Source organism: Urocitellus parryii, chromosome 7 (genome assembly GCF_045843805.1).
Source record: "Urocitellus parryii isolate mUroPar1 chromosome 7, mUroPar1.hap1, whole genome shotgun sequence".
NCBI classification, from domain to species: Eukaryota; Metazoa; Chordata; class Mammalia; order Rodentia; family Sciuridae; genus Urocitellus; species Urocitellus parryii.
Window position 1 is genome coordinate 169,724,219 of NC_135537.1, and position 71,170 is coordinate 169,795,388.

Sequence of the window (71,170 nt, forward strand, 5' to 3'; positions counted from 1 at the left end):
CTTATGGTTTTTATTCTGAGACAGGGTCTTGCCAAGTTGCTGAGGCTGGCTTTGAACTTGCAATCCTCCTGCCTCAGCCTCACTGGGATTACAAGGTGTGCACCACCACGCCCACCTCGTCTGAGCAACTTTGTAAAGGCAAGCCAAGTGTTGCTGGGGTCATTGGATGGAAGACTGTCTTTGAAGTAGATCTGCCACCTTTTTTTTTTTTTTTCCAGTGTTGGGGGTGGAACCCAGGGCCTAATGTGCGCTAGGCAAGCCCTTTACCAGTAACTGACACCCCAAGCCCCAAAGAAGACCCTTTGATAGGAAATGTGTGAACCATTATTTTGGAGTTTTTAGCTGACATCAGATCACACGGTGTCTACATGAGGTTTTAATTATTTAGAAGTTCTTCACCCTTTTTTGGATCATGTCTCCCTCTGAGAAACGGATAAAAGCCATGGATTTTCTTCCAGAAAACCACACACCCTCGCCACTCTTTGACCTTACTCTCAGGGCATTTCCAGGGACCAGGCCCCACTTTGTCCTCCACCCACTGGACCCCAGGTTGAGGCTCTCAGCTTGGAGACTGTCCTCATGCAGCCCGCTGGGGCCTGAGACATGTCCCTCCAGTTCCCCTGTCATCTGTGAACATGGCTGATTCTGGCCTTGGCAGCTGGGTTTTCTTTCCTACCTGCTAATGCGGGAAGGGGAGAGTCTAGAAACAACTGCGCTGGGGATGGGGAGCCAAGCTCTTGCTGAGCATTTCTGCCTGAATTTCCTCTGAAATGGAGGCAGGCAGAAATTCCCAGGGGGCTTCCCTTTGTCTGCTGTGCTCCTCACCCTACCTTTCCCACCTGGTGCCCTCTACCTCTGTTCAGGTCTTTCACTAGACTCAACTTCCTCCTGAACTTTTCCTGACCGCCCTCCGCTCTTCCATATGCCCCCATTTCTGCTTTTTGTTTTCCCGAGATCCTTGTCACACTGTGTTGTCATGGGCTCTGCTCATCTGTGTCTCTGCTGGACGGCATGTTCCAGGAGGACGGGGGCCACATGATTCTTGCGATCCTCCTACTCAACACTCAGCTTGGTGTCCAGAGCACAGAGTGTGACAGGTACAAATCTGTTGGGCACACAGATGAATCATGGGAAGCCTCTGTTCAGGGTTGCCCGACCTTGCCGCCATTGGCATCTTGGACTTGGTGACTGGTTGTTATGGTGGCTGTCCTCCCACAGTGGATGTCAGTAGCCTCCCTCCTTGGTTTCCACCCACCATGCGCCAGTAGCACATTCACCCAGTCATGACAACCAAACATGTCCCTGGACACTGTTCAGTGATGACCAATGGGAATAAAACCACGGCGGTTAAGAACTTTTGCTCTAATGAATGACCATTGACCTTGGGGGTCACACTGCCCGTCTGGAGTCTAGATCAGGGCTTGAGTTCAGTTAGTCCATTGATGAACGTTGACAGGGCAACCAGTAAATGATAGGGGAAATGGGTGAAGGACTTCTTGTAGGTCCTCAGAAGAGGGAAAAATTGTACTGCACAGAGCTGTAACTAATGAGGCTCCCTGCACCCCTGCTCAGGCTTGGCTGCTTGGTTCTGTCAGCTGGTTAGGGAGGCTGAAGGCAGGGTCCTGGAGTGAGATCAATTTTTTTAGCCATTAAATCAACTCAGGAAGATCCCTGCTGCTGTGGTTCTGTCCTCAGAAGTAGGTAGAGGAGGGAAATAATTTAAACTCATGCATGTTTTTTTTTTTGGGGGGGGGTACCAGGGATTGAACTCAGGGCACTCGACCACTGATATCTCCAGCCCTATTTTGTATTTTATTAGAGACCTGGTCTCACTGAGTTGCTTAGCGCCTCGATAAATGGCTGAGGGTGGCTTTGAACTTGTGGTCCTCCTGCCTCTGCCTCCCAAGCCACTAGGATTACAGGTGTGAGCCACTGCGCTCGGCCAAATGCTCCATCAACAGGGTATCCGCCATCCCCACCCGTGACCTTTCTCTGGTGGCAACAAGGGACTGAAAAGTGGATACAGTGACTCTTGGCTCTCACCAAGTCACGGACACATCAGATTTGGAGGTCATTCAAGGTCATGCAATCATCATCTCATACTTTGGTTTCAACCAAGTCCATGCCCCCAAACCTCGAGAATGTATGTTTTTGTGATGGTTTGTGCATGTGCTGAGAATAGGAATCTCTAGCTTTCATCATATTTTCTTTCTTTCTTTTTTTATCTCTGTATTTTAAAAAAAATTGTAGTTGTAGATGGACAGAATGCCTTTATTTTATTTGTTTTTATGTGGTGCTAAGGATTGAACCCAGTGCCTCACACATGCTAGGTAAGCGCTCTGCCACTCAGTTACAGTCCCAGCCCTCATCATATTTTCAAAGGCATTTCAAACCCTCAAATGTGGCTGGGTGTGGTGGCCCACACCTATAATCCCCAGCAGCTTGGGAGGCTAAGGCAGGAGGATCACTAGTTCAAAGCCAGCCTCAGCAATTTAGGGAGAGACCCTGTCTCAAAATAAAACATAAAAAGGACTGGGATGTGGCTTAGTGGTTAAACTCTCCTGGATTGAATCCCTGGCACTCCGCCCCCTCCAACAAAAACCTTCAACTATAAATAGTCATTAGTCTAATCTCTTCATTTGACAGTAGAGGAAATGGAAGCTCAGAGTTTAAGAGGCTCTTTCAAGTTTCAGTAGTTGGAATCTGGTAGAGCCCAGATGCACACCCAGATCTCCCTCTACCTCTCTGCCCAGTGGGGTGATTCTCTGATGGAGGACTGGACCTGGCAAGGTGTGAGGCATGAGGTCACTAGAGAGGATGGGTCCCGAGGACTGGGGAGCTAGGGAGGAGTGTGCCTTGCTAAGAGGGTGGCCAGATAAGATACATGATGATGTACTACATTTGAAATTTAGATAAATGAACTATTTGGGGGGTATAAGTATATCCCAAATGTTACATGGGATAGACTTACACCAAAAATCTTATTTGTTGCTTATATGAAATTCACTTTGAACTGGATACCTTAGATTTATTTTTTCATTTAATTTTTTTTTGTGCTAAATCCGACAACCCTGTGTGCTAAGGATGGCCCTGGAGTCTTCCAATGGGAAGTAAACGCTAAGCCACCTGCTGATGGGTTTTAGTGACTTCCAAGTCTGGGACTCAAACTGCCTCTGGCCCTGACCTTCATCGGAGCCATGTAGGCCCTTGGTCTGTGCAAGGCACAGCCCGCGATGAGCCCGTGTGGTTCTCTCTGTGACTGCAGAGGCCCCGGAGGGCCTGGCGGGCTCTAGGTGTTCTGTTTGCGTGTGGCCTCTCAGAGGATGACATTTCACAGATCTGTGAAGAGTAAAGATCAAATTTATTTAATACAACATCCCGCAGGGTCCCTGCAGCTATGTCACTGAGGCCATCTTGGTTAGGTGTGCGTACTCCACAGTGCCAAGGGCGGCAGCCCTGCGTCCATGCTCCCAAGACCCCCCTCAGAACCATCTTGAGACCTCAGAAGACCATTTTTTTTAAAGCAAGGAATAAATAAAAAAAAAATTAGTAAGAAAAATACACATTTCATTTTCCTATTAAAAAACACTATCTGCTGTAGGCTCCCATCATCTCATCCTTTGGCCCTCAGCAGGGAGAAGAAAAGAGAAGATACAGAAAACCGCCCAGAACACCCGTGCCTGCCCCACCTCCGGGTTCTGCCTGTGTCAACTGGGCTTCAGGTCGGTGGATCAAAGGAGGTGCTCCCAAGCCACGGTGTTCTCCCACTGTGGCGGGTGACGTCATAGAGGGGACAGACAGAAGCTGTATGGCCAGCACTGTGCACTTCCAAAGAACAAGGGCTACCCAGAGCTACAGGCTTTTGAAGGACCACAGGAAAAGAAAGAAAAGAAGAAAACAAACTACCCTAAAACAAGCTGCCCCCAGACCAGGCCATTGACTAGAAGTAACTGACTATAAAACAAAACCAGAGTCAGTGTAGGAGGGTACATGGGAAAGGTTTTTTTTAAATCTCCGTACAAGACAAAGTATTCAAGTTTCGGAATATCCCCATGGCCTGTTTACCCTGAACTCCTGCTGCTCTTCCAAATTGCATGGATGCTCCAACTTGGAAGGAGGGTCACCTGGGCAATTAAACAGCCCCTCCTGACTTCTTCATGCCCAACGTTAACACAACAGGGTGGACACAAGAACTGGTGGTTTGGCTGGAGGAATTGCTATGTTCGGTGGGAGCAGGGCAGGTCATAAATAAATGCGCAGAACTCTTGGAACACAGGAAGCATCTGCTCCTCTTGGGGACGTGGATGTCCTCTCGGGGATGAGCCCTTGTCTTCATGGTCCTAAGTTCCATCAAGGGAGCCTTCCGTTCTCTGTAGTGACAAGAGACAACACAATCGACGGTCACACCCCTCAGGATTGAAGGTTGCCCTGGGAAGTAATTCGGTGGTAGATTGCTCCTGGGTTCAAACCCCAGTCCACCCTGCCGCAGATTCCTCCTGAGTCCTGCTACTGGCAAAAAAAGGAAAGAGATTCTGATACACTCTGATGAACCTTTCAAGAATTAAGCTAATGAAATAAGCCAGGAAGAAAAGGGCAAATGTGGAATGATCCCACTTGTACGACGTACAACAATGATCAAATTTACAAAGACAGAAGGTGGCATAGCGGTTGCCGGGGGCGAGGGCAGAAGCAATGAGGAGTTACTGTTTAATGGGTACAGAGTGTCAGTTGGGGATGATAAGTTCCGGGGATGGAGAAGGTGTTGGTGGCACAGCAATGTGAATGCAACTGATATAACTGAGATTATATATATATATATATATATATATATATATATATATATATATCAGTACTGGGGGTCAAATCAGTGCCTCATGCATGTGCTAGGCAAGTGCTCTGCCACTGAGCCACACCCCAGCCCTTGAATTATACACATTTATTTTTCCAGTACTGGGGATTGAACCCAGGTGTGCTCTATCACTGAATTGCATCCCCAACCCCAGTTTTCAATTTTGTTTTGAGACAGTCTTGCTAAATTGCCCAGACTGGACCTTGAATCTGCAATCCTCCTGCCTCAGCCTCCCAAGTCCCTGGGATTACAGGTGGGTGACACCACATCTGGCTGAATTATGTTTTTAAATGTTAAAATGATAAATTTCAGGTTATTTATATTTTATCATAGTAAAAAGTTTTGTTTTCTTTCTTTTCTTTCTTTTTTTTCTAATTCCTCACGTCTTCTTCTAGTGTTCTTTAACTGACTCAAAGGTACTTGTGTCACTTTCCTGCCTACCACCTGCCCGGGCCCCCCTCTGACCCAGCACTCTTTCCTAAGCTGAGGATGCAAGAACCTGCCCTCAGGAACTCTGTGTTCCATCAATTACTGACAGCCCTAGATCAAGTCTCTCCCCAGACACCTCGACTCTCCCTCTTTGGGGACAGATAGTGCCCAGGGCACTGCTGTAGGACCAAGGCCAGAGACGGAAAGGGCTGGGCCACAGTTGGCAGGGCCTCGGGTTTTGAAGTAAAGGTTAACATGCCCACACCCAAGGATGGGATTTGCTGTGCTTGAGTCAGAGGCTGTCGGCCTCCCAAGTACGGCCGCAGAATCGCTCTGCTTCCAGTCAGAACATGATATGGACCTCCTCAAGGGGCATTTTGCTTTGAGCCTCCCCTGGGATCTCTAATTTCTACTTCTAGAAAGTCCTCTGAACATTTCCCATATACGAAGACTGTGCTAGGTGCCCATTTAATCCTTGCAACGACTAGGCAAGGAGTTTTCATGTCCCCAGTTTATAGGCGGGGAAACAGAGGTCTGGAGGGATTAAGACAGGGCTCTGCAGCTTGTCAGGGGGAAGTTAAGTTTGAATGTGAATCTCCGGTTCCTAAGTCCAAGCTTGGTTTTGGCTGAACCCTAGGCCTTGGGGAAAGCAACTGTTACATTCCCCAAGTGGGGCAGGGGCATTTCAGGGCCAAATAAAGTTAAATCCCCCAAGCACATTCACTATGGCCAACGTGTTGGGTGGAAAGGGCTTTAAAGTGGATAACCAATGAGTTTCTCTGGGGGTTTGCATGGTTTCTCATTTAGACTCTAAGAAAATCCTAGAGCTGGACTTGGTGGGGGCACACCTATAATCCCAGCTACTCTGGAGGCTGAGACAAGAGGATCAAAAATTTGAGGCTAGCTTCAGCAGCTTAGTGAGACCCTGTCTCAATATAAAACACAAAAGGGGCTGGGGATGTGGCTCAGGAGTAGAGTGCTTGGTTAGCATGCGTGAGGTTCTGGGTTTAATCCCCAGTACCCACCATGTCCCTCAAAAAGAAAAAAAAAATTTAGTAAGTGGTCATTGTTGTTGCTGTCAGGCTGTTGCTGATGCTCTCCAATTTGTAGATGGGGAAACTTAAAGAGGGTTGAAGAGCTGGAGAACCCACTCTCCAGTCTCCTGAGCCCTGCTACTGGGCAAGTTTCCTTGCAGCTCAGCTTCCTGCAAGCCCCAGGAAGGAGAAAAGCGAGCTATTACTGACAAATGCCTTTTTTTTTCTTTTTTTTTTTTTTACCCCATAAGAAAACAGGTTCTTGTCAAGATCTCAAGACCCTTGCAGGTCCAGATTCTCCCCCTTCACTTAGGCACAGGGTGTTCTCTTGCACGTTATCTGTCTGCATTGGCCGCAAACACAATTTATAAACAAGGCAAAAATGGCAGAGGAAAAATGAAGTCAGAATGTGCCATTGAAGCAAGTCAAACAATACCAAATTAGTCGCTGGCTAAGTGGCTGTCTCATTGTTAAGATATTTCCTCCAATATGTTTTCAGAAGCAACGGCCATTAAACAAGAGCGGAATGATCGCCAGGTTTGATTTCAGGAAGGAACTCCCCTCCCATTTCCCCGTGAGGCGATTCAATTAATTTTCTCTGGACCCGCTCGCTCGGGCTGATTATGAGGGAAACTATACCTGCTTCTTTTATAAACAAAATCCACTCGCTTAAAGATTCAAAATTCCATTCCCGCCAGCTGAGAGCCCCTGTCTCCCGCCAAATGCAGGGACAGGACCAGCCTGGGTGAGCTCTGGGGAGCCTCCTGGGGGCAGAATTCTGGGGGCAGACCCACCAGGAAAGGGAAAGTTCTGTCTGAACTGGAGCTTGGAATCTTTGTCCAGAGAGACCCTTTGGATGGAAGACAAAGTAAATAGGTTGATCCTGCAGGGTGTCTATCCCCATGGGCAGCCGCCCTGCCCTGGGTGGACATAGCCCTGTCTATCTCAGCAGAGATAGTTTTATCAGGATCCCACACTGGCCAGGGAGCAAAGATCCCACTCTCTTGAGGCCTTGATCACTAGGACAGTGGCTTTATTCCACGGGGAGTCTTGGGTTGCGGGCAGCACTGGCTGGGAGCCTGGAGACCCGGCCCTGGGGGATGCTGGGCAAGTGATCCACCAATGCACACCTCAGGTTCTCCTCATCCATAAACAAGGCTCCCTGCTTCTCTGGGGCCACAGTCTCTTATTTCAGGAGTCTGGCTGGGTGTAGGCTAGAGAAAAACTTCCACTTCATTCCTCTCTTCCTTAAATTGATAGCTTTCTTCCACAACAAGAATGTCAGTGGCTTCCTGTCTGTCAAAGGCATAATACGCTCTGTTTTACAAGAATTCAGACTTGGGCAAAACAAAGGAAGCCGGGGGCCCACTGGAAGGGCTAGCAGAAACCTTGTTGGAAGTTCTTCCCAGGCTGAAAGAAGCCGTTTATGAGGCAAATTCCTCATTTCTTAAGAGAACAGCTGCCTGGTTAACTCTTGCTTTGCTGGGTAGCTTGAGAAAGGTTGAGAGTGGGTAGATAGTAGGAGACAGGCCTCGATACAGTTTGAACTGGGTCTCTGTGTCTTTCTTTAAAAAAAAAAAATAGCTGACTAGGGTGGCATAAACCTAAAATCCTAGCTCCTCGGGAGGCTGAGGCAGGAGGATTGCAAGTTTGAGATTGGCCTGGGCAATTCAGTGAGCCTCTGTCTCAAAATAAAAAGTAAAAAGGGCTGGGGATATAGCACAGTAATAGAGAGACCTTGGGTTCAATTCCCAGTGCCGAAAAGGAAGGGGGGAAAAAAAAGCAATAGGTACCCTAGATTCCCAGGATTTCCAGGGTCCCTTTTCATATGTGGGTTGAGAGATAATGATGGAAATAGTGGAAGAAAATATTCAAAATCCGAATTGGCCCGGCTAATCAGAGGAGCCCAGGGTTCCCAGTCTAAAACAGTGTGGGGGTGGGAGGGGGATGAGGGGAAAGCAGGCCCTGGGAGGGTCAGGAGAGATTTCACCATTCCACAGAGAACTTTTTTAAAATGAGGTATATGAAATGTGTACTTACAGAATATCTGTTTTCCATGAAATCTACAAAACAAAGGATAACAGGTCAGTAATTCAAAGAGACACCGGGGCTTCCCGCCAGATCTCAGGGGCTGGAACAGGTTGGGGAAAGAGGGTGGGGACAATGATACAGAAGGGGACACCAGGCCATATTCTGACTCGGTGCTGCGGTTTATAGCTCCTTTACCCTGAGACCTTCAAGCTCCCTAAGGTATACAAGTTATATAATATGTATAAGTTATAACTTATATAAGATATATAAATCCCAAGACACCTCTTTTTTTAACATTTTAAATAGTTTTTTTTTTTTTAATTTAGTAACACTCTTTTTTTTTTAAGGGAAATATTGTAAACGAGAAAGGAGAAAGTAGAAAATAAAAATGATCTCAGATCTCATTCTCTGAATCCCACTGACACTTTTTCCCTGTCATTTTCTGCTATTAGTAGGCATTTTTTTTGGGGGGGGGCGTGCAGTTACAATTATATGAAATTTTATATCCTATCTTTTTTTTATGTAATGTGCTTTCTACATATTTTCTGGTAACTTCGTAAACATGATTGTTAGAGTAGCTACGTCACAATCGTTAAGTGGACGTGCTACTGTTTACTTGATGATTTCCTTACTTTAAAAAGTTAGATTCTTCCCAAGATTTTGCTATTTGAAGTTATACTGTCAGCATCTTCTTTGTGAGTAAAGATGTTTCCCTATTTCAGACTATTTGTCTGCCTATTCCCAAGAGTAGGATCAACAGAGCAGGAGTACATATGTGGCCAAGGCTCTTGGCATATGTATAGCCAAACTATCTGGAGGGCAGGGCAGGCCCTTCCACTTTCCCTGGAGAGTCACGTCTCAGTTCCTAGGAGGCCCATTGTCTTCTTCCTGGAAGGCATGCTGTGGCTGGTTGGCCATGCCAGGCCACCATCGTGCAAACCGCCCCAACCAAATGTCAGGAAGAGGAGAGCGAGGGTGAGAGAAGCCAAAGATGACAGAAAGCTCTGCGAGGAGGGAGAGGGGTCACTGCCTGTGTTGGCTAGAGGTGGCTTTCACGCTCAGAGACAAGGGATTGGTTTGCCGCTTTGAGCAGGACCAGGCCCTAACTTGTACCATCCATGGGCTGTGTGTGGACTCTGTTGCTCATCGTAGCCTAATGAGGGGATAAGTCTGGCATTGGGAACGTCCCGTGGCACCCCCACAGGGACAGACCACCTGATGCAGGTGAACTTCCCCCTCAAGTTCTGCCAGAGATCCCACACAGCACCTGAGATGGGTGTGACCTGCCGAGATGTCAATCAACCTGCTGACTGCAAGACCCCATGAAGCCAGACTGCCCTTGAAACCTTATCCCTGCCTTTGACGTTCCCCCCTTAAATAAACCACCCGAGCCATCTTTCCTTTGTCTAGTTCCAGCTCCCATGTGGACTAGATCTCTCAGGGACTTTGCTTTTGTAAATACATTTCTGACTATTTGTATTTTGCTCTTCACTAATTATTTGAGTCTTTAAGGTTTAGGGGGGCTGACACCTCCTGAGCAGGAAGAAGATGCTGGCTTTTGCCCCCACGAATCCTGAATGGTCAGTGGCTCCCGTGTGGGGATGGATTTTCCAGAAATCTCACTGCAGACAAAGACTTGAGGACAGAGTAGGGAACCTCTTCAGCTGCCTGGGGAAGGCCCCCAGGTTCAAACCCAGTTCCTTCTAGATCTTGGGCTATCTCAGGGACCATCTGTCACGGCAGGAACCACAGCCCATCTGTTTCTCTAATTTAAAAATAGCCTGTTTCTGCAAGTTCCCCCCAGCCCCATCATCTCACACTCAATTTGTGCCCTCCCTTCTAGAAGGAACAGGGCCAGAAGATGGCACAATAGCCAAGGGTTGAGCCTGGTGTCACCTCTGCACATTGAGCCAGGTTGCAGGCAGCACTTCCCAACCCAATTCTGACTGGGAGGAACCAAACCAGCCCAGGCACTGGCTCTGCCACAGTCCCAACCAGACACAAGGGAGAAAGCGCCTCAAGGCCGTGCTTCCTAAAACAATTTGAGTGTGGATCACTAACAATTCAAATATGCTAATAATACGATGAAACACCAAGTCCATGTCCACTTATAGTTTTTGGTAATAGAACCAACATAAAAATAGAATTTGATGGTAGTAGCATTTTGTTGTTGTTGTTTTGGAGCTAGGTAGTCTACTAAGGAGCTACCTCCCCAGAGCTTTTTATTTTTTATTCTGAGACAGGGTTGCCTCAAAACTTACGATCCTCCTGCCTCAGCCTCCTGAGTACCTGGGATTCCAGGCGGCGCCCCATGCCCTGCAGCATCCACATTTTTCACAGGTACCTCTTTTTTTTTTTTTTTTTTTTTAATCGTCTTGCATGCTGAAGGAGGAAACAATCTGGGGGGCAGGTTGGCAGTGCCTCCTGACCTGGCTGGCCTGGGGCCTTGCAGGATGGGTGGGGACGGACTCTCAAGTGTTCTTCTCTCCCTCCAGGGGGGACTTGGCCCAGAGGCCTCCTTTTCTTTGGTTCTTTCCTGATGACCATTTCCTGTTGTGGCTGTGCCGCGCCGTAGGCCCCAGCCCTATCTGTTGAGTCAGACGGGGTCCCCTCCTCATCTGACGAGCAGCCTGCTCAGCCCTCCACGGCTCACTCTGTGCCAGAAACTCAGACATCCATGATGTTTTTAAGGGAGCAGATACCCCTGGTCCTCACCACGTCCCCTGCCGCCCAATGTGCCAAGGGTAGCTTTTCTGAGAACAGCCCCAACAGGAAATGACCCCCCCAGATTGGCCAACACAAATGCAGCAGGAGCACAGTGGGTTTGGCTCCTGAGAAGCAGAACTTCATTCAGATCTGAGGGGAAACTCGGGCGTAGGAGAAACTATCTATGGGGTCTTATAGTCACATTGTGGATTAAGGATTAGAATCAGCTGTAAGGGACCCGCGGACTAACTCTTAGAAGGGATGATCCCCCAGGCAGCTTCAATATGTTCAGGGGGACGGGTTGGGGGTGACCAAGGCAAAGACGAATGACCCCTAATTCCAGAAGCCAGGACCTTGAGACTCCCTGAATGTTATGATTGGAAGGAATTTAAGATCATTGGTTTGACCACTACTTCATTCAACAGGTATCAACATTGCGTTTGGCCAAATTCACAGAGACAGAGGGCAGAAAGGAGCTCTGGCAGAAGCCAGGGAGAGCAGAGTCTTTGGTTCTTGGGCATGGAGGTTCATCTGAGAGACATGAAGAGGGTTAGAAAAAGTGATGGCTGCCCAACAATGTGACTGGACTTCATGCCACTGAACTGCACATTTGAAAATGGCAGGTGTTGTGCATATTTTAGAACCATTTTCAGAAAGAAAGAAAGTTAAGCTTAGAGCTGAAGCCAAGAATGCAAAGACCAGGTGTTTCCCACAGGCTGTGAGCACCCCATGAGGATTCCTGGTTGTCCCCAAAGTCTCTCCAGGCCCTGCCCTGGGGCTCCTTGGAGGCAGGCTGCCCATGCCCTTTTGCTTATCTAGGGGAGCGGTTTTCCTTTGTATCACTCAGGGGACAAGGGGGCATAAGAGTGAGAACAACGCCCTATGAGCCATTTCCCAAAATAGTCAGTGCTGAAGTACTGCCAGTTAGAAGATGGTGCAGAGGAGAGGAAGGGATGTGACCTCAGGCCCTGCTCTGCACCCACCAGGCCCATTGATCCGTCTGCCCGGCCACCCACCCTGGGTCTGTGTTTTGGGAGTCAGCCCCTGCCACACACACAAATTGTTTCTGGGTTTTTCCTGCCAGTCAACCCTGAGTGATCGTGCCAGGGTTCCTAGAGAGCAAGAAAGACCCTTGGCCTTCCAACAAGAAGCAGCATCTGTGTGGCACAATTAGGATGGAGGGAGCGCAGAGGGTCTCCCACAATGATTAGCTTGTAGAATGATTCTCAAAAGTAAGTTCTCCAAACCAACAGCACTAGTCACGGGCGAAAACTGTGTGAGAAATGCAAATTCTCCAAAGCAAGGAAGATGACCAGTGAGAAGCATGTATCCAGTTGGTTTGGCAACACAGAGAAGAAATGGGAAGAATTGGAAGAGTACCACCCCGGGCCAGGCTCCACTGGGTTCACTGCCTGCTGTGTCACTGGCTGTGGGACAAGGACACATTACTTAACCGTTAGGCCCACCTCCCCCATCTGTAGAGCAGGAATGATAATCAGGCCCCATCAACTCTAGGCTTGAGGAGGAAGTGAGGGTTCCGAGGTCTCACGCACAGGGGTGCTCAATAAATGTTGCCTGTCACTATGAAAGGCGAAAGGGACGCTCCAAACCTGAAGGGAATTGGGGTACAGAGAGAAAAATCAACATGAAACCGAAGAGAGAGGCAGAGATGGAGCCGTACCAGGAGCAAGGAGCTGCTGAAGAATCTGGAGAATGATAAAGATTTGGAGGTGCCAGGAGAAAGGGTTGTTCTTCATAGGCTCTGGGGGAAGGGTAAGTAGAGGAATGTTAAGGATGAGCGTGGGAGGAGCCCAACGTGGGTGGATTATCAGCGACTGAAGGATCTGGCCCCCTGGATGATCATCTGGCTTCCCCCGAGGCAGACAGGGATCCCTGTTTGGGGGTGGGGAGTAGAGAAAAGGGGATTACAGAGTAGATAGTTTCACTAAGGGAGTCCCGGAGAACTGAGGAAAGACATCCTCAAACCTGTCCTTTAGCAAATCAATAGGAGGAAGAGGAACGAAAAGGAATCAGATGTGGCCTGTGTTCTTTTCTCCTTGAGCAATGGCCGAAGGGGAATACTCAGAGACAGGAAACCCCTTGGACCCGAGCCTTCTGGGAGAAGTTGGGGGCACAGCGTTAGGCAGCTGCAGGCCCCAAGGACTACAGCCCAGGTAAGACTCAGGGCTCTCTCTACCCTCAGCCCCTGGGCAGGTTACAGACCTGCCAGGTTAGAGAACAGGCTGCAGAGGACCCAGCCCTCACTGCCCTGCTTCTCCCCAGGCCTGGGAGTCCAGAGACTAGTCCTGTTCTGGGCAAGGTACTGCACTCTGTCGGGCCCGAGTTCCTCCAGCAACTTTGGCAATTTTAAAGTAAAACTGAATGATGCTCACCCTACGAGGGGGTCACACACTGACTGCTTGGAATAATGAACGCCACAGCCCCAGATCCCATTTCACCCTGCTTTCTCACTCAATACACCGCTGTTCAGAAGTGGAAGAATCCGAGTCTCTGGGGGCTGAGACTTCTTGGCGGAAGTCACACACCTGGTAAGTGCAGCACCAGGACAGGGGCTCCCTGTCTCCTCCCCACCTCGAGACCCTACAAGAGCTGGCTTCTTACAATGCCCCTGTCTCCAGCCTAAGAAGTCAGTTTGCAACAGCCCAGGACTGAGTAATCTAGAACCAGCCGTGGGATCCCCACGAGGACCTGCTGGAACAGCTGGCTGCCTTAGGAGATCAGAAGAGGGCACTTCAAAATAGGCCATTTTGGCTTCTTTTGAGCTAGAGGTAAATGAACATCGACAGATGCCAAAAGGAGTCTCCTCGGGGCTTCCTTATTTGATTAAAAGTAATAACTTCTGAGACTGGAGGATTTCCTCCCAGGGACATTTCAGGGCCATGAAGATGGAGAGTTGGTGCCAAGATGAACCTACACCAGCAAATCTTACTCCATTAATTTTCCCCAGATATTTACCTTTCCATTTGCTCCCCTTGGAAGCCTCAAGCCCCTCATCCTTTGTTTTGTCACTACTTTATAAATTTATTGTTCTTTGTTAAGATGCTATAGAGACCCCAAGTTCTAACCACTCCTTTTGACTCCTGGAAGGGCTGGTTCTTAGAGACTTGCTTGTTGTGTGACCTTGAACAAATATCTTAACCTCTCTATGCTTCAATATCCTCATCTGCAAAATGGGATTTGTTGTGAGGGTGGAAAGATATGATGGAATAGGCCACTTAGTACATGGAGTAAGTGCTCAACTATGAGCTTTTGAAATAACTGAAGCAACTGAAATTGAATACTTCAGCATTGACCCAAGAGAGTGAGCAATCCCCAAAGACATTAGGAAACTGATGAGGCATTTTATACAATTGACCAATGGGTTCAACCTTGAACCTTAGCTCTGACTTTTCTGTTCCACTGAACAAATATAGAAAACAACCCAAAGGCACCAACAGGGCTGGGGATGTAACTCAATGGTACAGCTTTTATTTCTGAATTTATATTTTGCTAGCTCTGAATATGTTTAAATAGGCACTTGAACCAAAAATTCCCCAGCAAAGGTTTTCAAAAAGTGTTAAGTCCCACAAGTGGCTAAGTTCCTGCTCTATTCATGAATATACTTTTTATTTTAAACAAAGATGCATTAAAGAGTAATCACTCTGAGATAAAAAGTAGGCTCATCAGGTCATTGAATAGTTCCTTTAAAGACAGTGTTTCTTGCCAGGTGCTGTGGCCCATGCCTATAATCCCAGCAGCTTGGGAGATTGAGGAAGGAGGATCACAAGTTCAAAGCCAGCATCAGCAACTTAGTGAGACCCTGTCTTTAAATAAAATATAAAAGGGGCTGGGGCTATGGCTCAGTGGTTAAGAACCCCTGGGTTCAGTCCTGGGAAAGAAAGAAAGAAAGAAAGGAAGGAAGGAAGGAAGGAAGGAAGGAAGGAAGGAAGGAAGGAAGGAAGGAAGGAGAGAGAGAGAAAGGGGGAGAGGGGGAGAGAGAGAGAGAGAAAGGGGGGAGAGGGGGTGGAGAGAGGGGGAGAGAGAGAGAGAGAGAGAGAGAGAGAGAGAGAGAGCGCTTCTCAAATGTGGGCAGCATCAGAAACCCCTGAGAGCTTGAGTTCAGATTCCGGAGAATCTGATTCAGTGGATGTGGGTCTGACCGAGATCACTGCTGCTGCTGGTGGTTCATGAACCACTCTGAGTAGCACTTTTTACAGGTATTCTTCAGCTATTAAGGACTCCATTTCAAAGAATTCACTTACATAAATGTCTACTGTACAAAGCAAGAGATTCAGAGGTAGATGTTTATACCTTTTGTACCTCTATGGTCCCCCCCGCCCAGTGCTGGGGACTGAATCCAGGGCCTGTACAGGCTGGGCAAATGCTCTACCATCGAGTTACATCCCCAGCCCTGTTTGTGTCTTTAGGTTGCTGACTTCCTTTCAGAATTTAAAAGTACTCTTTGTGGATTCCATTTCATCAGAATTGAATACAATAATTCTATAAAAAACACAATTTTGGGGTGCTTCCCCAGCTTCCCCAATTTCAACTGTGTTCTTCAGAGAGAAGCGGGCAGTGAGGGGGCTGACTTGAGGCTTGGCACAAAGGAAAGGAAGTGGAAGCAGATTCATAAGCCCACCCTAGCCCCAGAGCCACCACTAGGGCATCTTCAAAGCACAGCTCTTGATTCTGCCTAAGGCCTTGGGTAGCCCTGGCCCCAGTCCCATGAGGGAGCAAGGGAGGCTCACTGGCCTCACCATACATACACGGTATGTAGGCTGTGCAGCGTGGCCTCTCTCGGGTAGTAAGCGCTTGCTGACAACAGACACAGCAAAAGCAGCAGTGGGTGGAGGGGAGACAGAAACCCTGGTGCAGGAGGTGACGCCCTTTGTACCTTCTTTGCTTCCTCTTTCCCCTCCCCACTCCCAAGGCCCCATCTGTGACTCCAGCCCCCCCACACACACCAAGGAGAACCAGGGGCCCCTCACTCACTGGGGTTGGCTTTCCGGATCTCACTGTACACCGTCTCTGTCCCCTTCGTTCCCAGAGCTGAAAAAGGGACCAGGCACAAGTCAGTAGCTGCCTCCGGGTCCCAGGCCAGCCCACAGCTATACCATCCCCCACCCCAGCAGTACCCACAGCCAAGCATTGAGACTTTGTCATTCCTCAACTTCAGAAGGTCCCAGCCTAACCAGGGTCACTCTTGGGCTGAAGTAGGAGGTCAGCAGGCCATTGTGAGGCAGGGCCACCTGTGCAGAGGAACCTTGAGCCTGAGGGGCCAATGGGAGGGGATCCACACAGGCCTGCAGCCCCAGCTCAGCAGCCCTTCCCCCTTTCCCTGAAGCCGCAACTCTGTGCCAACTTCTCTGCCCCATCCCCCCAGAGCCCAGAGCAGAACCAGGTGCTGAGTTCTGGGGTGGAGACTGGCATTTTTGGTGACTATGAGAATTAGCTGGACCAAAGACCGCTTACAGTTCTAGGTGACTGGGTGGCTGCTTTCAGTGCCAGCACCTGGGCCCCCGCAGTCTCGCTGACGGGCCTGGGGTGGGCCCTGGCACTGGTGTTAGTAGGAGTCCCCAGGGGATTCTAATGTGCAACTGGGGCTGAGATCCTCCGGGTTAGATCCTTTCAGAATAGAGGACAAGATGACCAACCTGGGTGTGGAGCAAACCAGACAGGTACAGAGAAACACGTACACGCACCCCATGTCCACACGCACTCATCCTCTGTGTGTAGACACACATGGTTGCACCCTGAAGCAGGCACACACAGACTGTGTACATACAGGCATGCACACCATGTGTACACCCTCACACACCATATCCACACCCAGGCACACCCAAGAACCCTAAAGAAACAAGATGGATCCTGGCCACTTCCCTAGCTCCTCTTTGCTCAAAAAACCAGGAAGTCTCATTGTAGAAAGGAGGCCCCCAGGCAGAGTAAGATGCTTCTTGCCATCACAGTGTCGCGGGGACATTTCTCTCCTAAGGGCACACCAGGGTCTATAACTGCATTGGGATACCCTCTACGCCCCATGCTCCAAGGACAGCCTTCTCCCGTCCTTACCCCACTCACATCCAAGCTGACACTGTCCTTCCTCTCTGTCCTTTCCTCCAAGACTCTGGCCCAGCTTTGCCCCTGTATTCCTGCATGCACCTCACACACCCTCACACACCCCTTTGCTCCTACCCTAGTCAACTACCTGGGCCCCTGTGCTCCCACTACACTTTGGGGACATTTACCTATACACATTGACTCTGTTCCCATTGACTCCTCTGGCAGGCCCTGAGCTCCTCCAGGCCAGTGGCTGAGGTCCTGAGTACTTTCCATTCCCAGGCCTTGCACAGTCACCTGGGGGCACCTGTCATAGTTTGATATGACAGTGCAAGTGCTAGCCAATATCCTGCAGGTGTCTCTACCTCAGAACCCCTGAGCTTCAGGCAGGTCTTGGCATAATCAGCCCCGTCTCTCAGGTTTTCCATCTATCAGCTAGAACATGCTGCCAGAGGAATCTGGGCTTCTTTGGGGATGAGTTAGGACTGAAATCTCTTTCACTGGACACTGAGTACTTATGGTTCCTGAGTGAAGGACTGCATGCCGGGGAGGAGTCTGGGGGTGCCCCAACCCCCACAGCCAAAGTTGGGGCATCTGGGGTGACAAAAGCCTTGTTGAAGACTCAGAGTGATTCCCCTCAGGCAGAGGTTGGAGCTCGGTGGAGTGGCAGAGGTACCAGGCTTCTCACTGCAGGATGCCTGCTTCAGGAGAACTCAGGAGGCACAGCAGAGATGCCCACACAACGCTCCACTCTAGTTTGGTGATATAGAGGGAAGTTGTAGGACCCCAAATCTGCTAGCCAATTCTCCACATCCCCAAGGGACCCTCTGTTCAATGTCAGGCCCCGGGGGAGTCACCCATTCAACATAACCTAGGCGCTCTGTGTGCCCAGAACCGTGGAGGGAGGCAAGGGGGTCAGATCTGGTCTCAGCTTTCAGCAGTTCCAGGATGTGGAGCAGGCAGGTGGGCACAGGGTGCTCATGAGCCTAACGCTGTGATAAATGCCACAGGGTGCTGTGCATGGGGGTCACTGCCAGCTCACCTCTGACCCAGATCCACAGTGGAGTTAGGGGAGAAGGGCACGGCGAGGGGTAGAGTTGGTGGCCAAGCTGGGGAGCTTGGACACCCTGAGAACTCCACTGTCCTGGAGCAGAAAGACATGGCCAGGAGACTTCTCTGATCATCCTGGGGACACACTTTGTGGACCTGAGTTACTGTACTTCACTCCCTCCCCGTCATCTCATAGCTCAGGGCAGCAGGGCCGTTTCTATTTCTAGGCAGAGCTGCACCCCGGCCTCTACTGCTGCCTGCCTACCTAGTTCTGCCCAGCTCAGCAAAGGGTGGGGTGCAGCTGATCACTGGCTCCCCTTCTCTTGCAGCCCTATGGCAGCAGCTGCCCGCTAATGACTAAACCAGGTTAGCAGGGTGTTTGTCTCTGCTGTCAGCAATGTTTCCGGAGAGGGCTTTATTTTGGCTTCTGTTTTTCTATGTTAACGGAGGCAGAGAAGGCTCAACGTCATGGGGTTTTCCCAGCAGACGGCCCCAGAGCAAACAGGCAGCAAACCAGGATTTAACGAGTTCCTTCCCGCCCCTCCTCCACCCCCTGTGACCACTTGGTCAGCAGCCAGCAAGGATTAGAGCTGGACAAGGTCCTCATCCCATCCTCTATAGTTGGAGGAGGGGAGGCCTGAAGAAAGGGGGACTGAATTGGCCAAGACCAGGTCAAGTTCACTTATCACTTGTCTTGAACCCACAAAGCCCTCGCCTAGTAGTGCCCACTCCCACCTATGGGAAGGCAGGGGCTGACACTGGAGGCTCAAGCCTGGCTTTCCCACTACCCCTTAGCTTCAAGGAGAGGCTGGGACAAGAGAACTCAATTTGAGTCCTCTGGAATCTCCCCATTGCCACCCAAGTGACCCTCATGCCAGCTCTACACAGGGCCCACACTATGCACGTTTGTGCAAGTTTGGAAAGGCAACAAGTTGGTTTGGCTGCAACCCATAGCTGTACCACTTGGCAGGGAACATCCAAGGCAATCACCTGCCTCACCCCATCATGGAAATCTCCATAGCCGTTCCCAAAGGAATGGCAAAAGGACATTTTCCAAGGACAGAACACAGCTTCCTTTTTCCTTTCAGCTTCCTTACACTCAAAGCCTCCCAGGCACCCTGGGGCCCTCATAGTCTCACGCACCTTGGCCCAGTAAGCTGTGAAGCAGAGGCAGGACCTGGCCCTCCATGGGAGGATCTGAAGCCTGGTGCCCCGGGTAGCAGGGGAGCATCACTGTTTACTGCAGACAGAAAATGTGCAGTAACTCCCTCACCCCGTCCTCTGGCTTCACTGCCGACTGGAGCACTCAGTGGAGTGTGGAGGGTCACGAACCAAGAGGAGAGCAGTGTTTTTCCACTTATGTTCAAAATCTTTGAGCAGCGCTGCCCTCTTGTTATCCATTCCCTTTCCTTCCGAGTCTGACATCCTCTTAGGAGGAAGTAAGCTGTCACTCACGGGGCCAAGCCCAGGATGCAGAGCAATGGAGCTGGCGCACCAAGCTCAGGCTGGTGGGACACCTTCCACAGTCCCACCCTTCCCAGCCCAAGTGGGGTCCCTCCTGAGCACCAGACCCTGTGCTCTCTCCTCCTGGGTATCTCTAGGGCATGTCAAACTCCACCAGCTGAATCAGATGTCGATAGGAGCTAGTTCCTCCCAACCTCGGCCATCACAACCGTGCCTGCAGCTGCTCCATCCAAGAACATGCAGTGATTCTAGTCTCTCCTGTCCTGGCCACTAAATTGTCATCACATGCTATGATCTATCTCCAAAATATATCGAGAGTCCATTCATTGCCAACGTTTTGGTCCCACCCTAGGCTCCAAGCCTGCCCCACTTTCTATGTTGGCCATGAGGATCTTCCAGAAGGACAGTGGAACCTGACACTTCCCTACCTAAAGCTTCCAAAGGCTCCTTAATCCTTTTAGAATAAGATGCAAAGAAAACCCCAGAGGTCCTGCATGCTCCAGCCCCAACTCCATCCTCCCCAGCTTCATTCACCTCATCTGTCCTGTCTATCTGTCCCTCTCTGCAGACACACAGGCCTCCTTACAGATATTAAAGGAGCCAAGCTCTGCATTGCCACACTGCCCTGCCTATTTCCTGGGTCTTCCAACCCTCCCTCTTTGGGGGATCACCTTCTTTGCCTCTTTCAGGACCCAGCTTAAATGTCAGCCCTCAACAAGTGTCCCCTTTTACGCCTTCTCTGCACCCGGTTTTGCTCTTTTCCGGCACTTAGGACCATCTGATAGGATCTGTTGCTACGCTTCCCTGTTTTCCTGGCTGCCCCTGAGGAGACCCTCCCTGAGGAGGAGGCTGGCTGTGCCTTTGCTTCTTGCACAGCAGCTGGGCCCTCGTGGGTCTCATCTCTGCTCAATAAGTGAATCACTTTACAAGAAAACGAAAAAGAGGAGGAAATCAAGGCTGCAGTGTCCCTCCCTCCTCTTGGGTCCATTTGGGACTTGGAAGTGGGATACTTGTCGCTGGTGCAGACTGAGCAGTCCACAGCTCTGAGGACTAGTCTGATGGAATACCACGGGAAAGGGGCCCAGAGTACAGCACGTAGCCCCGGGACTGCACGGGACAGCTTTCTCAGAAATGTTCTATGCACACACCCATCGGCACAGTGCCCAAACCATGCTAAACAAGAAAGTTAGGAAGGACTCCAAAACTCCTCCCAGAGCCAGGGATGGCTTCAGGACGTGGCCAAAACCACATGGCTCTGGCTCATGACAGGCAGACCCAGCCTGGAAAACTGCCCAGGCTCGCCTGGCCGAGAACAGCCTGTCTGTAGCCTGCGCAGGAAGGGAGACGGATGGCAAGGGTCCTAAGGAGCACCCCAGCAGGGCCGGAAGGTTCTTGATGGCTGTTTCCTTCGAGCACGCAAGAACCTAGAGGGAGCTGAGGAGCGGGAGGACTAGGAGAAGCATGGTTTTCGATTGGTGCCAAAAGAAACTAAGATTGATGTTCTGGCATTTGCTGTGGACTGGCCCACTTTCCGTCCGTCTCCCAGCACTGAACCAGAGATGGGGACTTCCAGGTGGCCTGCCCAAGACAGAATACTATGCACATTTTCACTTCATTGGCACATTACTTTTATTTAAGCTGAGGCATAAATCCAATGCCACCATTCCCACGGGATGGGATTCTGTGCTTTCAAAAGCGACCCTCTAAAGAGCAAATCCCAGACCTTAACAAGTGCGATGATTGACACATGTTCAGTCTGCATAGGAACATACTGCTTGTGGGCAAGGGGCCACTTCTGGGAGAAATTGAACATCTCAAAGTGAGGCTGCTCTCAAGGTCCCTTCCAGAGGAACAACTTGCTTGGCCCTCAGTCATCTCCTGGCACATGCGTAGTGAACCCTCAACATGTGTTACCATTATTCATAGCTTCATAACTAACAGTTATTAAATATTTACAGCTCCTGCCTTGGCACATTCTGTAGATCTGCTGACCATCTTCTTTCAGAGAGATGCTTCTCAATGAGCACAGCACCCCCAACGTGGTGCCTATACCCAAATCAAGAGCAAAGCATGGGCTTGGCTCACTGGGGGGTGGGGCTTACCTTGATGGGGCTCCACTGGGGTCACTTCCACCTCTGTATACTCTACGTCTGAGCTCAGAGAGTCTGTTCAAAGGAACCACAGCACCCTTTAGACAGCATCTCCCTTGGGGGTATCGGGCTACCTTAGAGATTTTTATCCCAATTATTAAAGTTTTCTGAATGTGCAGGGGAGCAGCTAGATGCAGGTGGAGCTCCATTCTAAGTGGACAAGAAACCTCAGACTAGGAAGGCAGGAGGAGCCCGCCACTGGCCTGGGACTCCCCGTTCATTTGGATGTGGATGGATCCTGTGGCAGAGGTCCAGGTGAGTGGGCTTATAACAGGTCAGAGGATACAGAAAATAGCTCAAGATCAGCCATGACAATGAACTGCCATTCAGGCTCCCTCCAAACACCTGACCCTTCCATGCTGCGATGCTTTCTATGCCATCCCCAGCATGCAGGAAAGGACCTCGGGAGCAGGCTCACCAGCCCCAAGAGGCTTTGAGTGTCTGAGGCAGACAAGGTAATGAAATCTCTCTGGGTGCTACCAGAAATCTGGGAAATTGGTGTGTTTTCAACTCAGAATATTTTTATTATGTTTTTTTTTTAAGGCTTAAAGAATCAGGAATTCTCACCAGCAACTACACAATGATCCTGTAGTCAAGGATACTTTACAAAAACAGGGTTTTACAGAATTCTTTTATATCTTTAGGAGTTTTAACTCCCATGATTGCAGCCTAGATGGAAAGGAACTTGATGAAAGATGATTTAGTCTGACTTCACTGAGTTTTAGGCAGAAGCACACTATCTATTGTTGATCATCTTGAAAAATCTCCAAGTTGTCCAGGCATGGTGGACAACTGTAATCCTAGAAACTTGGGAGGCTGAGGCAGGAAGATCACAAGTTCAAGGACAAAGTTGCCTCAGCAACTCACTAAGACCCTGTTTTAAAATAAAATTAAATTAAAAAACAAATAAATAAATAGACAAACAAACAAACAAATAAATAGCTGGGGATATAACTCAGTGGTAAAAGCCGCTCGTGGGTTCAGTCCTCAGTATCAAAAAAAAAAAAAAAAAAAGAATATCCAAGTCAACTATCCAAGAGGAAGGACATCCTGCTTCCTTATTTGATAGTTCCCTCTGAATCTGGACATTGCTTTTTAGGTAGGACCCATTCACCCTTAAGTTGGTTATCACTAAGGACATTAGGTAGCATCTTTAAAGGAAACACTTAATCATCTCCATCTTACACACCAGTTAGTCACAGAGTCATCACGAGGGCTGGGAGGTTATCTAGTCACCTTCAAGTTTTAGTTTTCTTTTCCTGTGGGTCTTTTTTTTTTTTTCCTTAGGGAGGAGTTACTGAACTCAGGGGCACTCAACCACTGAGTCACATCCCCAGCTCTATTTTGTACTTTATTGAGAGACAGGATCTCACTGAGTTGCTTAGCGCCTTGCTTTTGCTGAGGCTGGCTTTGAACTCATGATCCTCCTGCCTCAGCTTCCCGAGCCACTGGGATCACAGGCATGCGCCACGGTGCCCAGCTACCTATGGGTTTTTTTTTTAATGTGAAAGTTTCTAATAAAACTCTTAGATAATTACCTTTATTTTCATTTAGTGGTTTCATTGCATGGTTTCCAACATCATCGCCATAACCTAATTAAAAAATAACCATTAGTTAGGATGAGTGATAATGGAAATTCTCATTTTCTATAATTTTTAAAAAATTCAATACCACCACATAGTCAAGCATGACTTCTTTAGTGGTGTAAGTGACTAAGAGTCATGTCTCTGGGTCTCCTCCTTGGTCTCCCTGTGGGCCCCAAGACCTGCTAGGTGGTCTTCTCCTAACACCAGTGGAACCCCTACCATCAAAGGGTGAGAGGCATGGGTGGGGGAGGGGCACTTTTGTTGGGAATTCAAAATTGTCCAATGTGAGCAAATAGCTTGATTTCTAGACTATTCCCTTTCTTGAAGGGACCAGTCAGTAACGACAAACATGAAGGAGACTGGTTAAATAATCCTCTCTGGTTGGAGATTGGATTGATATCACCTTAGTGGGTATAGATTAAAAAAACAAATAAACAAACAAACAAAAACCTTTGGGGTAGGGATATAGCTCAGTGGTAGAGTGGTGGAGCATGCCTAGCATGCATGAGGCACTGGGTTCAATTCTCAGCACCACATGTAAATAAATAAAAGGTCCATCAACAACTAAAAAAAAAATTTAAAAAAGATAATTCTTACAAATGTTATAAATACTATTCTTGAAGAACACATGATTTTCTATCATGTATTTGAAATAATTGATATTATAATTATTAAAATCATAAAATCCATGAAGAGACAAGAGAATAAGAACAAGAGAACACAGCAAGAGAATGTAAGAAATGGAGTATTTCCTACATTTTGAAAAATTAGAAGAAAATCCTGTATTTTAATATAACTATATCAACATAAAGCACTGCTGTATTTAGTGGCAATGATATAATATACCAACAGAGCCCCCCTTATACCAAAAAGGTATTATTTTCTCTATAGCAGTATATTACTTTGTTCAAAATATTCAGTACATTTTTTGAAAACAGTTTCTCTGTTCTTTTTTCTTTTTTCCAGTTCTAGGGATTGAACCCAGGGCCTTGTGCACGCTAGACAAGCACTCTACCACTGACTACATCTTCCCCCCACCACTGTTGTTCAAATTTTATTTTGAGATAGGGTCTCACCAAGTTGCCCAGGCTGGCCTCAAACTTGTGATCTTCCTGCCTCAGCCTCCTGAGTCACTGGGATTTCAGGCATGTGCCTCTACACCTGACTTCTTTTGCTTTCCTTTTTTTCTGTAATACCGAGGATGGAACCCAGGGCCCCGCCCATGCTAAGTGAGCATCTATCACTGAGCTACACCACCAGCCCCCGACTCAATTCTTTTTATTTTATTTTATATTGAGACAGGGTCTTGCTAAGTTGCCTAGGGCCTCGTTAAATTGCTCAGGTTGGTCTTGAACTTGCCATCCTCCCTTCAACCTCTCGATTCGATAGGATGTACAAGCATGCACCACCATACCTGGGCCCCTGCTCAATTCTTAAAACATATCTCCCTATATATCTTAGAAACACCTTATTTGGGGCTGGGGCTGGGGCTCAGTGGTAGAGCACTTGCCTAGCATGCATGAGGCACTGGGTTCGATCCTCAGCACCACATAAAAATAAACAAATAAAATAAAGGCATTCTGTCCATCCACAACTACAAAAAAATAAAGAAAAGAAATACCTTATTTTGTGAGACATTGTTACAGAATTGAAAGAAATACCTTATTTTGTGAGACATTGTTACAGAATTGAAAGAAATACCTTATTTTGTGAAACATTATTACAGAATTGGAAAAGAACATAGGCATTCTATTTCCAAAACTGCTGATAAAGAAAGAGAATTGTTCCAAAAATGATTTGGGACAGGACTTTTGTGGGACATAATTATAGCCCAATGGGGGGTTGCTAAATTGCTTGGGCAACTTTTTCACAGATGTAACAGGATTAAGAACTGCTGGAACTGTCCACCCACACTGTTGGCGCAGACCTGTAAGCTTGGGATAAACCTCAAAACAAGTATCTTGTGCTTGTAGTAATTCCACCTGAGAAGAGGTTTTATCCGGGCTCTAATCTGCTCTCTGGTCCCTGCCTTACACGTGCAGGCTGTTTCTCATGGGTAGTATTCAAAGTATCTGAAGGCTACAAGGCATTAGCGTTTTCTCCAGGTTTCATTCAACAGGAAGTTTAGAAGGTGGTGAAAATAGAATAAAATGTTCTGTCTTCTTTCCTTTAAAGTTTTTGTTTTGCTTATTAGCTCACCGTCTAATGCCTGATTAGATAAGTACCCCTACTGGAAGCCAGGGTTTCCCTTCTAATTCTAACCCCACCCTCTTTAGTTGGTAAAACTCTTGGCAACTGAAGGAAACCAGGACTTTACCATAATGGCTGTTGGCTTCCATATTGGGATCCAACACCTTCTCATTGTTGGAGTTCAGAAGTGGTACTGCTGGCCTTAAAATTAAAGTTGAAAAGGAGGGGAAAAAAACATAGAATTATTTTTAAATATAATGAAATACAGTCTAAACATAATATATTATATATATAAATAAATATATCATTATATATATATAGATAGATAGATAGATAGATATAGATATATACACACATATATATATTTTTCCCCCCTCTCTAACCCCAAATTAACAAAATCGGTAAAGGAAGATCACAAGAAAGCAGAAGGAGCTTTCCAAAGGAAAGAAAGTTTCACTCTTCCATTTGGAAAACTAACAAGTTCTTTAGCTCTAAATGATTGACTGAACTTTTTGCTGTTAAACTAAGAGACAGGGCCAAGGAGTTCTTTATCTGATGCCCTTAGTTTAATGAATGCATTCCTGTGCTGGTTTCTCTCCATAACACAGCAATAATTTCTATAGCCTTGGATTTTGGTTTTCAAGAATGATAAAAGTAAAATAATATTTTTTAAAGGCCAATTCTATTTTGCCAAGTAAATAAAAAATTTAAATGCTCCTCTATTACCATTATAATTTGGTATGGAAAAGAGGATTTCACAAATAATAGTCTAAGAAGGACATGATCTCAGAATAAGACCATTCTCTCCCATGGAAGGACAGATGGCAGTCTTCTACAAAGACACACACACACACACACACACACACACACAACTCTTCCTTTTTCTGATTTTGCCAAGAACCACTGAAAACCTCCTAATGACCAGACTCTCCCTACAGAAAAGTCCACCCATGCCCACAAAAACAGGTGCGCCCTCTTACAAGGACACTGACCTGGACATCTCCACGGGCATCTGCTTGGCTTTAAAAAAGGAAAGAGAAAAACCAAAGTCAGGGTAAGGTGCCTGTATCCACAGCAGATAGTAATAGTCATTTCAGTGACATTTGACTTGCATACCCATTAAAAAAAGAGAAAGAAAATAAAGTTAAGTACATTCACACTTTTCAGAGAGATAGAGAAGAGAAAGATGGAGTTGTTCTCCTGGTCAAAGAGATTTCACATCCACTTTCCAGATAAACCACATTGTGACTCTCTGAGCCAGATGTGATTTTTGCTGGTGAGATGTGATGGAGATGGAGGCAATGGTACAGGGGGCAGATAAATCAGATAACTGGGCAGCTGTTTCTTTGGTTCAAGACAATCTCAAAAAGTAAAGGCTAAATCAATCCCTGTGTTTTTAATTACAAGCTGGCCGAAGACCAAGGCCAGCGGCAGACTTGGGAATGGTTTGTCTGGGAGCCTGTCTCTTCCCAGGGAATTATAGTTTTCCTGCCTGAGAAAAAACACACGGTCCCGCTCATCCCAACGGTCCCCGCTCATCCCAGGCACCAGCACCAGAGTCTCCCCCAAAGAACCCAACCTTACCCTATGAAAAAATTTCTTTGCAGAAATCATTGATTCTGTGCCCTTTTCCTTGAGTCTGGGCTAGCTGAGTGCCAGCAGGTGTTCCTGGCTCCCCACCCATGCCTGGCCCCCAAGCACAGGGTAGAAATCATGGCGCAACCGGCAGATTATTTGGGAAGCTTTCAGGGCGTGTGTGTCCTTGACACTCTACCAGTTAGAGAACTGGAAGTGGCCAAACCCCATAGAAACAGCTTCTCTGACCACATGAAGACGCAACTTCCCTCCACGTTCCCTCATTCCCTCGTTCCCTCCTGGGCCCGCCCAAGGAGGAAAGCAGCCCCTTTCATTTTGCCTAGCTACATCCAGGGGCGACAGAAGCCCCACACCCACCAAGGTTGTCAAGGTGAAAACCCCAAGGAGAAAAACCAGGTGCACCTCCCCAGCTCCCTCTAGGGCACTGTACATCCAAGCTACGTTCTCAGCCAGGACAACCTGTCATAAATAATGGAAGGAAGCAACTGTGCTCACCCTTGGCTTTCTTCAGAAAATAGCATTTGGCCCCAACTATCAAGGTGGTGATGATCACTCCAATGACGACAACTGCAATGAGTCCTTTCTTCCATGCAGCAAGAAAGACTGGAAATGGAGGGGAAATGAAAGAAAGAAAGAAAGAAGAAAGTTCTTCCTGGGTCAGCAGGAAATGATATCAGGTTAAATCATCAAATGGAGACTGATTCTTACAATCCTTACAACTGGTATCTTTCCTTAGCATCTACCTCTGAGGGATGCTGAACTCAATAGTTGGTGGGGAACTTGCTGCTTCTGCTATCATCCAAAGCCAGCTATGATCTTCAAGGAGGGGTCAAACTGAGCGTGCTGGGGTAGACCCCATTTTGGGGTGTCTGATCAGCTCTCCTCCTGCTTTAGGAAACCACCCTCACCCCTATAGGTGGACTCCCCAGCCATGTCCATTCTGCATGACCCCATCCCCTTGGCCACAGGGATCCTGTGGGCAAATATTTGACCCAAAGTGAGTTATTTAAGAGTCTTTTTGCCAAGAATTTGGAATTGGGACCTTCATGAAATACTCCTGATTTCTTATAGCACCCAACTCCTCTTTTTTACCCAAGTTAATTTGAAGGGGTTTCTGTCACTTATAGACACAGAGCTTGAGGACGTTGTTCTCTTGACCCTCAGTCACCTGAGCTGACCTCCCACCTACTCCCTCTTACAAGGGGGATGATCTGTGTCCTTGCCCCTTGGAGCCCACACGTACCCGCTGTGGAGATCCCGACTCACCTCGGACTGCCAGGGTGTTGCTCTGGGGGCTGCTTCGCTGCGGGCTGGCTCTGTTGGAAGCCGTGCAGTAGTACTGTCCCTCTTGCTCCTTGCTAACCTTTGTCTTGCGCCAATGTGCATTGGTTTCATTCGTGACTACTTGATAGAAGGGTTTGTCCTCCATTTCTTTGTAAAACTTATATGTGATCGGACCCGTCCCTTCAGCCACTGAGCATAGAAGCACAATCTCCTCCCCAGACTCCACCTCCTGACTCGCCAGGATAGAAAGGCTGACCTTATTCACCGGGGCTGGAAAGCAGGAAAAGGATTAGGACTGAGTGAAGAAGGGGGACAGAGAAGGAACCTAAAGTGACCACAGCCCATGGCCAGCCTCCCTCCCAGACTGTGACTTGAACTTGGCTTGTGCTTTTCATTTAAGTTGCTCCTCTCATCCCACCTTTTTCATGGTCCTGTCCCTGATTAGCCTAGAAGGGCAGTAATGGACACCTCCTGTCCTCACTAACGGATTAAAGGTAAGACACTAGGGGACACCTCCATTCACTCACCAATTTGCGCATTATTGACTAGTCGGCTCAACTATCAAGCTAACTTGTATGTTCTATTGGGTGTGTGTGTGCGTGTGTGTTTGTGTGTGTGTGTGTGTGTGTTTGCAAGATGAAAAGACTGGAGATGGACAGCGGTGATGGCTAGCCAACAATGGAAATGTGCTTCATGCCACCAAACTCTACGCTAAAAAGTGGCTAAGAGGGTAAATTCACAAGTGTGCATATTTTATCACAACTTAAAAAACAAAAGCAAAGGATGAAGCAGATCATAAAGTGGTTGGGAAACTCCCAGTTAAGACTCCAAAGACACCCCCAGGTAAGCATGAAAAGCACCCACGAATCAATTTCAGCTTTCAGGGGTAGGAAACCAAGATGGCAGCACCACCACCCATCAGCTCTTTGCTCTGAGCCTTAGTTGCTGCATCGTAAAACAAGAATACCACTCCTACTACTCTCTGGTGATTGTGGGTCTTAATTAGAATAATTCACTACAATACTTCACACAGGGTTAGATGTATGGTCAGAGCTCATTAAATGTTAGCCACTAATATTGACCCAAATTAACCAATGAATTCACATGGGGTTCAGCATTTGCCTTTTCATGTATCCTGAGACCTGAAAACCCCACTTCTTCTCAATAATACAGCCACTAGGTTAATCTTCACAAGAACCCATTCTTACCATGTCCTTCTTCCCTCTTCTGGCTCTTTTTTGCAAGGTTAATGCATGCATAATATGCAGTTAATAAGCCATGTTAATGATATCACGCAGCCATTAAACAAAAGGGGACAAAGGACAGAGAAGACGATGCCTTATTAAACTTCTTACAACTGGATGCAGAATATCTAAAAAGTGCAAGCAATGGTGCTCCTAAGTCTTCTATGAGGCACAAGATAGAGATTTAAGGAAAAATACCCATCCCTAAGACGATGGTATATTTCTCTTGAGTATGAGAATTCCAGGTACATATTAGCAATTCCCAGGAGATCACACCTGTAGCTCTGATTGCTACAGGTTCTACACATGACAGAATTGCTCCACCAGGGTCCACTACAGAGAAGAGCTCTGGCCTATGATTCTCAGGGATAGTTCTCAGTTCAACTGAAAAAGAGCAAGAGTTAAGGAAACCCAAACACACAACTTCAGGCTTCCTCAAGTCCTGCATATGCTATTCTAGCCATTCACTTGAAAGGTCTGAAAAGAGATTGCACTGGCTGCATCATATTTTCCTGACCCATGACTGGGGTTTGCTTTAATGTATATTGGGTTTATGGATTTCACACAAATATCACCCATTTCTCTTCTTGTCCCCACAATCCCTGGGCAACTCCAAACCCTCCAAAGGTGACCAAAGACCCCAACCCGACATGATTTCTTTTTATAATACAGCAACTTACCTATCACCTTGACCCTCAGAACCTCACTGACCATTCCAGGGAGGGAATGGCAGTTATCTGTGGCACACTGGTAATCTACATCCTGGGTTGGTTTGTCTTCGAATACTGCAGGATCCTTGGAGAGCTTCGTCTGTACTTCTAACTCATGAGTGGCTTTCAAAAGGCGATAAGAAATAGGTGACGTTCCATTGATCGAATGGCAGCTGATTCTTATGGTCTGTCCTTTTATGATCTCAGACTTGGCATCATGAAAAATCCTGGGCTTGGAGAGCTTTTCTAGAACAACAGAGGGAAATTGTGCAAATGGGACTGAAGCAATGAATCCAACCCAAGACGCTGCTTCTTCAAACTCTGGGTTTTTCTCTCTCTGTCACCATGGTAATTTCAAATGCCTGCCTGCTTACTGATTTTTAAGGGACTTCTAGAAGACAAGACTGTCATGCAGAGCGTGTGTGTGTGTGTGTGTGTGTGTGTTAATAAGGGAGAGGGAAAAAGAAGGGCCCTAGTCAAACTAAAGAATGATACAAATTCAAGGAAATCATTATAGCCTCATAAGTGCATGTTTATATTTTAAAACTTCTTACATGCACACATACACAGTATGTTTCTGTGTGTTCAGCAAAGATACAGAAAAGTATGGAAAGCACCCAAACAGAATACCTTTTGAAACCAACTCTTTTCAGTGCCTCAGCCATTCCTGATATGTAAATTACCTGCCTCAAGAGATAAGAATTCTTCTAGGTCAATTTTTGAAGTTAGCTTATTGATAAACCTTATGAGATGAAATCACCGGTGACCTCCTCCCAAGAGCAGCAATGATAAAAAAAAAAAAAGGTAAAATATAATGACCCACATTCATCTCTTGCATTATTTCCTTTGAGTTGGATTTAGAGACTTGGAAACAGGCTGGTTCAATTGTGACTAAAATCTCAGCTGGATAAGCCACAGCCACCAATGAAACTGTAGCACGGTGATTGAGTAACAGCTTGATGGGGGTTTCGTATTCACATCATCAGCAGCATCAGCATCACCAATGCACTAGCTGGATGGGTAGCATCTGGCCCCCCTCCTGACCTACTGTTTTAACCGGATCTCGGATACACATTTAAGTGCCAGAAGCCCGGCTCTATTGTCCGCCCATTGGAAGTCCTGCCCCTTCTGATTAGCTGGGATAAGGATAAATTCTGGAACTTAGATCTTAGTATTTAGTGCTGACTCAGCAGTGTTTCCTCCCTGGCCTTTCAAGTGACCGCCTGCACCAGCAGCCAGAATCTTGTCAATTCTGAGGCCACACCATCAGCGTGAAGGCACAATAAAGTCTTGAACTTGATCCTGGCAGACAAACGACAATTTCCTTATATTGCCTCTCACATGGACTCTGGGCAGGAACACCCTCCTGCTCTGTGTGGACTCTCGATTTCCCACCTCTTTCCTTCCAATTCTTGCCCTGCCTAAGTCTGATCTGCCTTCAGACCCGAGAGTCCTGCAGTGGGGGATCCGCTCCCTTCCTCCCACTCTCGGGGCTGGCGAGGACCCACTCACCACACACGGTGATCTGGACTGTGTTGCTTTCCTTGACGACTTTGCCGATGCCTGCGGTGCAGGTGTACCTGCCACTGTCCCACTCAAAGGCGATCTTGGTGAAGTTCTGGTCCTGCGACACAATCACTCCGTCCCTCTGGATGGTGAAGTTGGCTAGAGGTGCTCCTGGGACGGAGCATGACAAGCTCAACATCTCACCTTGGTCTAGACGGATGGAGTTAGATTCCAGCTTCGGCTTGGAAAACAGTTCTGAAAAACAGCCAGGAGGAAGGAGACGGTGTGTCTGGGTTCCTGCCCCTGGAAGGGGCAGTGTGGCCCTGGCAGAACCAACTCCATCTTCCTGCAGAAGGTCTTTGCTTCTCATTTACCTGATGAGCACACTTTTAAAGGGTTAGACTTATTCTGGGCCTGGGTCTCCAGGACAGGCTCTCCTCACCTGCTGATCCACTGATTTCACAGACATAGAGAAGAGAAGGGTTGCAATTTGTAATGTGGCAATTACTGATGCATGGATTTACCGAATTCTTTGTTTATTCACACAGTTCATTCCACAAGAACTTATTGCAGGCAATCTCTGGGGTCTCTGGGAGAAAGTTATCCAGGGAAAGTGTCCTAGGCAGCATGTGTGAGTCCATTAAGACTATAACAAACTGCCACAGACTGGTCTGTCTGGGTCCATGTGGTCCTCAAAGGCACAACCTGGTCTCGGGCAGCTTCTATTCCCAATAACTTGCCCAGAATACAGAAGGAGCTCGATATACGTTGACTCAATACTTTTCTCTAATGAGATAATATAAATCCTATCAGTGAAAAATGTCATGAGCCATCAAATTTCCTGTCATTCTCAATAATTCACTAAATTTCCAGCAGACACTAGAATTCCAGACGGCTGCTGTAACCTATATGCCACTCACCCAGATGAGTAGCTGGTGGCCTCCGACCTATGACACTGGGGACTGTGGCTGTGCCTGGACACTCAGTGGAGGGCTTAATGAAAGAGTGAAGGAACAGAGACAAGCATGAATGGACACTTCTGCTGAGGGACCAAGAAGAGCCTATCCTCTCTGTTTCTGTTAAATAACAATTGTATCGAATTCCTACTATGGCCAGGTGCTGTTCCAGGTGTTAAGGAGATAGCATTGGCTAGGAATGTAGCTCAGTGGTAGGATGCTTGACTAGTATGCATGAGGCCCTGGCTTCAATCCCCAGCACCACCAAAAAAAAAAAAATTAAAGATAAAAATATTAAATAAAATGGATAATTGGTTCTGCTCTCAGCAGCTTACATTCTAATGGCTGAATACATCCAATAAACAAGAGAAACAGAGTATATATGTATATATTTTTAGTAATAAGTATTTTAGAGAAAAATGAAGCCAGGTGAGGTGGTAGGAATCAGAGGGAACTTTCAAGCACACAGGTTTGGAAATCAAACAGTCTGGGGGTGACGCTTATTCTGCCACCTGGTGACCCTTCTAATCTTTAGGTGAGTTACTAATCTCCCAGTCTCGGTTTTCATATCCATAAAGTGGTATCAAAATAACTATCACGTAGAATTGTTTCAAGCACTAAATAAAAACATGTATAAACCTATCACAGTGTTCCACAATGGGAAATTATTACTATTCTTTTTTTCCTGACCTATTGTAGGAACTACTGGGGATGTAACATAGTGCTTGGCACAGAAGAAAGATACATGCAGTATGATCATAGATACATAGTAAATATTCTTTGAGTGCTTATTCTGTACAATGCATTGTGCTAACACTTAAGAGCATAGTTGGGCTGGGGATGTGGCTCAAGCGGTAGTATTGGCATGCACAGGGTGCTGGGTTCGATCCTCAGCACCACATAAAAATAAAAAAGATGTTGTGTCCACCGAAAACTAAAAAATAAATATTAAAAAATTCTCTCTCTCTCTCTCTCTAAAAAAAAAGAGAGCATACTTATTTAATCACTATAATAGTCCTATAAGGTGAGCGCTATCACCTCCATCTCTCAGAGTGAGGTAAAGTCAATAACTCACCCAAGGACACAGAAGTAGTGAGTGGCAGGGTTGGGGTCTGTCGTGAGAACCTGAGTACTCAACCAACACAGCAGACTGCTGACTCTCTGTGTGTTGGCTTTCCCCCACCAGCACCAAAGGCCAGCTGAGCACATTCATTCAGAGGAGAAGGGGCAGGAAGAGTCTCCATTCTTACTGGCCATCCTGGATGGCAGCACACTTGCTTCCTGAGCCCGCCATTTGCAAACACTCTCCTGCAGCAGCAGCCCTACCTGTTATGTTGACCACGATGCTGCTGACCTTGGAAATGCGGCTGGACTCCACTTTGCAGGTGTAGTTGCCGTTGTGCTCCACCATGGCCATTTCTGAGTAGACCGCCTCGGGGTTCTTTCTGTTGGTGTTGGTGGCCACGATCGCCTTGTCCTTCTGGATGATGATTTCCGGCATTTCATGGGCCAGGTGTGTCACTTGAATAGTGCACTTAATGTAGAGCTGTTCTCCTTCTGTGATCATTCCAGAGGGGCTGATGTGGAATTTGGGGATAGAGAAGGACTCTACAAGAACAATGGACAAGCCGGTCAGACTCAGGTTCAATCCAGCACTTCCTACTCTTTTGCTTTCTGCTGCTCCTGTTTTTCCCACTGTTTCTCAACTGATTTTTTTTTTTAATTATACATGGACACAATATCTTAATTTTGTTTATTTATTTATTTTACGTGGTGCTGAGGATCGAACCCAGGGTCTCACAGGTGCGAAGGCGAGCGCTCTACCGCTGAGCCACAATCCCAGGCCTCTCAACTGATTTTTAAAGACTGATTTTAAAAACTCAACCTTGGGGCTGTGGCTCAGCGGTAGAGCGCTCGCCGAGCACGTGCAAGGCCCAGGTTCGACTCTCAGCACCACATAAAAATAAGTAAATAAAACAAAGTTATTGTCCAACTGCAACTTAAAAAAAAAAAAAAGTAACTCAACCTTTCCTCTCAATTCCTTCGTCTGGGTTGCTGATGCCCCTTTCCCTCTCACTTGTGTGCACCGCTAGCTATGATGCTCTGACTTTCTTGAGCTTCCCAAAGGCCAAATGCCTTCTCTAGGTCTTGTCTACAGAAACAACTGTAGCAGGTAGAAATAGACTCTGCCCCCCAGCCCACCACAGATTTTTGTGGCTATTCTCATACCATTTTAAGAACCTCCATATTTCAGCATGAATATTTTATAGCTTTCAAAAGTGGCAGCTATGCAGACTGTACTGCCCCCTAGAAATACATTATTTAATATTCCCCCCAAAAGTGACTTCTAGTCTATTCTATTTAATTTTTCTTTTTTTGTTGGGGGGGGCTATTGAGGATTGAACTCAGGGACACTCAACCACTGAGCCACCTCCCCAGCCCTATTTTGAATTTTATTTAGAGACAGAGTTGCTTAGCACCTTGCTTTTGCTGCGGCTGGCTATTCTATTTAATTTGTTAAAACACTGGCTATGGTTCACCCAATTGACTTCATAACTCACACAGTGAAAAACACTGTATTAATAAAATCTCAGATACCAGGATGTGGTATCTTCAAGGAAGTAGGGCTGTCCTCAGCCCTGGTTCCCAGGCATACCCCCAAAACAAACTCACAGCATATACTACACTATACACTTCATTTATCTAACTCTGTAAGATAAAATGCTAACAGCAAATTTGGAGTGATATAACATTCATCAGGTTTTTTTTCCACTATAGCCACTTAAATTTGTAATAAAACCGTGATAAAAAAAAAAATAGCCTCCTTTTCCAAGCAAAAATTTAAAAAGGGTAGGCGTCTTGTAGAACTTTCAACTTTATGGCTCTCTGGGGATGTGGTTATTTGCAGAGTTTCTCTGACAAACAGCTAATTTTTTTTCACTTATGATTTATTTATTTTATGGTACTGGGCATTGAGCTATATCCCCAGTCTTTTCTGTTTTTTTATTTAGACACAGGATCTCACTAAGTTGCCCAAGCTGGCTTTGGACTTGTGATCCTCCTGGCTCAGCCTCTTAAGGTGCTGGTATCATAGGTATGTGCCATCACACTTGGCCTAATTCCTTTAATTTATAAAGGGCTAAAATAAATCATTAAGAAACAATAAAATGGGCAAAGTGTATGGAGAAGCCGTTTATGGGGGAAATATGCTAGACTCATGAACATAAAGAACATAACTCAACCTCACTAAAAAAAATACATATTGGCTAGAGATGTAGCCCAGTGGTAGAGCACATGTCTAGCATGCATAAGGTGCCAGCTTCTTCCCAATGCCCTTCCTGCTGTCTGACTCTCAAAGGCTCAAAGCAGTGGCAGGTACACATTGCATCAGTGTAGGGAGACATGGCCAGTATTTTAAAAAATGGAAATAGAACAGAAAACATCAAAGTTCATCATGTGTCTTAAAGATAAATATTATCTATGAAACTTTTGTTTAGGAAATAGACACATATAATTTCATACATATGAACTGGGTCACGGTCAAAAAGCTTGAAAAATACTAAGTGATTGAGATCAGGTTCGGTCCTGAGAACAGCAGCCCAGACAGAAGGACCAGCCCCTTCCCAGTTTTGGGCTCTCTCTCTCTCTCTCTCTCTCTCTCTCTCTCTCTCTCTCTCTCTCTTTCTTTCTCTCTCTCTCCACCCAACCACAAACCGCAAAGAATAAGGAGAGCAGGACTCTGACCCCTCACGGTGACCAGTTCACTCCTGACGCGCTCTGAGACCTCAAAGTCCATCCCAGATAAGATCTTAGCTTGACAGCGGAATACTAAAATCAGGTCCTGCTCCTCAACCGGGAATTCCAAGGTCACAAAATTCTGATTCTGAGAATTCTTCTCTTTTTTTTGCTTGACAAGTGGTGAATGTAGATCCAGTTTTTCAATGATGAAGCGTATTGGGGCCTTTTCTTCTGGGACAGAACAATTGACTGTCACAAGCCCGCCTTGTATGGCCTCCTTCTTGTCCAGTGTCACTCTGGGATCGGGCACTCCTTTGGAGAAAGAGAAAGTCCAGTTAGCACCAGTTGAACCTCATGTCACAAGCCTCCCTCAGGAGATCAAAAGGGACCCTGGGTCGGGGGTGGGTGGTCAATTTTGTATGTCACAGTGACCGACCCATCTGAGGGTTCTCCCCCTGCCCCAGACACCCAGCGCTACCTCCCAGGTAGTTAGCATGTATGTGCCTGGCACAGTGCCAGGTACCTTGAAAAACAAACATGCCCTGGATGTGGTTGCTGTTTTCAATGGCTCATAGTCCCCTTGGGAAGGTGGTACAATCCAATTCCCAACTGATACAGTATAAAGAGAAAAAAAGACAGCCAGCGTATATTAGTGTTACTCTGGTTGTTGTTGTAATTTATTGAACACCAACCACAGGTGAGAGTTGCCTTGAATTTACTTGATAAATATTTACTGAGTACATACCATGAGCCAGATTCTTTAGGATATAAAAATTGGCCAAATACTCTCACAATTTCACAGAGAAGCAGAGATCTGTTTGAGAAAGTCACGTGTTGTTCAGCCCAGGGCTGTATTCCGATAAATGCACTGTTAAGTGATTTCATCACATAGATGCAGCGTGTATCTACCCAAACTCAGATGGCTGTGGCAAAACTAGGTGGCATTACCTCTGGGACCACCGTCACCTGTACAGTCCATCATTGACGGAAACATTTATACAGGACGTGACTGTGTTGCAATAGAACATGGGCTGGAAATCATGGTCAGCACTCCACCGCTGTCAGACTTTATTTTTCCACAGTAACAGGGTGGAACCCAGCAAGCACTCTACTCCTGAGCTATGTCCCCAGGCCTTCATATTTTATTTTGAGACAGGATCTTTCTAAATAGCTCAGTCTGGCCTTTACTTGTGATCCTCCTGCCTCAGACTCCCAAGTACGTAGGATCACAGGTGTGCACCACTGTGCCCAGGTACACGATCCTTCTAAGGTTCTCAGTAACTCCGTGAGCTGGGCATCATCTTCATTTTAATAATGAGGACTTTGACCTTTAGAGTGGTTAAAGGACTTGCCCAGATGGAAACCCAGGCAGAAAGACTGTAGAATCCAGTGTCTTAACACAAACCTGTGGCCTGTGTGTGTGTGTGTGTGTGTGTGTGTGTGTGTGGTGCTGGGGATTGAACCCAGGGCCTTGTGCATGCGAGGCAAGCACTCTACCAACTGAGCTATACCCCCAGCCCAAACCTATGGTCTTTCTATCAACAAATCCCCTTAACTACGGAAAGATCATAAGAGATATCAGGACTGGGCCCCTGGGAGGGGGATGGTCAATTTTGTATGGAAAAGTCATGTTTTCTTGAGACGAGATGAAGGAAAGGAATTTCTGGGGGAGGGATTCTCAAAATAAGAAAATAAATAAGTGTGTGGGGGGGGCGCGACTCAATGTTAGAATGGTTGCAAAAAAAGAAAATAAAAGAAAGCAGAGCCAGGCCTCATGCCTACATTTTCAGGTTAAGAAAATGCTGGCAGATGAGAGAAAAGGTGGCGGATGGACAGGTCAGCCAGTGGTACTCTCCATTCACAATTGCTCTTCAGGCCGCTGCGTGGGTGACACTCATTTGCTGCCTACCTTCAAACCCTCGGACTCACCTTTCACAGAGACCTGGTACTCCTTTGTGGTTTTCTCCTTTTTGTTCAGGACCACAGTACATTTGTACGTCCCGGAGTCGTACACCCGGGCTGCGGGGATGAAGAGGCTCTCCGTGTTCTCCACAGAGGAGACGTTATGGAGCAACACATCGTCCTTGTAGAACAGCATCAGGTGCTGGGGCCTGACCTGCAAGGTGCTGCTGATGTCCACCACGCACTTCAGGGTCAGGTTCTGCCCGTTTTTCACAGTCCAGTCGGGCAGGCTCTCCATCTGGATGGTGTTGATGGTGAAAGCTAAATGCAAATACAGGCGGGGTGTGGGGGGCAGAGAAGCCTGTTAGCTCAGAACCACCCTGTCCTGGGGACCTCCACCCTGTCAGACGTGGCATCATCACATCCCATGAGGTATAGTGTCCTGGGATCCCAAATGCCTATGGGACCAAGCAATAATGACTCTGGGTAGTGGGCCAAAGAGGATGCTGTTGATACTAAGTTGCTCCTATTCCTACCAAGAGAAGGTGGCAGAGAGTGACAGAGAGCAAAGATGCATGCAGCTTGTAAACTGCCACATGGTGGTCCCAGGAGGAATAGATGTCTAAGCCCTGGCTCGTCATTTAGTGTGTGACCTTGGGCAGCTAACCTCTCTGAGCTCAGTTCCTTATCTCTAAAATAATAATACCCCATGAGGTTGTTAGAACAGATTTACCAGAGAGCACCCAGCTCAGTGCCTGGCACATACATGTGCTTAATAAATGGCAGCTGCCGGGCATTATGGTGCACACTCAATAATCCCAGCTTCTTGGGAGGCTGAGGCAGGAAGATGGCAAGTTCAAAGCCAGCCTTAGCAAAAGTGAGGCGCTAGGCAACTCAGTGAGACCCTGTCTCTAAATAAAATACAAAATAGGGCTGGGGATGTGGCTCAGTGGCCGAGCGCTCCCGAGTTCATTCCCCTGTACCCAAAATAATAAAATTAAATAAATAAATAATTGGCTGCTACCTCTAATCTGAAGCCACAGTCACACTCAGGAACTCTCCTCCTCCACTCAGGCCTAATCCAATTAATGCAGTCCCAGCCATCATTTCTTATTTATTTATTTGTTTGCTTTTTTGGGGGGCGGGGGCAGGTTCTGGGGATTGAACCTAGGAAAACTTAACCACTAAACTACATACATCCCAAGCACTTATTATTATTATTATTATTTTATCTTGAGAGGGGACTTTGTTAAATTTCCAGGCTGGCCTTGAACTTGCAGTCCTTCTGCTTCAGTCTCCTGAGTCTATCCCTGGGATGACAGGGACATACCACTAGAAAATACCTGGCCATTTTCTTTCTTTTTAAAACATTTTAAAATTTAAGAACTTCATGAACAAGTGCTTGCAATTTGTTGACTCTGGAAAGAGTCAAGTGGTGAACTTTTATTACAAGTTAAAAATGAAGTTCTTAACAATTTAGAAACATTTAAAGTGTATTGAAGCTGGGGGTACAGTTCATATGTGTTTAGCATCTGCAAAAACCAGCACCGACAAACAAAAAAGAAAAAAAAAGTAAATGGAGAAAAACCAGGTGTTAAAAAAAAAAAAAGTTTGTTATTTCCCAAAACAGATGTCTTTAGGTTAAAGTAATAAGACCCCCATGCTTCAGCCAGCTGGTATTTCCTATGTAGTGGCTTAAAGGTGTCACCAGATCTTAAAGATTGAAAACCACTTGTGAAGCAACCACTTATACCCCCCATGTCAGCCACTCAGAAGCAAAGAGCACAGGTCAGGCACCCAGAGCACAAGCTGCACTCAACCAACTAATCACTACCTGCCAGAAACCAGGCTCTGCAGCTCCACTTGCCAAATGTGTCATTTCTGGCTGAGGTTCTCCAGTGCTAAATTGCCCTCTATCCAGCCACCAGAGATGGGGCCCTAATACAATCAAATATATGTCCTTGTAGGAGGAAATCTGGACACAGAGAGATCTGAGGCATATGCACATGCATAATACACACACACACACACACACACACACACACACACGACCATGTGAAGACAGAGGGAGAAGGTGGCCATCTCCAGGTCAAGGAGAGGCTTCAGAAGACCAAACCTGTCAATATGTTGATCTTGGACTTCTAGCCTCCAGAACTGAGAGAAAATAAATTTCTGTTGTTTAAGCCACCTAGTCTTTAATTTTTTTTTTTTAAGATGGACTCTTGCTGTTTGCCTAATCTGATCTCAAACTCCTGGGCTCAAGTGAGCCTCCCATGTCAGCCTCCCAAAAGCTGGAACTACAGGTGCACATAGCACCCAGCTGACTGTGATGCTTTTTATGGCAGCCTGAGCAGACTAATACAGATGGAGTTAAGAAACTGCCTTAGGGAGCTGGGTGCAGTGTCTGCCATCCCAGCAGCTCAGGGGGCTGAGGCAGAAGGATGGCTGAAGCCAGACTCAGCAAATGAGATCCTGTCTCAAAATAAAAACTAAAAAGGTCTGGGGTCATAGCTCAGTGGTAAAGCACCTCTGATCCCTAGTACTAAAATAATAATGATGATAATAATAATAATAATAATAGCAAGAGAAGAAGAGATTGCATTATGGAGGCCTGGGGCATGGCTCAGGCGTAGAGCACTTGCCTAGCATATTTGAGGACCTGGGTTCAATTTCCAGCATTACATACACGCAAAAGTTTAATGGAACCTGAGAGTCTGGAATGTCCCCGGAATGTCATCTGCACTACCGCAGGGGTTCTATCAACTCCAGGCAAAGCTGTGTTGCTGCTGAGCAAGGGGCTCCTTTCCATCTTGTGGATTCTGGGATTTCCCTAATGGAAATCCTTTTTTGCTTTGGCTGCTAAAAGGTACAAAGGCAAAATTCTACCTCTGCTTCTGGCAATCTTTGTGATGCATTTTGGTGTGGCCACCTGTACTTTCCTCTCATTCTGATTCCCCCCTGGATCCCATCTTGCTGAACCTAAGTTACATAGTGGTTCCAAATCATTTTTGGCTAAGCTGGCCAGAAATACCACCAAACCCCGCTTTCCCTCTCTTTTAACAAAGTAAAGTCTTCTTTAAGCAATTTGAAATTTAATTTGCCTATAACATGTTTCAGATTTTTCAATGAGTACAAGAGTCTATAACTAACCCTTTTTTTTTCCCCTGAAAATAGATTTAACCAAAAACGGCATTGGAGTGGTCCATGAGATGAAATGAGGTAAGCATTTAAATTCAAGTCATTTCCTACAGCAAATCTTCAGAAATCCCTTTCTCTGCAACTTCTTTGCTGGGCAAGCTCTCAACACTGAAGTTTTCTTTAGAGCATATTTATTTTCCCCCAACTAATACAGTCCCCACCCAAGTAGATCTCCTTCCCTTACCTCTCAGCACCTCCTCCTTCATGTTAAGCCAAGTTGTTTAATTTAGTGGTTTTCCCCGGGGGGGGGGGGGGGGGGAAATAGCAGAAGTCAAGTGCATCAAGCCAGACTACCTGGACCAAATTCTCCTTCTGCTATTAACAAGCTGTTTGACCTTTGGCAAGTTACTAAACTTCTCTGAGCCTCAGTTTGCTTATCCACACAATGGGTGTAAGAAGTGTTAAGTAAGAATCTGGAGTTTAAGTACTAGAAGCACATTTCGTGGCACTTGTGAAGTGTTTGAGAAGTGTTAGCTGGGTTCTATCAGTCACAGAAATAAAAACTTCCAGGGATGGTGGCACATGCCTGTAATCCCAGAGACCTGGGAGGCTGAGGCAAGAGGATCACAAGTTCAAAGCCAGCCTCAGCAATTTAGCAAGCCCCTAAGCAACTTAATGGGGCCTTATCTCAAAATTAAAAATACAAAGGGCTGGGGATGTGGCTCAGTGGTTAAGCACCTCTGGGTTCAATCCCTGGTACCAAAAAATAAAAAATAAAAACCATTTTAGGAGCTTTACAGCTCTCTCTCCTGTCCATGTTTCTAGAGAATCGTTCCACATAAAAACCCCTTTTACGTTTTTATTTTTAATTTGGGGGGTAATTGATAGTGACTCTCTATTCTCCCAGCTTTGCTCAGCCCACTGTGGGGTGACTTCACCTGGGACCTGGCTACTTAACTGTTCCTGTTCTGAATGAGCTGCCCACCCCCGGCCGGTCAGGCCCCAGGCACTGGGCATGTCTGAGTTCTGGCCCTGAGCCCACAGCCCTTTGCTGGGTGGTCTTTGGAGTTATTTGACCTCTCTGGGCCACTGCTTGTCCTGTAAAAATGAGAATGTGATGCCTGCCTTCCCGGCTACTTTCTCTCTCTTCTCTGTCTTTGTGGTGCTGGGGATGGAACCCAGGGCCTCACCTGTGCTAGGCAAGCGCTTTTCCATGAGCTGCCCCCTGGCCCTCTGGTTTTTCATCTTGACCATCGGAGCCAAGATGGCTGAGGGCACTGGACGGGCTGTGCTTTCAATTCCTGGCCCTGGTTGACATTCCCTTCCTTCCTTCTGAGCATCATTCATAGCAAATATTTCAGGAGGCTTCTCTGTGCCAGCGCTGTCCCCTACCAGGAGGAGAGTGGCCTGGCAATTTCTGCCCTCCGGGACTCAGTCTACATTCACAACTCTTCTGCTCCGGACCCTCCAGGCTCAGCACTCCCCACCCCCACCCCACCCCACCCCACCCCGTCTTCCTGCTGGCCAGACCTAATTCATTTCTTCTGTACACAAACCCTACCACTTAACAGGCGGAAGCTCAGAGCAGCGGCTTTCTTAGTGGGGTCAGTATCCACAAGCACTGGATACTCTCGCCAGCCTGCTTTTCTAAGTAACTCTCTGAAGCCTTTCTGTTTAAATAAATGAACTCCACGTTCATTCTCCTGGTGGGAGAACCAGAGTGCTGTGGCCAGTCAGAACAGACAAGGGAGACGGGGCAGGGGGTGGGCAGCGTGGAAAAGTAAAAGCTCTTTTTTTGGTACCAGACATTGAACCCAGAGATGCTTAACCACTGAGCCTCATTCCCAGCCCTTTTTATATTTTATTTAGAGACAGGGTCTCGCTGAGTTGCTTAGGGACTCACTAAGTTGCTGAGGCTGGCTTGGAACTCACGATCCTCCTGCCTCAGCCTCCTGAGCCGCTGGGTTCACAGGCATGTACCACCACGCCCACCAGGAAAAGTATTTTTTTAAATTCATCAAGATGAGTCCCGGCTCCACCAGGGAGGCTGAGACAGGAGGATTGTACGTGGGAGGCCAGCCTGGGCAAATTACTGAGACTCTGTCTCAAAATGAAAAAGCTGGAAATGTAGCTCAGTGGTAGAGCTACAGGGGTTCAACCCCAGGGATGAAAAAAAATAAACATTAAAAATGTTAAATTTGGGGCTGGGGATGTGGCTCAAGTGGTAGAGCGCTCGCCTAGCATGCGTGCGTCCTGGGTTCGATCCTCAGCACCACATACAAAGATGTTGTGTCCGCTGAAAACTAAAATAAATAAATAAATATTTTTTAAAAAATGTTAAATTTAACACAAACATCATTTGCTGATGAGCCTCACCCCTGCTTGTGGCCCCTTGGAGGTCACCTATCACATTCCACGAGGACTGGTCTGTGTGAGCAACATAATGCTCCAGATAGGCTGGGACCTCACTTCTGAGGTCAGGCTACAAAGACAACGCAGCTTCTGTCACAATTTCTCTCTCCTGGTCCAGCCTCTCTGGGCCAGGCCAGCTGCCGTGCCACGAGCAGCCCCATGGAGGGCCCACAGGAGGAGGGGCCGAGGCCTGTGTCAGGAGCCACACAGCGGAGCGTGGCAGATGCCCTGGCTGGTCTGACCTTCACCTGATAACCACAACCCTGACCCACTGCCATCTCCTGAGAACCCTGGGCCAGAACCTCCCAGCTAGGCTACCTCGGACTGGTGATCCCCTGAGACTGCTGAGGTCACATGTGTGTGTCACCTTTGGTCACTAAGTTTTGGGAGTAATTTGTTTAGCAGCAATAGATAACCAAGAAGCCACCCGGTCAATCTTGAACAATCTCAAATTCTTATTTCAATAATACAGGAAACACTATCTTCTTTGTAAATAAACTCTCCAAGCACAGCCAAACCGAAATAGTGTGTGTAGTAGGGAGTCCATGACCCATCCCCAATGGTATGAGAATGTGTGTTTTTCTGAAGAGGGGGTCCTCTTCTCACTGAACCCCAAAAGGTTCAGAACTGCTGTGGTGCGGGATGGGGTCACAGAGCAGTCTAAAGAGGTCAGATCTTTTCAACCTGGAGAGAGGGAGGTTGGTGGAAAAGAATCCAAGTTGGCAGAGTTATCAAAAAAGCACAGATAGGGCACCCAGGAACCACAGTGCCAAGTCCCCAAACACCCAAACAATGGTGCCTACTTCCCTTGACCTCAAGGCCACCAGTCAGCGGATGCTGATGCTCCCTGGAAAGATAGAGCAGCGTGACTCAGGAGCCACCTGGCCCTCAACCTGGAAATGACTCAGAAAGAAGCGGGGCAGGAGAAAGAGGGGCCCCCCCGCTGTTGTCAGGAAAATTACAGAGTGCCACAAAGCCTCGACTCCCCCAGGATCTTCTGGGCTCAGCAGAGAGCAAGCTGGCCCATCTTCCCACCTCAATCCTAAGCATCTCCAAGTGCAGTTCAAGTTCCCATCCATGAGACACGGATCAAGCACCTGTGCCAGGAATTAGGCTTCCAGGGAGAATAAGAAATCAGCGGTGCCACCCAGGGCTGGCAGACGGGTGGAGACCCCACTAGCTCAGCACTGTCAGTGACACTGAGAGGCCAAGGACAGTCTAAAGAAGTGCCCCTGGAGTGGGCCTGGCAGGCCATGGGCAGGCCGTGGGCGCTCCAGGAGAACAGCGTGTGTGCACAGGGCCCCGGGGCGTGAGAATCAGTGCACTGTGGGCACTGCAGCTCCAGGAAGCAGCGTGTGGGGCTGGAGGGGCCAGGGCAGCGGTGCCAGATTAAAAAGCCTGTTCTTCCACGTGGACAAGCTGGGCTCTGACCTGGGGGTCTTCAGCTGGGGCGTGCCAGCTGAGAGCAGAGCTTTGGAAAGAGCACTGTGAGCCAAGACCAGAGGCTGGCGCAGCGCCCGACGGTTCAGGTGAACACAAACGAGGCCAGAGCTGGGGCCGACGTGGGGCGCTCCAGGGGACTCAAAGGATTTGTTTTGCGGGCTGGCTGATGACGGGGTTCTAGAACAAAATAATGCCGAAGGTTGCCGACACCGTGAAAGTAATCCATGTTACTAATAATGCATTTTATATTATTCCTATTTTACCACAATTTTTAAAAGATCTGATGGGATATGGAAGTTGAAAAGGTAGAAGTTAAGGTTCCCAGATTATAGGGTTCCCAAGAGGATATGGGTGCCACCAATTAAAATAGAGAGCATCGAAAAAACGGTAAGGAAGGAGGATGAAGTCCCCCGGGTACAGCTGGGTCTGAGGGCCTGGAGGAGCGGGGAGAGGAGGACAAGACGACAGTTGCTGGCCCCAGGTTAAGTCTGAGGCTCAGGGAACAGGTCAGGGCTAGAAGAAGATCAGGGGGGCTTGTGGAAGAAGGGAGGACTGGGCTTCCCAAAGGACAAGAAGTGGAGCCTGCAGAGGCCAGGGGGTGGGCTCAGACTCAGGGAAAGATCAAAATCCCGCCTGGGGAGAAGGAGGACAGTTCGTTAGAGGGAGGAGGAAAACCAGGGCAGAGGATCTAGAAGGTCAGAGAAGGAGGCTTTGGGACATGGTCGACCCGCAGAGAGTCCCAGTTCGGGAAAGGCTGGAGGTGTGCATTGCATTTGGCATCTGGTGGTCCTCGAAGACCCTTGGCAAGGAGATTGCAGGCTGGGAGGAGTGGGCCCCAGGCCACATGGCTGTGCGTGTGGAGGGCCGGGAGGTGAGGAGGCAGAGCCAGTGCTTCTAAACCAGCCTCAAAGTGCCACTGAGAGGGCAGAGGGACCCAGGATGAATGGAGGGGCAGAGCTGTTTGTGTTTGAGAAACAGGACAAAACAAGAGTTCCCAGCTGGGTTTGTAGACTGTGAGAAGAGGCAGAATCAAGGACAAAGACGCAAGGACAAGGAATCAAGGACAGAGCATGGGTGGGAGGAGGCCAAAAATGGGTGTGGAGGGACCTCCAGGCAGGGAAGAGCCTGGGACCCAGGTGAATGGCTGGCTCTGGTGACCAGAGGGTTGGATGTGTCCCCAGAAGCCAGGAGGGAAGGCGGAGGATGGGTGGGGAGGCAGATAAGCCAGCAGCCAGGGCCAGGCGGGAAGTCCAGGGAGTTCCCTCCAGACCGTTTTGCTAAGTGAAGACAAGCAAGGTCACCTCCTGAGGCAAGGGGAGGTGGGCTGTGGTTGGGGAGGGGCAGGAGGGGCACAGGAGGGCTGAGATGGGGGGAGGGAAGGACCAGGGCTGCAGAGTGGGGCCCACAGAGCACGCTGGCACATCCTGTGGGTCTCAGGTGGCCCAAGAAGTGGAGGCTGGTCACAGCCACGATGCTCTAACCCACGTGGTGACCTGCCAGGGCTCTGTGGCCACAGGGCCTTGATCCCTCCAGTGCAAAAACAAACCAGGCACCGGAGGAAGGGTGGGAGAGCCTCGGCTCCAAAGTCTTCCCTGAAGGCAGGAACATTCCCTAGGACCTCAGGGAGGAGGGGGTTGACCTCCAGGGAGGTGGGAAGGGGACCGAGAGTAGTGGTGCTGGAAACAGGATGTGTGGATGGAGAGAGGCAGGAGCCCAAGCCCTGGGGCATCTGCACGCCCTTGGGGTGTGGTCTGGACAGGAGCAGGCCTCTGTGGCTAGAGTGGCCAGAAGACAGCAGGTGAGACAGGAGGCCCGGCTACGAGGCAGGCTTGCACCTCTTGTCAGCATCATCATGTATCCATCTCTGTGTGCAAGGGGTTATCTCCACTGCCCCATCCCAGCCTCATGCCACTCCACGCCATACGCTGTCGCCATCCCCATTTCACAGATAGGGGGGAAAAGCTCCAAGAGGCAAAATAAAACTGATCCTAGAGACATGGGTCAGGCCTGTGGCTCTGGTCAGATAACTAGGTTTAGAGAGTGAGGGGTCCCAGAACTGACTGTCCACTGGCTCTTGACTGGACAAGTCAGTCATTTCTGAAGCTCAATGTCACCCTCACACAAGGGGGATGATTTGAAGATGAGGGTTACCTTGTCTTTGTGGGCTACCACGGGGGCCGATGCCCAAGGAAGAACATGGACATGGAGTGGCCACACCAGCGCCCTCATCCTGGGACCCCCACCCCAGCTTTGGCTCAACCCAGCATTGTTCCCCTTCTTCATCTCCAAGCAGCTGCGTGACTTGCCAGCCCCCAGCCACCCCTGTTCTTTGCCAGCTGAAGTGATTTCTGACTAGGGGATTCTGTTTTGTGGACCGTCTCTCCATTCAGGGTCCCCAAACCCAGCTCATCCCCCTCCCTCAAGGCCAAGCAGAACAAAACCCATCCATCCAAGAGGAAAGTTCAAAATCAGCCGTAGAGCGGATGAAAAACCAGACAGAGCAAAGACGGGCGGCAGATGCTTCCCTGGGTAGAAGCACAAAATGTGGCAGATAAAAATCACAGCCTCAACGGGGCGGATGGAAAACAAGACCCGGTGTCTTTTTTTTGGAATCACTTAGGAGAAAGAGAATTATAATACCAATCTAAACAATGTTCTGTCTTCATGAGTCTGACAGATCAGTTGTATCCCATTTGTGAGTGAAAACAATTGAGAAAAAAAAAAAGATTGAAAACTAAAAATAATCAGGGATGGGGGCAGGACAGGGAAATAAGCAATTTATGGTGGAATGAACTCCAGCAAATTATGGATTTGCTCACTACTCGATCACCTCCCAGTCCCGACCAAAAGCAGCCCCAGAAACACAGTAAACGGCTGCTTCTAAACCCCCCTGATCAGGCCTGGACGTAGAGCAAGTGCTTTGTTCTAAGCGCTTCTAAAAAGGACCAAATGGAATCCGCTTTAGTTCCCCACGGGTGTGTTTGTCTCAACTGCTATCCAAGCCAAGCAAGGGGACGCGAGTGTGAGAGCAAAGCTAAGTCAATGAATCTGTGACTTACAGTTCTCTGTACCATCAAGACTCCAACCTGGAAGAGACAGAAGAAATCTGTTGGTTTCAGGAGCTTCAATTCTCATGGAGTTTAAGCCAAGTGGGGAGAGAGAGGGAGAAACTCACAGAGCAGGAGCATCAGCAGGACTCCCAGCCGCATCTTGCCCCCTTGGGTCCACCCCAGCTGCATCCTGAGAGCCGGGAAGGTGAAGGCACAGTTAGTGCTGCCTCTGGGCCATGCCTCTGGGGCAGAAAACACTTCCCCCTTTGCCACCGATGACAAGCCGGTCCTGTGAAGAGCAGAAACCACTCTGGTAACTTCTGTGGCAGCTGCAGAGAGACGGGCTGTTCTCCTGGTCAGGTAATGGCGGCCATTGCTGGAAACCCAGAACAATGAGGCCTGGGCCGGCCTGATATCTCCTCAGGAAATGACTGGCCTTCCTGAGGGACCACGGAGTGCAGCCGCTTTGTTTAGGGGGAGAAAAAAAAAAAAGGCACCAGTGATATTTGCCTCCAGGTTCTCGACCCTCCCCGTCTCTCCTGGGTTTGGGGTCCCCCCTTCTGGTGGCAGGGTAAGGGATTCTTCCCTCGCTCCGGGTCTACCCTTGTCTCGTTGGACACCCAGCGAGGTCTCTGCTTTTCCTGTGACTTCCCCAAAGGGGCTCTTTTCACCCAGCATTAATCAGGTCTCTTGTCTTTCCTGGGCTAACTTTAAAAAAAGAAAAAAAAAAAATCAGTGTTTGTCAGAGAGAGCAGGGATCAGGGCAGCTGGGCTTGGAATTTAGGGAGCTAGGAAGGTCTCTCCAGCCCTCACAGTGGCTTTGGTGTGGAGGACACGGGCATCCCATGAGGTGCCCACAACTCCCAGAGGCCCCTCCAGCCGGCATCCCCAAACACACATACTGTACTGGGCCACAGGGAATCTCCCAAGATTTTAACCAGTTTCTTCCATTTCACCTGTGTCTGGCCTCCAGAAATAAAATCAGAATCTTTAAAAAAAAAATTTTTTTTTTTTCACTACTAGGATTGAAGCCAGAGGTCCTCTAGCCCTGAGTGACACTCCCAGCCCTTTTTATTTTACTTTGAGACAGGGTCTCACTAAGCTGCCTAGGCTGGCTTCAACCTGTGCTCCTCCTGCCTTGGCCTCCCTAGTCACTGGGATTATGCCACGCCCAGACTAAAGGTCAGTGGATGATCCTTCCTAATCCACCCCTTGCTGACCTCTCTGGCCTGAACTCTCCCCGTCTCCTTCCTGGCTCTACGTTTTGGTGGATAAAATGCATGATTCCCACAATGCCTTGTGGGTCTCTGCTTTTGCCAGTGTCCTCGCCCTGCCTAGGGGCCCTCCCCCTCAGTGGTGGCTAACTGCCACACATCCTCCCTAACTCATTTTGGGCACCAAACCCCCCAGAAATAGCCTGTCTGGCCCGGACCACGCTGCCTCTCCGCGGTGCCCTCTCACCTCCCACGTCTTCCCCGTGTCCGACCCTGTCTGCAGCTGTCGGTGATAGCCCTCCTCCCCCAAATGGACCGCTGGCCCCTCAAGGGCAGGGACGATGCCTGGTACCCAGTGGATGATCCAGGAAGTTAGTCAGATGGACGACTGTCTAGATGAAGTTACTGTGTAGTCAGAACTGGATTCTCTCTCCTGGAGGGTGCCATGATCTTTCTGGAACATTGCCCTCTAGGACTTCCACGTGGTCAAGGAAGACTTGTCTTAACTGGGAACACAGGAGCCAGTTCCTGCCGCAGAGCGGGAACCAGACAGTACAGGCTTCCAGCTAGAAAACGATTCCCCTCTGATGGCTCAATGATGGTTTTGCCTTTTGTGGTCAGTGTTTTGGTGCTTGGGATTGAACCAGGGCCTCAAACGTGCTAGGCAAGTGGTCTACCCCTGAGCTGCATTCCCAGTCTCTCTTTAAATTTTTATTTTGAGATAGGGCCTGAGAAACTCATGTGACTCAATTTTTAAAAATAAATAAGTAACAGCAGCTTCTACCTCAAGGCCTGTCCTAAGGAAGGGGGCGTGACCCTGGTCCTGGGAAAAACCCACAGAGCGCTCCTGAGCACATTCCCACCCTGCTGAGTTGTTTGTCTGTAAATAACAGGAAAGGTTTGCAGCGCCAGGGGTCCCTAACCCAGTTAGGCTAGGTGAGGACCCCTAGCAACCCCCCTAACAACCCCCAATTAGCATGAGACAGGGAAAATACCTGGAATGCCAGATGACCCCCAAGTAGTTTATGGTGGTTGATAACATGTTGGGAAACCATGTCGTTTACCACGTACACCCCTCGTGGCCTAAGCCAATCAGTTCAGACGAATCCCCCTCTTGTACTAACCAATCACCCCTACCCAACTTGTTCCCACCAGTGAATGTGCTAATCAATGTTAAGAGTTGTTGTTTGATTTTCCCGCGGTATGGAATGATTGCTGTGTGATGCTGTGACGCATAGAGTATCCGCCCAAAACCTATAAAACTTCACTGAACAAAGGACCAGGACTCACTCCCTGGGACTGCTGTGATGGTGTGAGTCCAGGCTCAAGCTTGCAATAAAGACTCTTGTGTGATTGCATCGGATTCGGCTCCTGGAGGTCTACTGGGATCCCACGAATCTGGCATAACAGGCCTTGCTAAGTTGCTGGACTTGAACTTGTGATCATCTGCCTCAGCCTCCCAAGTAACTGGGATTATAGGTGTGCACCACTATGCTGTCTTCAATGGAAGTTTTTTTTTTCAATCTCTTCTTTTTAGATATACATGGAAGTAGAGTGTATTATTTTTATTTATTTATTTATTTTAGAGAGAGAGTGAGTGAGTGAGAGAGAGAGAGAGAGAATTTTTTAATATTTATTTCTAGTTTTCAGCGGACACAACATCTTTGTTTGTATGTGGTGCTGTGGATCGAACCCGGGTCACACGCATGCCAGGCGAGCGCGATACCGCTTGAGCCACATCCCCAGCCCTAGAGTGTATTATATTATTATTATTATTATTATTATTAGGTTCTGGGGATTGAACCCAGGGCCTTGTACATGCAAGGCAAGCAGCTGAACTATATCCTTAACCCAGTAGAGTGCATTTTGACATATCATACATACATGGAGTATAACTTCCCGTTCTTGTAGTTATACATGATGTGGAATTACACTGGTTGTGTACTCATATATGAACATAAGAAAGTCATGTTCAATTCATTCTACTATCTTTCTTATTCCCACTCCCCTCCCTTCCCTTCATTCCCCTTTGTCTAATCCACTGAACTTCTATTCTTCTCCCCGCCCCCCACCCCCATGTGTGTTAACATCCACATATCAGAGAGAGCATTCGGCCTTTGGTTTTTTGGGATCAGCTCATTTCACTTAGCATAATAGTCTCCAGATTCCACATTTTCTTAATCTATTCTTCTGTTGAAGGACACTTAAGTTGGTTCCATAGCTTAGCTATTATAAATTGAGCCGCTGTAACATAGATGTGGCTGTAGTATGTGGCTACAGTATCATCACTACAGTATGCTGATTGTAAGTCCTTTGGGTATAAACCAAGGAGTGGGATAACTGGATCAAATGGTGGTTCCATTTACGGGTTTTTTTTTTCTTTTTTCTTTTCTTTTTGATGTTATAAATTCATTTACTCATTTTAAGATTCATTGAGCATGTAGTCTAAGCCAGGCAATCTGGTACATACACGAATTCAGTGGTTAAATATATTACAAAGTTCGTGCTATCATGACACATACTGTAATGGTAGAGACTGATAATATGTTAAAAATCAATGCAGGGCTGGGGATGTGGCTCAAGTGGTAGCGCACTCGCCTGGCATGCGTGCGGCCCAGGTTCGATCCTCAGCACCACTTCCAAACAAAGATGTTGTGTCCGCCTAGAACTAAAAAATAAATATTAAAAAAAATTCTATCTCTCTCGCTCTCTCTTTAAAAACAAAATCAATGCAGTCAAATCAAGAAAGAATATTAATTTCAGTCCATTAAAAGCTATCCCAAAGAATATATAATGTTAAAAACAGAAGAAAATACTGAAAGGTTTCCTGAGACCGAAATGATTTTCAAAGTAATCTCCCTATTACTTTCCAGAGTGGTTGCACCAATTTGCAGTCCCACCAGCAATGTATGAATGTGCCTTTTTCCTTACATCCTCACCCATTTATCATTACTTGTATTGATAATTGCCATTCTGACTGGAGTGAGATAAAATCTCGGTATAGTTTCAATTTGTATTCCTCTAATTGCTAGAGAAGTTGAACATTTTTTCATATATTTGTTGACAATTTGTATTTCTTCTTCTGTGAAGTGCCTGTTCAGTTCCTTTGCCCATTTATTGATTAGGTTGTTTGTGGGTGTGTGTGTGGGGGGCAAGTTTTTTGAATTCTTTGTGTATCCTGGAGATTAATCCTCTGAGTTGCAAGTGACAAAGATTTTCTCCCATTCTGTAGGCTCTGTCTTCACACTCTTGCTTCCTTTGCGATGAAGAAGCTTTTTAGTTTGATACCATCCCATTTACTGCTTCTTGATTTTACTTCTTGAGCTTTAGGAGTTTGGCTGAGGACATGATGGAAAGGTGGGCCTACATTTTCTTCTAATAGGTGCAGGGTCTCTGGTCTAATGTCTAGGTACTTGGTCCATGGTCCACTTTGACTAGAGTCTTGTGCCAGGTGAGAGACAGGGGTTCAATGTTATTCTGCTACATGTGGATTTCCAGTTTTCCCAGCACCATTTGTGAAGAGGTCATCTTTCCTCCAGTGTATGTTGATGGTGCCTTTGTCTAGGATGGATACCTGTGTTTATGTGGGTTTGTCTCTGTCTTCTGTTCTGTCCCATTGGTCTTAATGTCCGTTTTGGTGCCAATACCATGCTGTTTGGTTACTATAGCTCTATAGTATAGTTTAAGTTCTTGTATTGGGATGCCTCTTGCTTTGCTTTTCTTGCTAAGAATTGCTTTGGCTATTCTGGGCCTCTTATTGTTCCAAATGAATTTCATGACAACTTTTTCTATCTTTTATGAAGAACATCATTGAAATTTAATAGGAATTGCATTAAATCTGAATAGCACTTTTGGTATCATGGCCATTTTGACCATATTAATTCTGCCTATACAAGAATATGGGAGATCTTTTCATCTCCTATGGTCTTCTTTAATTTCTTTATTTAGTGTTCTATAATTTTCATTGTAGAGGTCTTTCACTTCTTTTGTTAGATTGATTGATTCCCAAGTTGTTTGATTTACTTATTTATTTATTTATTTACTTACTTATTTATTTATTTTTGAGGCTACTGTGAATGGGATAGTTTTCCTAATTTCTTTTTCAGTAACTCATCACTGTTGTATAGAAATGCAATTGATTTATGGATGTTATTTTTTGTGTGTGTGGGGGCAGTACCAAAGAGTGAACTCAGGGGCACTCAACCACTGAGCCACATTCTCAACCCATTTTTTTAATTTTATTTAGAGACAGGTTTCACTGAGTTTCACAGGTTTCACTTAGACTGGCTTTAAACTCACAATCCTCCTGCCTCAGGCTCCCGAGCTGCTGGGATCACAAGCCTGCACCATCATGCCTGGATGGATGTTAATTTTATATCCTGCTATTTGCTAAATTCATTTATGAGTTTTAGAAATTTTCTGGTGGAGTTTTTTTTTTTTCTTTTTTCTTTTTGTCTTCTAAATATAGAATCATGTCTTTGGGAAATAGGGATAGTTTGAACTTTCCTTTTCCTATTCATATCCCCTTCATTTCTTTTGCCTAATTGCTCTGGCTGGAGTTTCAAGGACTATGTTGAATAGAAGTACTGAAAGAGGGCACTTTGTCTTGTTCCAGTTTTTAGAGGAAATGCTTTTAGTTTTTCTCAATTTAGAATGATGTTGGACTCATGTATATAACTTGTACAATGGTGAATTATGTTCCTACTATCCCTTGTTTTTTTAGTGTTTTGGATATGAATGGATGCTGTATTTTGTCAAATGCTTTCTCTGCATCTATTGAGATAATCATGTAATTCTTGTCTTTAAGTCTATTGATGTGGTGGATTATGTTTATTGATTTCCATATGTTGAACCTTGCATCCCTGGGATGAACCCCACTTGGTCATGGTATACTATCTTTTAAATATATTTATGTATGCAATTTTCCATTATCTTATTAAGAATTTTTGCATCTATGTTCATCAAGGATATTGGTCTGAAGTTTTCTTTCCTTGATGTGTCTTTGTCTGGCTTTGATATCAGATTGATACTACCTTCATAGTATGAGTTTGGAAGGGTTCTCTCCTTTTCTATTTCATGGAATAATTTGAGGAGGATTGGTGTTAGTTATTCTTTGAAGATATGGAAAAACTCAGCTGAGAATCCATCTGGTCCTGGGTTTTTCTTGGTTGGTAGGTTTTTGATGGTGTCTTCAATTTTATTGCTTGAAATTGATCTGTTTAAATTTTCTATGTCCTCCTGATTCAATTTGGGTAGGTCATATATCTCTAGAAATTTGTCAATGTCTTCAATACTTTCTGTTTTATTGGAGTATAAATTTTCAAAATAGTTTCTGATTATCATCTGTATTTCAGTAGTATCTATAATGATATTTCCTTTATCATCACAAATTTTCATAATTTGAGGTTTTTTTCCCTCTTTCTCTTTGTTGGCTTGGCTAAGGGTTTATCAATTTCATTTTTTCCCCTAGAACTAACATTTTGTTTTATTGATTTTTAAAATTTTTTTGTGTTTATTTTCAATTTAATTGATTTCAGCTCTGATTTTAATTCCTATCTTCTACTGCTTTTGGTGTTGATTTGTTTTTCTTTATCTAGGGTTTTCAGATGTAATGTTAGGTTATATTCATTGACTTCCTATTCTTTTAATAAATGAGCTCAATGTAATGAACTTTCCTCTTAGAACCACATTCATAGTGTCCCAGAGATTTTGATATATTGTGTTGCTATTCTCATTTATGTAAAATTATTTTTTTGTTTCATCCCTGATTTCTTCTGCTATCCATTGATCATTCAATAGCATATTTTTTAGTCTCTAAGTGTTAGAGTAGTATCTATTTTTTATTTTTCTTTGATTTCTAATTTCATAATATTCCATTATGACCTGATAGCAAATACAAAAAAAAAAATAGAGATAATACCTTGCATTCTAAGAGTTGCTTTGTAGCCTAAGATATAGTCTATTTTATAGAAGGATCCATATGCTGCTGAGAAGAAAGTAGATTCAGTCATTGATGGATGAAAAGTTTTATATATGTCTGTTAAGTCTAAGTTATTAAATGTATTTTTTAGTTCTATAGCTTCGTTAGTTTTGTTTGGAGGATCTAGCCAGAGATGAGAGAGAGGCATGTTAAGGTCACTCAGTATTATTATATTGTTATCTATTTGATTATTGAAATTGAGAAGGTTTATTTGACGTACATAGATGCTCCATTGTTTGGAGCATAAATATTTATGATTGTTATGTCTTGTTGATGTACACTTCCTTTAAGCAGTATGACCAAGTCCTTCTTTTTCCCTTTTGATTAACATTGGTCTGAAGCCCCCTTTATCTGATATAAGCATAGAAACCCCTGCTGGTTTAACATAATCCATGCGAGTGATATATTTTTTCCCATCCTTTTACCTTTAGTCTGTGGATGTCTCTGCCTATAAGGTGAGTCTCTTGGAAACAGCATATTGTTGGGTTTTGTTTTTTAATCTAATCTGCTAGTCTGTGTCTTTTGATTGATAAGTTTAGGCCTTTTACATTTTTAATGCTATTATTGAGAAATTATTTTTATTCCATGTCATTTTTATTTATTTCTGGGTTTCATTTGAATTAGTTTCTCCTTTGATTGACTATTCTAGTGTAGTTCCTCCCTTTGCCTGTTTTCAATTTTATTTGCCATTTCTTCTTCATGAAATATTTTATTGAGTAAGTTTTGTACTGCAGTCTTTCTAGTTCTAAATTCTTTTAACATTTTTTTATTATGGAAGATTTTTATTTTATCATCAATTCTGAAGCTTAATTTTGCTGAATAGTGTATTCTTGGTTGGCATCCATTTCCTTTCAGAGCTTGGCATACATTATTCCAAGACCTCCTAACTTTGAGGGTCTGGGTTGAGAAATCGGCTGAGATCCAGGTTGTTTTCCCTCTAAATATGACCTGTCATTTTTCTCTGGCAGCAGCCTTTAAAAATTCTATCCTTATTCCATGTTTGGCATTTTCATAATAATGTGGCTTGGTGTGAGTCTGTTGTAATTTTGTATATTTGGGGGTCTATAAGCCTCCTGTATGTGACTTTCCATTTCATTCTTTTTTTTTTTTTTAAAGAGAGAGTGAGAGAGGAGAGACAGAGAGAGAGAGAATTTTTTTTTAATATTTATTTTTTAGTTCTCGGCAGACACAACATCTTTGTTGGTATGTGGTGCTGAGGATCGAACCCGGGTTGCACGCATGCCAGGTGAGCGCGATACCGCTTGAGCCACATCCCCAGCCCCCATTTCATTCTTAAGGTTTGGGAAATCTTCAGATATTATTTCATTTAAAAGATTGTACATTCCTTTTGTTTGTATCTCCGAGCCTTCATCTAGCCTGATAAATCTTATATTCGGTCTTTTCATGTTATCCCATATTTCTTAGATGTTCTTTTTTTAAAAAAATATTTATTTTTTAGGTGTAGATGGACATAACACAATTCCTTTATTTTTATGTGGGGCTGAGGATCGAACCCGGGTCGCTTCCGTGCTAGGCGAGCACTCTACTGCTGAGCCACAATCCCAGCCCTTCTTAGATGTTCTCTTCATGATCTGTTAACATCTTTTCTACATGGCCAACTTTATTTTCAACATTAGATGTTTTGTCTCTTTGCCTGAAACTCTGTCTTCCAAGTGGTCTCGTCTGCTGGATGCTTTTCATTGAATTTTTAATTTAGTTTATTGATTCCTTCATTTCAAGGATTTTCAGAGTCTCTATCTCTTTACTAAAGTGATCTCACTTCCTATATTTTCTGTTTTAACTTCTTACATCATCCTTTATCTCAAAGATCAGTTTAACTATGAACATTCTAAATGTCTCCTCTGACATTTCTTCCAATATGGTATTAATGGATTTTGTAATTAAAGTATTTTTGTTTGGGGGTGATTTGTTCCCTTGCTTTTTCATGTTGTTTATGTGTTTACCCATTTAACACTATGGATCTGAGGCAGTAGATTTCCCTGTGTACTTACAGGGTCCCTGAAGGTTTCCAGTACCTCCCTGTTTAGAGGGAGACAAATAATAACAACATCCAATAGTATACAGTATTAAACCAAATAGCTCCTGCTGTGACATCTACAATGTTAATTGTCACAATAAACATAAATGATGTGATCGATTATTGCCCACGGTAGGTTTGCAAAAGGGTTTATAATTTCAAATGGTGGACAGGGAGAGAACAGAAATGATGTAGGATGTGATGATTTTTTTAAAAAATATTTTTTTAGTTGTAGATGGACATAATTTTATTTATTTTTATGTGGTGCTGAGGAACCCAGGGCCTCACACGTGCTAGACAGGCGCTCTACCACTGAGCCACAACCCCAGCCCGGATGTGATGATTATGGAAGAGAAAAAGAGAAAATAGAAGTAAAAAAAATTAAAGGAAGAGTGAAAGAGAGATCAGTACAGATTGGCTGTTAGCAGTAGAAAAGAGAGTTGAGGGAAACAGATGAAAGAAAATATATATGAAATTAAAATTTTAAAAAATAAATATTGAAAATAAAACAAAACAGAACCAAAATATACTAATTGAATATCCTAGTCCTCAAAATAATAATCCATGAAAAAATAACTGCTTTCAAATAATACTGGGGGGAAAAAAGAAACAAATAGGAGTATGTATAAGTGTCCACAAAGCATTCAAGTCACAACTGGACAAAAAAAAAAAAAATTAAAAAATTTTTAAACTAAAAAAAATCCTCCATGTTTAATTTAAACAATTAAAGAATTGTTCCTGTTGGAGTTCAAAAGATCCTTCTCAGCAGTGTTAGGTGGGGTCAGGAGTGTGAGAGGAAATCCCAGAGGCAGAGCTCCTGGAGGTGGGGTTTAGGCTTACGGAGGCTCCAGGTTCTTTCTGGAATGGCAACTGGCCTGGAGGTTTTAAATCAGCACCTCTAGGGCCCAGGAGTTGCCAGTCCTCCATCTCCCCTGGGTTCCACTCGGGCACTAGAGGAGCCAATACTTAGTCTACTCTGTCCAACCCACGGACCCGTGTTTTTTGGTCTCTCAGGTTCAGTCTCCAAACTCAGCCTCTCCCACCCCAACTCTGGAGTTTTTTGCGGGGCGGCTACTGGGGATTGAATTCAGGAGCACTGAGCCAGTTCCCAGCCCTATTTTGTATTTTTATTTACAGACAGCTTCTCACTGAGTTGCTTAGCACCTTGCTGTTGCCAAGGCTGGCTTTGAACTCACAATCCTCCTGTCTCAGCCTCCAGAGCTGCTGGGATTTCGGGTGTGCACTCTGACGGTGTACCTGTCTCCACTCTTTTGAAATCTGGGCCAGACTTGTCTCTCCCAGCAGGTCTGGGGTGGGGTGGGGGGGATGGGTGGATTTCCACGACCTGAATTCCCCGGTGTAAACCCTGCTCCATGTTTGATTTTCCCCTGGTCACTTAGGCACACTCCGTGTCATGCAGTGTGGGTTTGCCAGGCCTGAATATTGGGCCAAGCTGAGGTTTTCCAGCTTTCGGTTCCCCAGCTGCTGGCCACCTCACCCCAGCTGCAACACGGTTCCTTCTCTGCACTCCTACAGCCAGGAGAGATGTACCCTCCTCCCTGCACAAGGATATCGTGTGGCATGACTTTCCGTTTAGTCATGCAACATCTTTGATCTCTGATCTACGTGCACCCAGACACACCTCAGACCTCCTAGGATGTGGATTCCTTTAATCCCCTTACCCCTCCACCTTGCCCGTGGGAGGGACCCTCTGGCAGGCACCCCTGATGGCCGTGGCACCGGTGCTGGTGCTGGTGCTGGGGATTTGTTCTTATTGTATTCTATCCACCCTCCTGAATCCCTGATCTGCTTTGAATGTCCAGAATTCATTCCCAGCAAAGTTCCTCCCCCGGTTTTCCTTCCCCCACCTGCCAAGGAGCTGCCTGTCTGCGTTCTTGGTCTTACACCACAGAGCAGCCAGGTCTCCTCCATTCTGCCGTCTTGAAACTCAGTGGAAGTGTTGGCAGGAGCTATTGAAGAGCAGGACTCACTTAACCCCCCTGTTTCTAAAGGGATTTCTCTATGGTACTGTTTATGTTTTGTTGCTATGGTTTTCTGTCTCCATCTCCCACTAAAAGCTATCTTCTTTGGCAGCCTACTAGAAACTGTCCCCACCCACTTATTGGAATGTCAATTTGGGACGAAGATGGGAAAACACCATGAGTAATAAATACTGGCTTCAAGTGGAGATCTTTCGATATCGTAAAAATTCAATCTCAGAGTAACATTCAAGCCATAGCAATAAATGTCCGTTCTCCAGTATGTCCTCTAAGATCCAAAGTAAGCTTCTAAAACATAATACTTGTTTCATGCATGATTCTTTTTTTTTAAAGAGAGAGTGAGAGAGGAGAGAGAGAGAGAGAGAATTTTTAATATTTATTTTTAGTTCTCGGCGGACACAACATCTTTGTTGGTATGTGGTGCTGAGGATCGAACCCGGGCCGCACACATGCCAGGTGAGCGCGCTACCGCTTGAGCCACATCCCCAGCCCTGCACTCTTGTTTTCTAAATGAAACTGCACTATCATTTAAAATTTTCATGAAGTTAAAATCTTTTGTCCAATTTTTAATTAAGTGAGTTTTTTTTCCCTTAGAATCACATTTTTAGATATAGTTTTCTGGTTTTTAAATTATTTACTTATTGTTTACGGTTCTGGGAATTGAACCCTGGCCTCTCACATGCTATCCCAGTTTTCTACCACTGAGCTATATCCCCACCCCTTTTTATTTGCTTTTGAGGTAGAATCTCACTAAACCCAGGCTGGTCTCGAACTTGCCATCCTCCTGCCTCAGAATCCTGAATCGCGGGGATCACAGGCCTAAGACGTCGGACCTGGCTTGATCCCTCCTTTTCTGAGCAGCTGGGGGTGGGGTGAGGGGAGAGAGGGAAGGTGGGCTGACAGGTAACAGATGATGCTGGTCCAGGTGAGGCAAGCCTCCATCTCTTTCAAGACGGTGGTGATTAGAAATAAGACACACAGGTTTTCCTCAGCCCATGGCCGTCTATCCTAGTAGGACATGTCCATAACTAGAATCTGCTGACCCCCGGGGGCAGGTGTTCAGACTGTGGGACGGTGTCATCATCTGTCCTAGATGCTCGGAGCCGAGAGCGACCCAATTCGCTTTCCTCGGCAGCAGTTAGAATAGGGTGAGCAACCTGCATCTCACGGCCTCCTGACTCCATTGGAAAAGCTCTTTCCATATTGTTTTCATCATGATTTTTCCTTTTATTTTCACAACAATAGGAATATGATGACGATAAAAATGAAAACAAGGGTAATCATAATAGTTGGTGGTCTGGTTTGGGCCCCAGCTCCTAGGCCGGGGTGGTGGAGCACACCTGGACATGGTCCCAGCTACTCTGGAGACAGAGGCAGGAGGATCGCCCGAGCTCTGAGCCTGAGACCAGCCTGGGCAGGGTGGTGAGACCCTATCCAAAAACAAACAAACAAAAAACCTGCTCATGTAACTCTAGCATGTTAGTGCCCTCAAGGGGAGGACGCAATGCTTTCTTTGAATCCAGCGTTCAGAGCCCCATTCTGGCCCCTCATAAAGGGAGGTTAAGCAGAAAGGAGGCAGGCTGGACGCACTAGAGGGGTCCACACTGTCCATCCCTGCTGGAGGGCTCTCCAGGAACAGGGAACAGGACTGTACTGTGACTCATGGCCACAGGCATTTGGGTCTCTGTAGGCCGGCTCCTCCGTAAAAGTGAACAGGGCTGAGTCTGTGGCTCCGTGGTACAGCACTCGCCTGGCCCATGTAAGTGACGGGTTGGATCCTCAGCACCACACACACAAAACCAAAAACAAAGTGTGTGTGTGTGTGTGTGTGTGTTTCCCATGGGCCTCTTAAAGTATTATGAGCCTAGAAATGTGCAAATATGCCTCCTGGCCTAATGGAGAAGCTGGCCCTCACGGCTGATCTGCCACCCAACAGCCCCAGGGACCAAAGACCTGTTCTCTTCCAACCCGAGTGGCCCAGGTGTTGACCTAGGAAAAGAAAAGCTTCACCATGTTCCAGGTACTGAAGCAAAAACAGGCATTTGTGCGGTCTGTTCTCAAAATTACAAGCAACAATTTGATAAAAAAGGACACACTGGAGTTCATTAAAAGTTTTTTTTTTTAAATATTGTGTCACAAAGGTCACCATTAGGGAAGTGAGAGAATGGGGGAAAATATTTTGAAGTCTTATATTTGATAAGGGCCCAGGATCCAGAATATAGAAAAAGAATCTTACAATTCAATAACAAAAGGATAACTATTTTTAAAAATGGGCAAAGGATAAGCATAGGCATATTTCCAAAGAAAATACTCAAAAGCCTAATAAGCATGTGAATAGCTGACTCCACATTATTCGCCACTGGGGAAATGCAGATCAAAACCGAAAAGCAGACCGGAACTGGGAACGCAGAGCGCCTCCTAGCACACACAGGTCCTGGGTTGGATACCTCGCGCCATAAACAAAAAACAAGCGTTGGCAGGGATGTGGAGAAACAGATGCCGAACACGGCTGGTGGGATTATGAAAGTCATTTCCAAAGCCACTTTGGAAAGTGGTCTGGCAGTTCCTCAAAAGGTTAAAAATAGAGTTACCATATGACCCTGCAGCAATTCCACTCTTAGGCAATCAATGTCTGTTGAGAGCCACAGCCCAGTCAGAAGGACGCCTTGCCAGAGGGAATGGTTGAAAGGTGAGGCCAGCGAACCATTGAGATGATGATTTGAGTTAAGCTGCATATAATTGCTGTGATGCTGGATTGATTGAGTTGTATATGGACCCTGCTCCGGGAATCTGCCTCGGGCGCCCGCTACTTTGGAGTTCCCGTGCAGTTCTGACGGGGGTTCTGGGAGATTGGGCACACAGAGCCCGGTGGAAGGGGTGTGTTCCCGAGTAGTGTGTGTGCAGTGCCGGTGAGAGTTGGGGAATAAAGAGTTGCTGTTTGAACCTACAAGGCTTTGTGGCGGCTCGGTTACTTGTGCCCAGCCAGACTGCGGCAAGTGTCCACCTAGAAACTTGGACACCGATGTCTACAGCAGCATCATTCACAGTAGCCAAACAGAAACAAGCGAGATGTCCATCAACTGATCGATGGGTAACAAGGTGTGTATGTCTAGACAAGGAGATATCATCCGGCAATAGAAAGTGAGGTGCCAACACATGCTACTAATGTGGGTGACCTTGAAGGCACTATGCTAAGTGAAAAAAGTTTATCATGAAAAAAAAAAAAAAGCTACATCTTTTCCGATTCCATTTACATGAAACATCCAGAAGAAGCGAAAGTAGATTTATGGATGCCTTAGGCTGGGGCTCTCATCCTGACGGCCAAACACTGGTATCTTGTGGGGGTAATGGGAAAGGTTCTAAAACTGATTTCGGTGCTGGTTTCACCACCCTGTAAAGATACTAAAAACCATTGCCTTTTACACTTTATAGGTGAATGATGAGGTCTAAAGAAATAGATCTCAGTACAGCTGCTATTTAAACAGTCTCAGGAGGGAGGCTTCCCTCTGCTTCCTGTGGCCCTGTCGCAACTTTCCATAAAAGAACTGCAACTTATTCTCTCATAGTTCTGGATCCAAAATGAGGATGAATAGACCGAAATCAAGGTGCCCATGGGGCCGCACTCCCTCCGGAGGTGCTAGGAGATAACCGGTTCCCTGCCTCTCCTGGTTTCTGGTGGCTGCCGGTGTTCCTTGGCTTGTGGCTTCATCGCTCCCATCTTCAAGGTCAGCATGTTTGAATCTCTGCTGGTCTTTGCCTCGTCTTCTCTGGCTGGCTGTCAAATCTCCCTTTGCCTCTTTCTTTATAAGGATCCCTGTGATGGCAAGTAAGGCCTTTCCAGCTGATCCAGGATAACCCCCCTAATGTCAAGATTTTTAACTTCTTACATCTGCCAACACCTTTCTTCCACACGCTACAGACTGGATGTTTACACCTCCCCAAAACTCATATGTTGAAATCTAACGGCCAAAGTGATGAGGTGGATGCATTGGGAGTGAGTAGGTCATGTGGGAGTGACTAGCCATGGGTGGGATTAGTGCCCAACCATAAAAGGGACCCCCCAAAACTCCCCAGCCCCTACCATCATGTAAACACACAGAAAAAAAGACAGCCAGAAGGTCAAGTATCCACCAGGTGCTCCTAGTCACGTCCGCCTGCCTAGGTCTGTCTGGCTTGCTCTGAGGAGCTGACCCCATACAGCAGCTCCCCTGGACGGAAGATGCAGACCCAGTTCCTGACCTGATGCACACACACATGAATCAAGAGACCAGGGCCAGCTTCTCAGGCAGGGGACCCACACAGTCACGCGGGCCCTGTGCTCAGAAGCCTTACGCTAGATTCACAAATTATATTTGGTCCCACCCTGTGACTTTGGACCAAGGAACAGATGGGAAGGCGACTGGAAAGACTGCCCCTGTCCACTGGCCTCCCCTCAGCCCGGAAAGAGCCAGCTCCCTGACCCAGCCCCTCTGCAGTCAAGGTCACGCCGTCCCCTCTGCTTGGAAAGCTCTTCCCAAACCCCATGTTTTAACTCCTTCCCTCCAGGCCCAGCTCAGAGGAGACTCTTGACCAGACCTGACCTTCTACTGTACCCCTCTTAGCTCTCCATAGTCTCTATTTTTGTGTGACTCTCAGTCCCTGGGACTGGGATGGGCCTGCCGGGCTCAGGGCTGTGCCCCTGTCATCTGCAGAACACCCAGGATAGAGCAGGCTCTTGAGAAATCCTTCTTAAATGGGTGAGTAAGCTAAAAGCACAGCAAGGACATAAAAGGTCACCATGAGCCATTTGCACAGCAGCCGCCCTGCCAGGCCACACTCAGACGGGCTGCGACGGCTGGCCTCGGCCTGAGCTAGGGCTCCTTGGGACAGAGAAAAAGCCAGTGTTAGCCACTAACCTCGTGTAGCAGGATTCAGCCCTGAAGGGAGGGCAAGCCTGAGGCCAGCAGAGATGACCAGGACCTGAGGAGCCCCCAAGAGAGAAGGCAGAAGTGAGGGTTTGGAGGTTTGGGGTGCTGCAGCAGAAGCAGCAGCACACACAGCTGGCCCCTGCCTGTCCCCCCTCTTAGGTGAGAGGTGATACAGGCCAGTGGCAAGCCAGGCCAGGCCAGGGCTCCTTGGGAGGCCTCTGACCGTCACTCTGACCTGTCTTGGATGTGCTTGGACTGCTGGATTTGGCAAATGAGAATACCTGATGCGCAGCAGCACTTGATTTTTCAGATAAACATCAAGTAATTATTATTTATTTAAGTATAAGCATATCCCACATCTTGCATGGGACATAATAAAAAGAAAAAAAAAAAGAGAGAGATCTGTTGTTTATCTAGAACTCAAATGTACCTGAGCATTCTTTATTTATCTGACAGCCCTCCCAGGACCACCTTGTGCAGGATCCTGGGCTCTTGTTGGGGGAGGGGCTGAACAGTCTGATTCCAGATTTTTTTTTTTTCTTTCAAGTCAGGTGACCAAGAGGAAAGGGCACAGATCAGGGGGAGCTGAACCGCTCTCCCAGGTCAATCAGGTCAGTGTCCCCCAGGGAGGGAGGAGGGTGGGCCTCTCCTGTGCCATGCTGGGCCCCGGGGTAAGAGGCGAATACCTGGGCCTGCCCTCCAGGGCGCTGCGCGGTGGGCTGACCGGCCAGCAGGTCCCTCGGCTCGGCGACACAGTGCCAGGTCCCGCTCCTCCTGGAAGGTAAAGAAAGCGAAAGCTCCATGTGAGAGGTGGCCTTCTCTGGACGCCCCTCCACTTCCCTCCTCTCTCAGGCGGTGCCTCTGCTGAGCTTCTTGACGATTGATTCTAACCTCCCAGCTTCGCGTCATCCACGGATGGAATCCGAAAGTTGCCAGAGCCCTCGTCCAAGTCCTTAATAAAAATACTCAATAGGAGAAGAATGCGAGAGAGGCCTGGGGCACCCTCCCAGGGACTCGCCCAGACCTTCAGCAGAAGCCTGTCGCTACAAATGGCAACTGCTCCAAATCTCCTTAAATTCTGCTAGCATTGGCCCTGAACTTCTCCAGGAAGACTCTGGGACTCCTCATGGGATGCGTTAGAGGTCTTGATAAAGATCCAACAATTCAGGGTATTGCAGGTCTGAAATCCCGGGAGCTTGGGAGGCTGAACAGAGGGATCATGAGTTTGAAGCCAGCCTCAGCAACAGCGAGGTGCTAAGCGACTCAATAAGACCCTGAATTTAAATACAAAAAACAAAAAAAAAATAGGGTTGGAATGTGGCTCAGTGGTCCAGTGCCCCCGAGGTCAATCTCTGGTACCCCTCCCCTACCAAAGAAATCCAAAAATACTGGTGGGGACTTTATGTCCGTTAGATGATGGTTACCCTTGCTGCTTCTACAGCAGTAAGTGATAATAATTATCATCACTGGAATTTTTTTATTTTCCATCCTCATTCTACCTTCCCTCTCCTTTCTATCCAGGATAAATTGAACTTTACTAAATAAAACAAGAGGAAGCCCTAATTGGTTTATTACAAGTTCATGAAGAAATTTACCCCACCAGAAACAATTCTTATGGGGGGGGGGAGGGGAATGGTCAGGGTTTATCTAGAGATCAGCAAAACTGACTTCAGATACAAACAGTGACTTTGGCTTAAAGAACAGGCAGTTTCCAGCTTATCGTCCCGTTTTGATCCAGCAGTTTAAGTTGGCTGTTGAGCCAATGCTAAATGTACTCAAAAGCCATCTGACCAATGCTGATTACGGCCCCCAGCCACAAATCTCTTCAGGCTCCCAGATTTGAACCCCTTTAATCCAAGGGCAGGCAGAGGTCTGGACAGCTTCCCTCCCCAGCAGGTGGGAGCCAGCAGCTGCCTGTGTGCAGGGGTTACTTTGAAGTCCAAAGTCTATAATTTTTTTGAATATTTTTTTTTAGTTATACACGGACGCATTATCTTTATTTTTGTTTATTCACTTCCGTGTAGTGCTGAGGATCAAACCCAGGGCCTCACACGTGGGAGGCCAGTACTCTACTACTGAGCCAACCCCAGCGGCCCCAAAGTCTGTAATTTAAGGGCATTTATAATAGAGGCTAGTCCCCTTTCTGGGGAACTTTGTAGCAGGAAGAGGTTCCCTTCCCTTACATGTCCCCATCAATGCCTACGGACCCCCACCTCTGGAGAGGGTCAGAACCTTGCCTGGCGGCTCAGAGAAAGGCTGTGGTCCTTTCTCCAACTGGGCTGCAGATCTGTCCGTCTCCTACTTGTTTTAAAAAACTGGGGTGCTGGGGTTGTAGCTCTGTGGCAGAGCGCTCACCTAGCACGTGCAGGACACCATATAAAGATAAATAAACAAAAGGTATTGTGTGCCTCTGCAACTAAAAAAAAAAAATATATATATATATATATATATATATATATATATATTTTTTTTTTTTTTTTAGTTTAAAAGGGATTAAGGATAAAGAGCAAAAAACACAGAATCTGAGATGGGACGTGGACTGGTGGCTGACATTTATGTCACCCTCTGTGTTTTACCCACTTCTACACATATGCTCTGGGAATTTAAGGGAGAAGGGACATTAAAATATTTAAAACAGTCCCCACCCGTGTGGTTCTCAGCCAGGACAGAGTCTGTGGATCTCAGCAAGACATCTGCCCAGCACTGTCCTGGGTCCCCGTGGAGAATGGTAACAGAAGGGTGGGGAGATTCCATCTGTGGAGTGATTTTTTTGTTTTCTCTCTGTGTTTGCAGTGCTGGGGAAGGGACCCAGGGCCCCACACACGGAAGGCTCTCCCGCTACGCCATACCCAGGCCCTCTGAGCGCAGTTCCATCAAAAGCGTTTCGATCGAGGTCTCAAGCAGAGTGCCACAAGGCTCTGTCCTCCTTCCTCTCCTGGGGACATGTGGGTCGCTGGCTCAGATGAGAGCACGGGACTCCATGGCTGGCTGACACAGCCTCAGGACAAACACACAAGGGACCAAATGACAATGTCACTGGTCAAACACTAGCACCAGGAGTGGGAGAAATGGGCCCAACGATGACATGTAATAGAAAGCGAAGGTCCCGGCTGAGTTCCTCAGAGACTGGCGACAGGGTGTTGCTCAACAGCAGAAGGCATGGGGACACCGGTGACCTCGGAAGGGAGGCGGCCACCATCACGGTTGGTGGCATTTGTGGAAGTGTTCCCAAGAGGGGACAAGACTGTCCTGCTGTGTTTTGTTATCACTTCCTCGGTTTGGGGGACCGTGAGACCCAACAGCACACAGAGGCGTAGGGGGACTGTCCAGGAGGGACCTTCACACCGCACTGAGAGGAGCTTCCACGGAGGTCAGAGCTTAAGACGGAAAAGGAAGATTGAGAGGCACCTGGCCATCACCTTCCAATGCCTGCAGTGCACCGAGAGGAAGGAGAACCCGGCTTGTTCCTTCCCTCTGGGTAGGAGGCACAGGGAGGTCTATCCAGCCAGACGCTCGACAGGTTTCTAAAGGCAGCTGAGCGAGGGCTCCTCCGGACCCTCCCTGCGCACCTGTCACTGCCACCAAGACGCAGGTTGGGGGCCAGTTCCTGAGGGCCCCAGAAGCCCCAGCGGCCACTCCTTCCACGACAGGGCGGGGAGGGAATGTCTACCAAGTCCCTTCTTATTGATGAAACGGCTAAGGAAGCCAAGGCCTGCAAAGCCAGAGCCCTGGACAGTGGTGTCCCTGTGACTGCTGGGGAGACAGACAAAGGGACAGGGAGGGAGACTGCTATCCTCTGTGGTGGCCATTGCAGAGGGGGTCCGAGGCCAGGATCACAGTTCAGGCCATAAAGGAGGTACCAGGGTTCCAAGTGACCTTCCAGACAGCGCTAAACCATGTCCACGTCCTCCTGGGGGAACCTGAGTGGATCAGCTGCACTAACCACAGAGGGACGGGGCCAGAACCCAAACCCGACAGAAAAGGCAGCCTCGGTCCCCGGCTGGCAGTATCCCGGGGGTGACAGAATGACATAGTCCAGGGGTGCCCCCGAGAGAGCAGCAGGGCCCGGCTTCCTTGGGCTCCTCAGACAGTGGCCACGCTGACCCCGTCGGTGCCTGGGGTGCCCAGCAAAGCCAAAGAAACCCAGGGGACAGAAGGGAAGACCCGCGCTCAGGGAGCGCCTTCCCCCCTGCCCTTCATTCTCTGAGGTGCTGATTTTGCTGGGTAGCCCTGGTTTTTGTCCTGGTTGGGCTGGTGATGAACCCAGGGCCTCGCTCCCACTAGGCCAGGGCTCTACCACCGAGCCGCGTCCCCAGCCCTAAGTCTGCGTTAAACAAATCCATTTCAACATCCCTGGCCGAAGATGCTCATTTATCAATCAATTGACTAAAAAATCAACCTTTCTATCTAATCATATAGATATGCTCTTCAACTCTCCCTTGAACCAGTTATACCCTCTCACTTTCTCCATCATTAAGTTCAATAAAATAGTTGACATGATTTCATTTTACATTTGTAGGAGAGTTATGATTTTACTCTTAAAAATTATCATTTTTTCCAGGCATGGTGGCACATGCTTGTAATCCCAGTGACTCAGGAGGCTGAGACAGGAGGACCACAAGTTTGAGGCCAGCTTAGGCAACTCAGCAAGACCCTACCTCAAATAAAAAATTAAAAAGGCTCAGTAGTGCTGGTCACAGAGGCACACGGCTGTAATCCCAGCTGCTCGGGAGGTTGAGGCAGGAGGATCCCGAGTTCAAAGCCAGCCTCAGCAATGACAAGGCACTAAGCAACTCAGTGAGACCCTGTCTCTAAATAAAATACAAAATAGGGCTGGGGATGTGGCTCAGTGGTTGAGTGCCCCTGTTACCAAAAAAAAAAAAAGGTTCAGTAATCAAATGTCCTTGGATTAAATCCCCAGAACACCAGACACACACACACACACACACACACACACACACACACACACCCACACACCACTTATACAGGATTCTCCTATGGACCTTTGATTTCACTAATACTAGCTAGTATTTACTGAGTATTTAAGACACTTCTCATCAGTGGTATTGTTTGATCCTATGAGTCAGATACTACCATTACCATTTTTCGTAAGTCAGAGAAATGAGACTCTCAGAGAGGTTGGTACACTTGTCCAACTCTCCCAGCTAGTGGAAGTGGTGAAGTCAGTCAGTCAGACTCTTGGCTGCCCTGAGCCCTTAATTCCCCATGCAGTGCTCTCAGGAGAGAAACATTTCAGAACGTCTTGAAATGCCCCACAAGAGGAAAGTCGTCAGCCTAGAACAAAGACAGAGGAACTCAAAGTCTAAAAAGTCAAAAACACAAAATAGGAAATATTTATTCCCGAGGGTATTCTAGGATGCCATCCTTCACTCTGCTCTATACAATTGTCTTCTGCTTCCTGTTTCTTTACAGCTGCGTTACCTGGCTTAACAGAATTAAAATAAATCAACACACATTAAAGAGGCAGCCAAGTTGGGGTTATGAGAATGTGCACAGGAAGTAGTGCTTCTAGACAGAAATGAGATTCATATGATTTAGGACCAAGCCTGGAGCCTGTGTAAACATTCGTAATATTGGCACCGTTGGAACCCATCTGGGTCTGCAGATGTACCACTCCCAGATGTCAAGAGCCTGCTTTAATTAGACTGTTTAAAAATGGACCCATTGCCCAGAGAAATAAAAACATGCCCATATAAAGAACCTGCACATGCATGTTCACAGCGCTGCATTTGCAATTCCAGATTTCCTGAAAAACTGGAATCTAGCTAGATGCTCTTCAGTGAATGACTATCGGATGCCTGGCACTTTTGTGAAATATTACTCAGTAATGAAAAAGAACACACTGTGGATAAACACAAGAGCTTGGATGAAGCTGGCCTGTAAACTGTGCAAGTTGGGAGGCTGAGGGAGGAGGATTGCAAGTTCAAGGCCAGCCCCAGCAACTTAGAGACGTTCTAAGAAACCTAGCAAGATCCTGTCTCAAAATAACAAAAATAAAGGGCTGGAGGTGTGGCTCCATGGTAAAGTCTCACTGGGTTAATTCCCAGTACAGAAAAGAAAAAAAAAAGAATTTGGATGAATCTCCAGGGAATTATTCTGAGTGGAAAAATAATATATATATATATCCCCCAAAGTACGATTCTAACTATAAAATATTTTTTAAATAATTTAAATGGAAGACAAATGACAGGTTGAGCATCCGTCATCTAAAAATACAAAATCTAAAATGCTCCAAAATTGGAAATATTTTGAGTGCCAACGTGATACCACAAGTGGAAAATTCCACTCTGTGAAACTTTTGTTTCATGCACAAAATCATTTGAAATGTTGTATTTAAAAAAATTGCCTTCCAGTTAGGTACATATGAAGCAAATGAATCTTGTTAGACTTGGGTCCTGTCTCTAGGGTACCTCATTTATATCTGTACCATATTCCAATATCTGAAAGAAACAAATTCAAACCACTTCTGTTCCCAAGCATTTTGG

General features: G+C 46.7%; 1 protein-coding gene, 1 long non-coding RNA gene and 1 other non-coding gene across 3 annotated transcripts in view; all 3 read right to left on the reverse strand.

The window, feature by feature from the left end:
• Positions 1-3,340: 3,340 nt before the first annotated feature.
• Positions 3,341-48,944, reverse strand: Pecam1 (platelet and endothelial cell adhesion molecule 1). Its single transcript, XM_026402229.2, has 16 exons — positions 48,651-48,944; positions 48,535-48,561; positions 38,510-38,803; positions 36,587-36,892; positions 34,169-34,450; positions 31,893-32,141; positions 30,351-30,626; positions 28,409-28,696; positions 27,638-27,745; positions 26,539-26,566; positions 25,674-25,747; positions 23,309-23,362; positions 21,723-21,785; positions 16,042-16,098; positions 8,353-8,375; positions 3,341-4,370 (listed from the first exon to the last, which is right to left on the reverse strand). Exons 1-16 carry the CDS (start codon positions 48,712-48,714, stop codon positions 4,341-4,343), a joined length of 2,223 nt encoding a protein of 740 aa, XP_026258014.2. The 5' UTR covers positions 48,715-48,944; the 3' UTR covers positions 3,341-4,340.
• On the reverse strand, positions 38,022-38,095 carry Trnaa-cgc (transfer RNA alanine (anticodon CGC)). Its single transcript has one exon. It is a non-coding gene; the product is annotated as a tRNA-Ala (tRNA).
• Positions 48,945-63,337: 14,393 nt separating the features above from the next.
• LOC144256253 (uncharacterized) overlaps positions 63,338-71,170 on the reverse strand; it is an 11,622-nt gene continuing 3,789 nt past the window's right edge. Inside the window, exons 2-4 of the long non-coding RNA XR_013344041.1 lie at positions 65,351-65,438; positions 64,653-64,716; positions 63,338-63,571 (exon numbers count right to left, since the gene is read on the reverse strand). This is a non-coding gene — a long non-coding RNA (uncharacterized LOC144256253). The remainder of the gene's footprint in view (positions 63,572-64,652; positions 64,717-65,350; positions 65,439-71,170) is intronic.

What these genes read in the sequence shown, in the direction of transcription:
- Pecam1 (XM_026402229.2), bottom strand. Translation starts at nt 48,714, where the DNA reads ATGCAGCTGGGGTGGACCCAAGGGGGCAAGATGCGGCTGGGAGTCCTG. An exon ending in TCTTGATGGTACAGAGAACT is followed by an intron (nt 38,804 to 48,534) that starts GTAAGTCACAGA and finishes ATTTGCATTTAG; the next exon opens with CTTTCACCATCAACACCATC. An exon ending in CCCAGTGGAGCCCCATCAAG is followed by an intron (nt 16,099 to 21,722) that starts GTAAGCCCCACC and finishes TCCCTTTTTCAG; the next exon opens with CTCTGGGAACGAAGGGGACA.